The sequence below is a fragment of the Talpa occidentalis genome, unplaced genomic scaffold (assembly GCF_014898055.3).
Source record: "Talpa occidentalis isolate TD23 unplaced genomic scaffold, MPIMG_talOcc4v2.1 talOcc4.12, whole genome shotgun sequence".
NCBI lineage: Eukaryota > Metazoa > Chordata > Mammalia > Eulipotyphla > Talpidae > Talpa > Talpa occidentalis.
In genome coordinates this window covers 98,540,352-98,612,440 of record NW_023601212.1, presented here as the reverse complement: position 1 = coordinate 98,612,440, position 72,089 = coordinate 98,540,352, and the positions used below count along the sequence as shown (strand labels likewise).

At 47.2% G+C, this 72,089-nt stretch overlaps 1 long non-coding RNA gene across 6 annotated transcripts; it reads right to left on the bottom strand.

The window, feature by feature from the left end:
- Window positions 1-13,751: 13,751 nt before the first annotated feature.
- Window positions 13,752-54,640, bottom strand: LOC119241949 (uncharacterized). 6 transcript variants are annotated; one of them, XR_008551257.1, is made up of 11 exons: window positions 54,403-54,640; window positions 38,637-38,706; window positions 37,895-38,180; window positions 34,098-34,219; window positions 30,109-30,225; window positions 29,296-29,425; window positions 26,080-26,271; window positions 24,297-24,386; window positions 20,152-20,288; window positions 14,704-14,825; window positions 13,752-14,044 (listed from the first exon to the last, which is right to left on the bottom strand). It is a non-coding gene; the product is annotated as an uncharacterized LOC119241949 (long non-coding RNA). The 6 variants fall into 6 exon arrangements; XR_008551260.1 differs by having other exon boundaries at window positions 26,080-26,187; XR_008551261.1 differs by having other exon boundaries at window positions 29,296-29,422.
- Window positions 54,641-72,089: the final 17,449 nt, after the last annotated feature.

The window sequence follows — 72,089 nt, the reverse complement described above, 5'->3', positions numbered from 1 at the left end:
CAGCCAAGGCAATGTATCTTAAAATTATTATTCTTGTGTGGCCCTCGTAGCATAAATGTAAATCTTTTATGCTAACGCTGTCAGAGGGTTAGCTCTGGGGCTCCAAGGTGTGCTGATGTAGAAATCACCCGCCATCCATCAACTGTGGACCATTTGGGATCCAGCAAATGATTCGCTTTGGGGGAAGGGAGAGCAAGGAAGCTCGATATTACTTCGAGTCTGAGAGGTACCAAGCAAGTCACTGGATGGGTCTTTTTATTCTTGGGGGGAGGGTGTTTGTTTTGGGAAGTGGCAGGCAAGAGTCTTTTTTTGGGGTGTGTCATTGCTCAGCAGGCCTCTGGCAGGGAAGCAGGAGCGGCTGCTACAGCAGAGGTCACCTGACTCCCGGGTGCTGTCCTCTGCGGGTCACGGTTCAGACAGCAGGTGGTGAAGTCCCTTCTTCAGAAAGCTCCCTGGAAATTAACCTCCTCTGTGAGCGCCTGCCTTGGAGAAGGTGAAGCTGAGAAACACCTGTCCCCAACAAGCAAAGCACGTTTACAGGAATCTGAGCTGCTCACCCAAGGATCCAAATCCCTACCTCCCACGCCTCTGGGAGGCTCCGAGCATGCACCAGGGATGGAGATGGGGGTCCATTCTGCCAGGCTGGGCAGGGGAACAGTGAGAAATCAGGCAACATGGAGACCGCAGAGACAAAGACAAGAGCTCAAATGCAAGCTCGAAGCTTGGATGTCTATAAAAAAGTGATCAGAACGTGCCCATGGAGCAGAAATGCTTTTTTTTTTAATGTTTTCTTTCCTTTTTTTTTTTTTTTTTTTTAAAGATCCATCCATTCATGCATACAAGAACTGGGGCACAGGCCAGATGCGCGGGAGGGTGAGAGAATTCACCAGAGACAGAGTGGGGAGCAGAGCAGGCAGACGGACGAAGTACACTGCTGAGGGGAGCAGCGGGCGAGACAGGAGAGGTCTGTCACGCCATGTGGGGTTCTCTCTCGAACCTGCACAGCAGAGGCTGCAGACAGCTCCACAGCGCTGCGCTCAACCGCCTGCACCACCAGGGAGGCCCCAGAAATGCTTTTAAACCAGGGAAAACACAGATCATAAGACCTCAAGCGTCCATAGCAGCAGTGCTAGTGATAGGAGCAGCAAGAGAGTAATAATAGCCTTGTGGTGGTAATACAGATAATAGTAACAATAGAAGTAGTAACAGTAGTAATAACAATCCTAGCAGTTACCACGTCAGACACTGCTCTACAAGACTAGATCCCGTGTACTCTCTTTACCAACCACTCTTGGAGATTTCTCCTTGGACATCGTGGGAATGGTCGCTGAGGCGCTCTGACTGGGTTAGGGGAGGCAAGGGTGAGTGCTTGGCTGTCACTGCCCGTTTCTGGGCAAGCATTAAAATCAGACCACAGGAGCCAAGCCGAGCCCACTCTCTAGCACATGACAGGCAGTAATTAAATGAGTGTTGGACTGTTATATCTTTGTTAACGGGTGTGTAGCTTGCCCACGACTCTTTCAGCAAACGTGACCCTAGTGGATTAGGTGGACCATGGCTGCCATGGGCAAACTTCATCATGTGAATTCTTTACCCAAGAATCTTTTTTCCTGCTTCCTAAGTTTATTGGTGATAATGAAAACCAGGATTCAACAGGAGAGGGCTTTATTTGTGTCTGGAACCAGGAAAGCATATTATATAAATTGTCTCCTTTTTTTTTCTCCCAAAAAGTCTATTGTAGCGAGAACTGTTGTATCTTCGTTTTGCAAGTGAGAAGACTCTAGCACAAAGGGGTTAAGGTCCCTGATCAGGGAGTAAGAAATGAAACCAGAATCTGGGTCCTAGCAGGTCAATGCTCCATCCTTTAAACTGCTCGTGGATATGACCTTGGATGAGAACTACACCAGTGTGAGTCTAACACAGAGACAGAGGGTGTTAAAATTTGCAGAGTGCCTCCTAAGCCAGTGCTCATTAAAATTCTATTCATAATTTTAATTCAACTATATAAGGCTCCATGAGGAAATGGTAGGTAAGTGTCTACACTGAAACATGCTTGAGTGTACCCGGCCAACCTTGGGCCTTTCAGTGCGCTCCCATCACAGCCTTTGGGGCTTACAGGATGCCTCTGTGTTAGTCAGCTTTACCTAGAATCTGCCGTGGTAACAAAACAGCCATCTGCAACAGGAGACGTACAGAACTGGAGGGGAAGATGCAAAAGCCAAACAAGTCAGAAGGAGAAACGCACCTATTGGGTGCTTATCCTCACCTTTGGAATTTGACAAGACCAAGCCAAGACAAAACCTAGAATTCTGACTATAAAGCTGAGGCAGCCAAGGCAGGGGGAGGGTGGAGAGCAAAAAGCAGAGGGGAGCCAATGGACCATGGTAGGTGATTATGGGTGCCTTGGTGGTTGGAGTGGTGTGCAGCTGAAGGTGTGAGAGCCTGTACTGTGCCGCCGAGTCACATCCAGTGTTGTGAACCAATGTTACCTCGATAAAAAAAATAATTCTGGGGCCTCCCTAGTTGCACAAGGGGTTATGTCTCAGCCTAGGAAGCTCTCAGCAGCCACTGCAGCATGAGTTCGATCCCTAGCCAGGGAGCTACCCACATGGCACAGCAGACCTCTCCTGACTCACCCGCTGCTTCCCTCAGCAGCGTATTTCAGTGGATCTGCCTGTTCTGCTCCCCTCTGTCTCTGGTGAATCCTCTCACCCCCCACACCTCTGGCCAAACCCCAGCTCTTGCATGCATAAATAAATAAATCTTTAAAAATTGTGATCTTCCAATTCCTACCAAGTCCTTAGAGCCCATCAGAGTTGGTTTCTATTTCTTACAAGCTGACACCTCCGAGAGGCCAAGTCACCTGTCTGCAGTCACACAGTCCTAAAGGGGAGATGCAGATTTCAGATCTACGCCTCTGAAAGTGCCTTGTTTGTTACCTTTATCATAAGAAAATGCCTCCCAAAAGCATAATGAATAATAAAATAAATATTCATGCATCTACGACCCAGACCATGAAATAAAATTTCACAGATGTGACTGAAGACCCTGAATGTCCCTCCTGGACCCCATACCTCTTCTCAACTACCTCCCCTGCTCAAGAGACACGATTTTTTCTGAATTAATGTTTACCATTCCCGTGCATTTATTTATACATTTTCAAATAGTGTACATAGGCTTCTGCGTGTTTTTAAATATGATATAAAAACAGTGTCCTCTGGTACGTCTTTTCCTAAAGATCTTTCCATCCTTCTAAATGTTTCTGAAGCTTCTTTCTCAAAGGCACTGGTGCAAAAAGGTCTGTCTTAGGCTGGCTGAGATTCCCAGGCATGGTGAGATTTCCAGGCAGGAGGCTTATGGGACGGCCTGCAGCATCAGCACGGGCGGAGGGGAGAAGAAAGCACAGCACCGGCAGCCCCTGGGGAGGCCCGGGGCTGGCATGGCCTCCCTGGAGATGCCCCTAATGGAGGCAAGGTCAGACTTTAACCCCTTCATTGTCTAGTTCATTCACAGCATGTTGCTCCTGAGGGTCAGCATGCCCTTGGGCGGTGATGCTGTCTCTGTCAGCCCGGGACAAAGCAGGCCGAAGAGGGCCTCCTTCCCTAAAGGTACCTGGGCAGAGCCACCCACTGGCCACCCCAGGTCCTGCTTCTTTCCAGGCCAACGTCCGAGCAAGTGGCCTTCCAAGAAGGTGCTCATTTGAGATGCATCGAGTGACTGCCAGTTGTTAATCCCACGTCTCAATTATAACGTGCACTCCAGAGAGGGACTGCCTTAAGATTTTTAGAGTAATAGGCTATTATTTCCGAAGAGGAAAAAATCATCCCCAGGGGCCACTGACCTGGAGAGCTTTTCCATTTTTCTCTTCCTTTTTAAAGCTTTCGTGACCTGAGGTCTGAGAGCTGTGGCGCTAGGGAAGAAACTGCAAGTTGAAGAGACTTGAACTTGACTTGAAGTCTTTCTTTAATATTCAATAAAATTTTGGAGATTTATTGGCCTATGACAGAGACCAATTTCCTGTTACATGGACCAGAGAGGAGATTAAAAAAAGATTTTTAGAGCAGCGCCCATATTTCTTAAGAGAGCAAAGAACGGAGCTCACCCAATTTTGCAGATGGGGCTGCTAGCGCCGTTCTTTTCTCTGGCCCGATCTGAAATGAGAAGCTGGAGCTAAACCCTGCAGTCTCCCCACAGGGACCATTTCAATTTTCCTCTGAGTAACAGCCCCATAAGGATCGTCTTCACGGCTGTAAGGTCAAGGTTGGAAGTGGCTGAGTGTGGAAAGATTGAAGACCATGCCACCGGCTTTCAGTGATGTACACTGGCATGCTCTCAGCAGCCAGGGGAAGGAGGAGTAATTCCAGCAGCTTCGGAATTTAAAAGCTCTGCTGCAAAGATCTGGGACGGGGCTGCGGGAAATATGGCTGAAGCCTGACAATAGGTTGGCGAGATTTATCTTTCCCCAACGAGTCCCTGCCTCCGGGTCAGTGTCTGAGTGTGAATACTGTCTCTGTGACCTTGGGCAAGTTACTTAACCTTTCTGCGGCTCACCTGTAAAATATCGATCCCTATATTCCTACCACATCGGGTAGGCGGGAGATAACCCGCGTCGAGCTTTGAAACAAGGCCGCGTGTGTGTTACTTCCCGACTCCCTCATTCAGTTTTCTCCCCCTCACTCAGTTCTGGCTTGTCCATTGCACCAGTCCTCTTACCGCAAGCTTTTAGTATCATCTGATCTCACGATACAGACAGGGTGGGCAACCGCAGCAACAGAAGGGAGAAGGTCCGGGTATGTTTAAATAAAAGAGGGGGTTACAGGGAAGACGTGACATTGGCATGGGCCCTGAGCACCATCAGATGGAGAAAATGGAGATATTCAAGACCTAGGAGAGGAATTTTTTTAACTGCAGGAGGCATGAGAAGATTCAGGAAGGCTGACATGATTGAATGTGGGTGTCACTAATTTGGGACATCTCCCCCAGAGTTCCCCACTTCCTGTGAGATAACACGGGTCAGAACTGGGTCACCTGTTCATCCTTAAACCAATCATTGGCAAAGAGTAATGAGGGTCGTCCACTTTCCCTGAACACATACCTGCCTAGACTTAGGCCAAATGGAACTTTGCCATCAGAACTTTGCCTACTGGCCATAGGCAGCCAGTAGTCTCCACCACAGGGGATGGGGACACCTATTCAGGGGTCCAGACAAAGCTGAGAAGAGGATCCAGGCTTGATGCCTGAGCCGTACCAATGTTTTACAGTGGAGGAGTGGACACATCAGCAAGACTGAGCAGCCAATGGAGTAGAAAGCAAGCAAGTGTGTTGGGGTGTCATGGAGACCCAAAACAGAGACCAGAGAAGCGTGAAGAAGAAGGGATATAGGAAGATCAGCCAGAGGTAAAAAAAAAAAAAAAAAAAAAAAACTTAAAAATCAGTGTAAATAACTATAAATGGCACCGAGTTTAGGGCATTTCTGTGTCACAGGAGGGAACAAGGACAGCTGAGGGCCCAAGAGATCACTTTGAACTGGCAGAATTCCCAGGACAGAGGCACCTGCTGAGAACCCACAGTCACACACAGCAGCAGTGACCTCCCTATAAGCCTGGCACCAGCTGGAGCTGAGTCCAAGAAATTTCTGTCCCAGAAAGTCTAGCAGTGACTGGCTTGGGGAAAATGCTTCTCTGGGAGGTGGGGAGTTCTTTATCTTTCCAGAGCAGAGAGAAGGCACTCTCTCCTGGCAGAGAGGTGACAGGGGCCGATGGATAACCCGCTCCCAAATCAGAATGAAACGAGAGCCTGTCAGCCAGCGGGCTGAGCACTCCGTCTTCCTTCTTTATGGGTCTAGCAGTGACGAGGAGGCTTCCAGAGGGTCAGCCCGGAAGGATGTTTGCGCTAGCGTCTGTGTTCTTTCTTGAGGCTCAGAACCTGCATCTGGGCTTGGGAAGTGGCACCTGGGACAGGCAGACAGACAGACAAGGAGATGGGCAGCACTCACCATCAATCCTGGCCAAGAGGAATGCCAGCTGCATCCTCATCTGTAAGAGCCGCTACATTTTCTCGCAGCCCTGTATTAGTTGGAACTGTTTTTTGTCTCGCATTTCAAAACCAGTCCTGTCTACAACCCATCCCTGGCCGACTCTGAGCGTTGGTTATTTTCATTGGCAAAATGGAAACAAATAGCATCAGCCCTGCCTAGCTCATAAAGCTGACATGAAATCGTTTTTGCAAAATGTCAAGTGTCACAAGGATATAAGTCATTCCTGGATACATGGCCCTAGTTATGTTGAGGGCTTCGGAGCTCTTGACCCAGCAAAGTCTGCTCTACCCTCAGTGTCCTCATTTCCGCAGATGTCAGCACCCAGTTGTTGGGTCTGAAATTCATGGAGGATGCTTCTTGTTCTCCCAATCTCTACATGCAATCCCTCAGCAAATTCGATTTACACTAACTTCAAAATACTTCCCCAAATAGCACACATCTCAGCTCCTCCACAATGACCTTGGTCATTGCACAACCACGGCAGCCCCATAGCCAGCCTCCCATGTCTGCCTCTGCCAACCTACGCCCGCCACCCCACCGAGCGCCGAGGCAGGAGGTCCTTCGGCAATGACAGTCAGATGGTGACACTCCTGTAAACTCAAAACTCCAGTCCCATCCATCGACCTTCATAAAATCAGTCTCTTCCCTGGATCTGCTCCCTGGCACCTTCATAAGCCCAGTGTCTCCTCACACTCAGCCCATGCCTGGTCCACAGGTCTCTCTGCTGCTCTCCAAGCATAGCAAGTAGCTTCCTACCCAAAGGCCATCGCGGCTGCTTCCCTCCAGTTGGAGAGAATCTTCCTCCACATCAGCAGGCCCAACCATCTCCTATCAGACTTCTGTCTAGTGACGCCTCTTTGATGTCCCATCTGGAGAGGCTCAGACACTTGGTCTTCACACAGGCATGCAGGGCCCCTCGTGGTGGAAACCCACTGCCTCCTTCACTTTACACCTTTTGAATTCCCTGTAATTCCTCGCTAAAGTTATCATAACCTAACTTATATTACATCTTTATTGTTCATCTGTTGATGCCCTGTCTCCCCCTCCAGAAAGCAGAAATTCATCTCATGTACCACTCTTTCTCCAAATCCTGCAATAGTGGCCAGGACAAGAATGAGAACTCAAGTATGTGTCAAATGAAGGAAGGAAGGAGTGGTGCTAGTCCCCAAAACTGACTAGCTTTAGGAAGTTAAAGCCAATATTGATGTGTGAGCATGAAGGCAGCTCCCTCCCTAATTCTCAGATCGTCTCTGATTGCTTGGTTTAACTTAGATCCCACTAAACCCGCTCTATCCATCAGAGAGAGGCCCTGACCTTCCCAGCGTAAGCAAGCAGCGCTCCAGATGGGTCGTTCTCTATTTTTCTCCCTAAACTGTTGAGGAATAAGACGCATCGACCCTCTCTGCCACCTGACTCCAGCACATGGATGCATCCCCCAAGCTTTGGAATTCTCAGGCAACATAGTCCTAACGGTTGACCTATTGTTTACTGTACTGGAAAGATACAAATTCTACCAGAATTCAAATTATTCAGAAATCTGCTCTAGGTTAATGGCATTGTGGTCCCACTTGAACACAGAAGCAGCTGGTGGAGTATGGATATGTAGGTTGCAACACGTGTGTTTTAATAACGCCAGCTCTGGGTCAGGAGGAAACAAACAAACTGTATATTGTCAAGTAGTTTTGCTGGAATGACCATGTAGCCAGAGTTAGGTAAGATAAATCATTAATGAGCATTCCACTGGGTTCCATGGTTCCCCAGGGCTGTAAGAGAAAGAATAGTTGCTACAGACTTTCATGAAACCTTATTCCGTGCCAGGCACAGTGCTAAGCACCTTACTTACCTTGTCATCTGACTTAGACAAGATTCACCCTCTCCAACCACGGGGGGAATAAGAGAAGACTGCATTCTCGGTTTCTTGCATCATCTTGTGATTATTCAGACCTACTTCCCCAGCAGACTAACGAAGCAGCCTCATCTCATGGCCCACACACACCCCATACTCCCTCGCCCTGGATGCATTCATCATCTTGTTTCCAGCCTCTTCTCTTGGGTTGTCCATCTCAATGAAGTTTATCACCGTGCTCCAAAACATCACAGATAGAAAGCAGCCTGTCCCCTAGACGCTGCCATCTCCCTGCTCTTTCTGGCATTCCCTCTCTGAAAAGGCGAGAGGACTGGTGACCCCATCTGTTAAGTGTGTCCATCACTATGGAAGGATTAGCCATCCTGGTCATATGGACCCAGAAGTGTAACAGGATGGTCCCCAGGAAAGGGGGAGGTTCCCTGCCCCACCCAAGGGAGGGTGGAGCTGAGCAGGAAGAGGAGAAGCAGCAGAAGAGACTGAGGAAGGAAGGAAGCAGGATGGAGCCAGGAGCCCTGGAGGAGGCGCATGGAGCCTAGAGACACGTGAAGAAACTGCGCTTGCCTTTTGGTCGTGGACAGGGTGACACAGATGTGGGTGAGACCCGTGGGGAGGTGACCATGGCAGCTTTTATCTTGATGTTGATTTTGCTCTTTTCCTTCCGGGCTTGTCTGGTTGTTTCTGACCCTTTTCTGTGGGTCCCCACTGGAAGATGCTTTAGACTTGTGGCAGGCCTTGGGGCCTTGCTCTGGGCCGATCCCATATGGATGGACTTTTACCCACGGGTAACTTTGGGTGCTTCATTTAGAAACTAGACTCTTTGCCTTTCCTGTATTGTTTCCTAGTTTTATTAAAGTTCCTTCCCATTAAAGTCTCATGTGTTTTGTGTTGATGTGGCGGATGACAGAACCCATTTAAAATAGGCAGGTTTGCGGGGTTTTGGGCTGCCCCTCTCCCTGTCCTATAACAGAAGGAGTAACACCTGCCTTGAAAAATATGATCTGAGTAAAAGCCTGTGGATGTGTGATGTTATGTGTGTGTGTGTGTCTGTCTGTCTCAGGCAAGACCTTTGAGAGTCAATCTGTCAGGCACTGTACTTTTCCTGTGGCCACCACAGCCAACATGTCCCGGCTGTGTCTTCTCTCTCAGCCTGAATCCTGGAGTGTGGGTGGGACAAAGATGAACCCCAGCCAGCCTTTGAGGCACATGTACATCAAATGAGAAACTAGCCTTGAAACTCCCTGAGATTTGAGGGCTCGCTTGTTACTGCAGAGCAGCTTAGCCTATCCTGACTTAGATAAATCTCCCTAATAAGTATCTCTCTTGGATAACAATTCTTTCTACCTGGATCTAAACTTCCAGGCATTCGTTCAAATCTGGAAGGTGCAATCACGGTTTCTGCAGTGTGACGGCATCACTAGTCTCTAACTTGGCATCAGCAGACCTTTTCCGAGGAAGAGTCAGATAGTAAATATTTCAGGCTCTGTGCACCGTATGGTCCCTGTCACAACCACTCAATTCTGCTGTTGTGTCGGGACAGCCACCACAGATGATAAATAAACAAGGGAGTGTGGCCCTGTGCCAGGAAACTTTATTTATGGGCGCTGAAATCTGAATTGCATATCATCTTCATGTGTCACGAAATATTATCCTTCCCGGGATTGTTTTTCAACACTTAAACATGTGGAATATACCATGACTAATGAGTCGCTCTCAACCAGCCCTCAGGCTGGATTTGGCCTTCAGGCTGCTGTTTGCTGACCCCTGACCTATATGAAGAGTCTGGAGCCCCGAGTCTGGCATTGCAAGTGCTCATGGCTTTGTCACACTCTTGCCCACCCCCCAACAACACACACTAAGCTTCAGTCTTTTTGATGTCTACCATCAAGTCTATCTTCAGTCTGTCCTCATTCCTTCACCCCACCTTGCCCTTGTCTGCCTCGAGGCCTTCGTACACGCTGGTCTTCTTCCTCCACACCAAGTAAGCTTTCAGTCACCTACCAAGGCTAAATTCAAATGTCACTTCCCTCATAAAATCTTTCCCAGCGCCAAGGCTGGCTTAGCGGCTCTTTCTGTGCTCCTGTAGAACTTGCATGTGTTTATGTCAGCATTCCTCACTCCCATTCCGCAGGATGGCCTCTCAACCTTGGCACTACTGGAACTGGGAGCCAAGGAAGTCTTTGCTGCAAGGAGCTCTCCAGCACACTGTGCAACACTGAGCAGCACCTGAAGCCTCTCCCTACTAGAGGCCAGTAACACCCTCTCCCCAGCTGAGACAACAAGAACTGTCTTCAGAGATGGTCGAGCCCCTTTCGCCCACCCCCATCCCAGGCAGCACCACTGCCCTGAACATTGACTTGGCATTTAAGCATGTAGCCCTGTGAAGACAAGAGCAAGACAACCTTCTTCTATTATCGTAAGTGCAAGGATGAGCAGAGCTCTAGCAAATGTTGATTGAATGGAAAAGTGACTAAGAGGCTGAACATCATTGACTCTATTAGCATCGATCTGAATAATTTTTAAAAGATGTAAGTCTGGCAATTCTGCTATTGTTTTTTTTTTTTCTTTACCTTTGCAGAAAAGCCAGTTTTGTAAAATCTGAGCATACTGCGAGGAGTTTCTAGCACATGTATTGTTTTATTTATGCCGCTCTCACAAGTGCAATTAACACTGCATCTGTTTTACTAACAATTTCCTTTGTTTTATGTAGTGCTTTACATTTTTCTGAATGTGCACAGGCCTGGGTTTCCCACACTCTGCGAGTGGATAAATCGCTGTATATGGATGGGGCGGGGGGGTGGGCAATACAACCAAAAGTCTTCTGGAGTCATTTCCCTATTCTTGGGCATATCCTGGGCTACATGTGCTAATTATTTTATATATCCCCTCCTACTTCTCCTAGATCAGAGAAAAGATAATGCTGTCCAGTGCAAACATTGTATCTGGGGGCCTGTTAATCTTCCCTTGAATAGGTGATCGGTCAACTCCTACTGGAGAACATTTTCCTCTTCACAGTCAAATGTGCTGTGAAGTAACATCCACACTGGAACTATCACAAAGACACAGCCACTGCTCGTGGGCTCTGAAGCCCATCAGATGAAGGGGTGTCGGACTCTGAGTCGTGACCCTCTTCCTATCCACTGTCCCAGATTGGCCAAGTGGATGCCCAGACAGGCCCCATTCCTGGTCCCGATATCAAAGGTGATGGTTGAGTTTCCCCTTTAGGAGAATTAGGACACTAAGATTTTAGAGGGATGGAAAAAAAATGCAATGGTATGGAGCACGGCCTGTAGAGCCCAGCTGCCTGGGCTCCTAGCTGACCTTGCCATTTCCTGAATGACCTCGGGCCTCTTAATCTCTGGGAACATGGTTTACCCTCTGGCAAAACAGCAACTCTTAATACCTACGTCCTAGGATTGTATGCGAATTAAGATGAAAGTAATTTAGGGCCTCCCTGGTGGCACAAGGGTTAAGTCTCAGCACTATGAAGCTATCCGCAGCCTCTGCAGCAGGAGTTCAATCCCCAGTCGGCCAGGGAGCTACCCACAGGGCGCAGCAGACCTCTCCTATCACGCCTGCTGCTCCCCTCAGCAGTGTATTTCATCAGTCTGCCTGTTCTGCTGCCCACTCTGTCTCTGGTGAATCCTCTCACCCCTCCCCGTACCTCCGGCCTGTACCCCAGATCTTGGTATGCATAAATAAATAAATATTTAGGGAAAAAAAAGGATGAAAGTACTTGACCTACTGGCAGTAACATCCCAGGTGCTTGCACAGAGAGACACCACTGAGGACACCAAGTGGCTCACACCTCTAAGGGATATGAGCCCATAAGGTATGTGTGCTCCCGCTCTCTCTCTCTCTCTCTCTCTCTCACACACACACACACACACACACACACACACACAGAGCAAGAGGGAAAGGCTATGACAACCATCAGCTAAATGAAGGAACTAGAAATAAACTCAAACTTCCAAGCTCTGAGCCCCTCCTATGCCCACAATGGTTCATTGCTTCACCTGACAACATAAGCGCCACGAAAGCAGGGCCCTTGCCGGATGGGGACAGTCAGGTATGACTCCACGATGACCGAGGACATCACAGCATATTTGATGACAATAAAAACTGGGGTCCCAGGGATGATGCCCTGACAGGACAGCCGAGTTGAGTCTTCCAGAAAAGTAAGCCAGGGAGGAAATCAATGAGTGTGGTCCCGGCTCTAATTGGCTGCTTTCTTATTAAGCCCAAACCCTCCCTTCCCCGACACCCTAGCGGGGAGAGAAGCCATACACAAACATTAACACTGGGGCCGTTTTTTATTGGTATGTCTTCACCTCTGCACCGAGGGGGAAATATATTTCCTCAAAGCCTTAACGAAAGCTTACTCTAAGCCTTGACGAACCGTTCCTCATTCCTCCGAGAGCAACCTGCTCGGAGCCTCCTCCCCAAGGGCGCGAGCCACGGCTGAGAACAATGATCACCACATTCTAAATTTAACTGACCACGCAGATGCTTTACTTGCAAGCAGGAGAGCGCCGCCCCGTTCCCGACCCAGAGAAGCAGGATGTTTAGGACCTGTTTGTGAACGTCTGCGTAAAATACAGCTTCAGACTCTCGTCTGTGAGTGGCTACCTGGAGTCAAGTGTGTCTTTTAAAACATGATGCATCACTCGCCAAAATGGTTTCCTAGTCTCTCGCCCCCTCCCCCGGCCCCTCCGATCCATTCCTCTCCCGTAAATAACCAGGTGAGGTGATGGCCTGACGACGACTTTCATTGTGCCCCACCTGCACGGGATGTCCTCCCGGGTGGATTTTTGTTAAGAAACAAAATACAACTTTTATTGAGATCAATAAAAGATTAAGGTGACAAAGTGATTTATTGACTATAGAGGAGGCTCATTTTTCCCTCACAGCTGCAATAGCTACCAGAAAGGATGTTTTTTTACCCTGGGTCTTCAGGAAAGTTGTGAGAAGCCAAGACTCATTTATCATATCAAAAGAGAACGATTAAAAACCATAAGGAAACAGACAAAGAACACGCATGAGCTAAGGTGGCCCATCGTGGGTTATTTCGCTGAAATACCAGGTCATGGAGGGTGACGGGACGGAGGAACTACATGGGGTGTCACATAGAATGAAGCTCAGGGGGCAATTGGGGGGCCTCTGGGCCAGAGGCCTCTGGACCCCGCTCAGGCTGAGGTCAGCGCCAGGACAGAACTGAACGCAGGGATTGAGGAGCCCAGCTTAGCCGAGGGGTCTGTCACTAACTGGTGGGCGCAGCTGGGCGACCTGGGGAGAGCATGCCATTGCTGGGGGCATTCCCCTCCAGGCGTCCTTTGGAGTGGATTCCTCATTGTCGCAAACACCCTAGCAATCTCCCTCCTCCGGAGGCCGCCTCCGAGGGGAAACTCCAACCCCCTTCCTGAAAACCCAGGCTCTCCTCCTGCAAGGCAAATCCCCCTCTCTGCTCCAGTTCTCCCAAACGGAACAAGTGCCTCTCTACCCTCTGATGATGGCAAAGCCCCTACTACGCGCCAGGCAGGATGCCAAAGCTTCACATGCTGATAACATGCAGGCCGTCGAGGGATTCTGGGGGTTTGGCTCCAGTCTCCATTCCTTTGAGCCTCGTCCACGGCTGGCCTGTAGGCAAGCATCTTTACCAGAGGAATGCACGAGCTCAGTAAATCCTCAGACGGGTGGATCTCATTGTCCCCATTTTACAGAGAGTAAAACTACTGCCCAGGATGTCCCGAGGCGCTCGAGCAAGGCTGACACCCCAAGTCCACTCTTTGTGTCCTCTCTCTCTGGCTGCGGACAGCAGCCCTGGTCTCCCCACCCCACCCCAGCCCCAGCTCCAGCTCCAGCTCCACAAGCAGAGGAAAAATAACCTCTGAGACAATAGGCAGAGTCCAAATTAGAGACGCTTACAGCATAGCAGAGAAGTCCTGGCCTCAGGGCTGCTTTTAAAGAAAATTAGGTCTTATGCTGCTGTGAGCAGAAAATCAGGCCCTGAAACTCTCTGCCACTTACAGCCTCTGGGGTTCGTGGCGCCTTCTCCAGCGGGGGCTGGGGAGCCTGAGGTCAGGCTTCCGATCTGGCAGACGTCGTGAGTCCTCCATTAACTGTATAATAGTCGGTTTTCCATCCTGACATAATGAAGCACAGAAGCACCGTTAACCACCGGGTCGGCGCCGTCAGGAGCCCCCCTCCAGGAAGCAGGCCTTGCCAGGCATTGATTTTTTTTTTAAGTAAGCCAACACAATTTCACTTCTAGGAATCCATCCCACAGATAGACTCGCAGTTGTGAGAAATGAGGCAAGCACTGCATTATTCATGGCAGTCACGTCTGCAAGAGCCAAAGACGGGGGAACTGCCCAAAAGTGAACCCCCAAGGAGCCAGGGGGACAACGTGTGTGCACCATCGGTAGGCATTAAAGGGGCTGCAGCAATTCTCCGTGTCCTGATGTGAAAGATTTGCCAAGATATTAATTGGAGAAGGAAGGGTTAGTATATGAGGCTGCCACAGCCAGATCATAAACAGAGGGAGGGCTAGAGATGGAGCTGGGGGCCAGGGGGGGATGCAGGTAGAGATATATCAAAATAAAGCAAGTGGAAGGTTAGGGAAAGGGGTGGAGATAATGGTGGAGAAAGAGATACAGATAAAGATGGAGGTAAAGGCAGGTAAATGCATACAAATGAATGCTTGTTTGTAGGAAATATTCCTGGAAAGAGACAGGATAATCAGCCCCAGCACTGCTTCCCAGGTGAAATGAGGTGATAGGAAAGAAATAGTTCCCAAGTGTACCTTAGAAATTTTCCATCATCCCCATGTGTTGCCATATACACGCCATCCAGCAAATATGAACCAGATGCCTACTTTGTGCCAGGTACAAAGCCGTGTCCAGCAGACGCTAACCCTAGGCCCTGCTGGCAGACACAGGAAATACACAAAATCAATAAATGACACGGTTGTTGGCGCCATCCTAAGGGTTAAGGAGAAAAACATGGAGAAAGGAAGTGGCTCTGGAGAGCGAAGAATGTTGAAATCCAGGGCAGGTTACCACTGAGTAGGGGAAAGAGAGGCAGCAAGGCGGGCACAGGGAAGGCCGTCAGGCTGAGGCAGGACGACACGTGTCCACACTCCAGATGTGCCGCGCGTGAATAACGAAATGTGACTGAGGGGACAAGGGAGAGCTCAGCAGCTGCCGGACTACAGGGCAGTCGCCCGGTCATTCAGGTCTGGCGGGAAGGCGTGCGGCTCTTCTCTGAGTGAAATGGGAGCTATGGGGGGCCTGGGAGGAGAGGCTACGTGACCGGACTTAATGCATTAACCTCGCTGGTCTCTGTGGCTTCTGCCAGGAGAACAGAAGAAATGGAAACACCAAGACGGTCAGCTGGAGGCCACTACAATGTCCAAAGGACAGACAACATCACGCAGCAGGCATGGAGAGTGGGTAGAGAGCAGTTGTTTGATTTCAGATCTATTTTTTTTAAAGATTTATTTAGCACACAAGAACTGGGGTACAAGGCAGAGATGGGGGTGGTGGTGAGAGGATTCACCAGAGACAGAGTGGGCAACGGAACAGGCAGACTGACGAAATACACTGCTGAGGGGAGCAGCAGGCAGACAGGAGAGGTCTGCTGTGCCATGTGGGTAGCTCCCTGGCCGGGGATCAAACTCGTGCTTGCTGCAGAGGCTGCGGACAGCTTCATAGTGCTGAGCTTAACCCCTTGCGCCACCAGGGAGGCCCCATTTTCAAATCTATTTTTAAGAGAGAAGCATGGGCCACAACAGGTGAGAGGTGTAAGGAAAGAGTGAGAGGATGGCATTGAAAGACTTGACCTGGACATCTGGGAAATTTGTGTGTGTGTTTGTGTACATGTGTATGTGTGGTGTATATGTGTACATGTCTATGCTGTGTATTATGCATTATTCTGCATTGTGTGTGCATGTGTATATTGTTCATGTATTATTTGTCTGTGTGTATGACTGGTGTGCATTTGCGTGTGCATTTGTGCATGTGTGTGATGTGTTGTATATAGTGCATTGTGTTTTGTGTATGTATGTGGCATGTATGTGTGCACATAGTTTTGTGTATATGTGCTATTGTGTATTGTGAATTTGTGTATGTGTACATATTGTGTGCTTTTGTGTATTTAAATTTGTGTGTTGTTTGATTGTGTATATGTGTGGGTGTGTTGCACGTGGTATGTTGTTTACACTATGTGTGTTAGCTATGTGTGTTGTGTGTCACAAGAATGTGTACAGTGTAAGCTATTATGTCATATGTGTTCTATGTGCATGTGTTTGTGTGCTGTTCATGTGTGCGCTTGGGTGTGTGGGTGTGCGTGTGTTGGGTATAAATATAGTGTGTGTATGTGTGTGTCATCTCTTGTATGTGCATGTATATATGTGTGTGTTGTGTGTATTTTGGGGGGTAAACCAAAAGTTAAGTTGATCTGCAAGCACAGGATCCCTTGGGAGCAGAGTGACTTGCTGTGCCCGCAAAGAAGTCTGTCCAGAGCTGTAAGACAGCCCTCAGTGCTGCTGGTCCAAAGAAAGTCAAGGAGGAAGACCAGGCACAACCCAGGTGCTTGGCTCCACTCTGTGGTGGTTAAGAACATGGGCTTCACCTCCAAAATCCCGTTTTCTTTTCCTAGCTGTGTACTTACTAGCTGTGTGACCTCCGACAAATTACTTAACCTCTCCTGGTCTCCACTTTCCTGTCTATTAGATGGTGAAGGTAATCATAGCTATTTCCTGGGGCTGTAGTGCATGTGAAGTGGCTGAGCTCAGAGAAAGGGCTGAGCATCAGGTCTGACACATTGTGATTGCTCAGTCAATACCAGCTGCCTCTGGAAAAGGCAAATTATTTTACTTGTGTCATGTATTGAAGGAGGTAAAGTATGTGGAACACTAGGTCTTTGTACTCAACAAAGTGCCTTGTAAACCTAAGTGCCGATTAATGACAGAGATGAAAATGATGATGATGCTGATGCTGATGGTGTGGATGATGGTGATGGTGGTGGTGATTATGGTGATGACAATGATAGTGGTGATGATGGTGATAGTGGTGGCATTGGTGATGGCAATGAGCAATACTGTCACCATCTTCTTGATATTTGGCAGCAGGATAAGAGGATTGAGCCCTCCTTGGGAGCTCAGAAGAGAAGAACAGGGTAGAGCAGAGGGCAGACCGGCTGGCAAAGAGACAGCAACTGGGTCAACCGAATGAAGAGTACTGCTACCCTGGAGGCAAGGAAATTTCAGGACAAGGATCCATTTGGACCTGGAGTCCCACCTCAAAGCACTTTCCCTCATGGGGATTAGTAAATGTGGTCACGGAGAGAGGCATCTGTGTGTAGCAGAAAGAAACCAGTCATTCTGCCCCAGTACAGTGTTTCCAGCACAGAGTCAAGTGTGGGAACCATCCCAGAGGGCCTGCAAGCCAAGCCTCTGATGTGCCAAGGGATAAGAGCCTCTTGCCAGCACAGTCCTCCTGGCTGCCCTCCAGCTTGAAAACGGATGGTCTGCCTCCATCCGCAAAGGAAGAGGAGTGACGTGGAAGGGAAAGGACTTGTGGGGTGGGACGCACACCCTAAATCCACTCACTGAGACAGCCAATCACAGACGCACAGACAAGCAGGCCGACTTGTGCCAGCACAGACAGACACCAAGACACGCGGCGCCATCACAGATGAACACAGATGGGCGTCACGAGAGACACAGCACAGCCACAGAGCAACACATACACGCGGGAGAAGAGGGACGAGACAAACATGCAAATGCAAATATAGTGAGACATACAAGATGCACAGACTCACAGACACACGTGTGTGCGTGTATGCATGTTCATACACACGTGTGCACGCAGAGCGGTGATTAACCGCTGAACTCGAAGGATCGGGGGTAGAAACATAAGAAAGGCCCACGGTGAAAATTCTACAAGTCGCCAGTGTTCAAGGAGGCCAAATCCTCTGCCCCTCCCCAAACCCGACCCTGCGTGGGCCTCTCGGGTACAGCTTGCTCCGCACGTAAGCAGTTCTGATTTAGATGATAGATAGAAACCATTTATACAGTTAAACACGGTAGGGGTCTAAACGCTGTTCCCCGCAGAACACCAGATGTGAATAGATGAACATTTGATTGTCCTCACGCCTGTTTCTGACAAGCTAACAGATAAGAAACCATCCCACTGAATTCCCAGAAAACGAGAGACCACGCGTACAGAGAGCAACACGCAGGAAGAGTGAGGATTTATTGAGGCAGATTTCTAAATATTAAAGAGATGGCAGCTGGCCGCGCTTTCCTCAGCAGACTTTGTAGGCGGGAGATCACTTGATAACCAAGATGAATGAGCGGAGCTTATCCTGGGGAGCTTTCAGAGCCTGGAGCACCAGGGAGAACCTCATGCGGGCAGCAAACAGGCATCGTGTGCACTTCTGGAAGTTGGGGTATTCAGAAATGGGGAGGCCTCCTGTCCAAAAGGATCTCCTCCTACGGCTGCCTAAAATTGCAGGGCAAAGTTTTGAAGCCTTCCAAAAATTGTTAAAATATAAGTAATCACATGGAAAGATGCTCAGCATCACCAGTCATTGGGGAAATGCAAATCAGAACCACAAAGGCCGAGGAGAAATTCGAACCCTAGCCCAATGCTGGGGGCACATCAGACAGAGCATCTGCCCTGGGGAAAGCTATGGCGGGACCGCAAAAGAAATTAAACATGGACTGACCAGGTAGTCCAGCAATTGCACTTCTGGATCAACCCAAAAGAAGTGAGAGCTGGCACTCGAACAGATATTTGCACGCCCACGGTCCCGGCTGCATTGTTCGCGACTCTAGAAAGGCCTTCGGTGGTGAACTGATACCCGGAAGGGGTGTGGACTTTCAGGGGGGATGTTGTTCAGCTTGAAAAGAAGTAGATTTCGATTCAGGCTACAACATGAGCAGCCCCTGAAAGGATGGTGCTAAGTCAAAGAAACCTGTCCCCGAAAAAGGACAGATATTGATGGTTCCACTTAGACAAATGGACTCACATATGCAGCCAAAGCCACAGAGACAGAACGCGCAGTGGAAGTTGCCGGGGGACGGGAGCTCGAGTGTAATGGGACAGAGTTTCGATCTCAGATAATGAAGAGTCCAGGAGAGGGAGGCTGAGGATGTTTGCACGACAGCATGAACACACTTAATGCCCCAGATCTGTGTGTTTAGAAATTGTCAAAATAGAAAGCTTTATGTTGCATGTGTTTTATGAAAATAATGTGTAGGCGCTGCATTATGGGTTGGTGCACAAAAGTGTTTTCTACCAAGGGAATCATAAAGATTAGTTGGCAGCCAGTGGAAGGCAAGCTCCCCTAGGGCGGGGAGGGGAGCCGCCAGAGTGCAAGCTTAAAGAAACAGCCTGATGATCAAGGACACCAAGACGGCTCCCTGACCTGCCCACCCAACCTGCCTGCTCTCCTCGTCAGAGCTGGCCTGTCCTTCGGTTCTGTGTCCCACTCCCTCCTCATCATCTTCACCTCCGCGAGGCAGCTGGGCCACAGCTCCCGCTGTTCCACCCCAACAAGATCCCAGGTCAAGAGGAAGGGGATGGAGAATATGGCCAGCCTAAGAGGACCCTGGCGCCTGAGCACCCAAAGCCCCGGGCGTAGGTCTGCGTGTCTTCACAGCAGCAAGGTGAGTTATATCCCCATTTGGCAGGTCAGGAGGCCAGAGCAGGGGCAATTTTTATAACTTGCCCCCAACCACACAAGCAGCAAGTGGCAGAGCCAGAGCTCAAACCCTGAAATGTCTGCCTCCCACACTCACCAGCTACACTGACCCCCAACAAGAGGGAGCCTCTGTGAGAAGTTCTCGCGTTTATAAAAGCCCAACCCGGCGTCTACCAGCCCAGGTGAAGCAACTCAAGTCACCTGAAAAAAATCAATGCTGATGACTTTGTGCCAGAATTCTTGTCTATCAAGGCTCATCCCTTAGGAAGATGTGGCTGTCCTCCCCAGGGAACTGTTGGAAAGTTCTGGAAAGGGTTGGGGGTTTGTGCTATTGGCATCTAGTGGGGAGAGGCCAGAGCTACCACTCAACTTTCTACCCTATCCCCCACCAAACAGTCTCTGGCCCAGCATGTCAACAGTCTGAGCCCGAGAAAGCTGAGTCCCAGCCGCTGCAGGTGAAGACGCTGGCTGTGCATGTCCCTCCATCCCGGCCCGCACCTTTGCTCCTCACCTGCCTCCTATGCATCGCCCTCTCACTCACCCATCGGTGCTGATTCACTTCACATTTGCTTAGGAGCATGGAGTTCTGAGTGCGCATCAGAGCTGCTGGTCAAACGTGCTGAGTGGCTGCAGACCACCATTGTCCATAAGAAAATCCCTGCTTCGTGGGAAGAACGACTTTAAAAAAAAAAAAAAAAAAAAACCACGGACTGTTAGGCCTAATTTTCCAAACCACGTAATTAATGATCATCACCTTTTTTTTTAATTAATAAATTTTATTTTTATATTCCCCATACAATTGCAATCCCCCCATTCTGACCCCAATCCCTCCCCTCCCGCCCCCCACCCCCCAAAAAGTGTCTCTGGTTCATAGTTTTTGTTGATTTTGATTTTCACTTTCTTATAGTTATTCATTTTCCTGGTCCCTTATTTAAGTTTTCTAGATTCCTGCTATGAGTGAGACCATCCGGTATTTTTCTTTTTCTTTCTGGCTTATTTCGCTGAGCAGGATCCCTTCCAGCGCCATCCATGTTGCTGCAAATGGCATGTGTTTATCTTTTTTGAATGCCGAGTAATATTCCATGGTGTATATGGACCACATCTTCTTGATCCAGTCATCTGTTTTTGGGCATTTGGGCTGTTTCCAAAGCTTAGCTATTGTAAACAGTGCTGCTATAAACATAGGGGTGCAGGTGTTCTTTGGAATTGATGTTTCTGTGTCCTTTGGGTAAATACCTAGGAGTGGAATTGCTGGATCCTGTGGAAGCTCTATGTTTAGTAGGTCACATCAGCACCCCTGACGTGCCTACTTCCATCTCCAGAATGTCCGTAGAAGCTCTACTTGCATCTATGGAATGACAAGTGAGGTGTAAGTGGTAGATTTCCAAGCCAGTCTGACAGACAGCAGTCCCCTGACTAAGGAAAGGCCTTCATTTCCTCTCTGGAGAATATTCCAGAAAAGAACTGCTGCTCCTTTTTTTGTGCCCAGAACCTCATCAACTGGCCTGCCTGCCTTCTCTGCTTCCTACCTCCCCATGTCCGTTCCTTCCATCTTTCTCTTTCAGCAGTAGGGCATGCTCCGCTTGGCCAACCCATGGAGTGGGAGAGAGGTAGGCAGACCCCCTGCAGAGGCCCCCCATGATCTTTGCCTTCTGACACCCTCGCCCAGTGCCCCTCCATCAGGCGTACCAGACCACGACTTCCTTCTAACCAGCAGAATACGGCGGTCCCCTCCACAACACTGCGTTACGTAAGACTCCATGTTGCCAAACCACTCAAGAGACACGTCCTACTGGCTTGAAGTCGGAGACTTTCATTTGGCAAGGAGATGCAGGTTTAGGAGTCGGGAGGCCTCTGGACAACAGCCACATAAACAAACACCCAAGGAACGGACTGCTCCCCACAGCCACCCAAAGCGGGAAAGGGAACCTTCCCCAGTTGAGCCTCCAGATGGGACCCCAACTCTGGTTGGCCTCTTGATTTTGGCCTCGTGAGATTCTCAGCAAAGCACCATCTGAGTTATCCCTGCACCCGGGTCCACGAGAACCAAGAGGTCGTAAATGGGAGTTGTTTCAAGTCTCTATGCTGGTGGCAATTTGAAACGCAGCCGTAGAAAGCCAGTCCAGGAGGGCTGTGTTAGTCAAAACTTCTGCATGCCCTCAAATCCCTCCCCCACCACAGAGCCTTCCAGAAATTGGGACATTTTTCTCAGCTCCCAGCCCAATAAGATGAGGAGCTGTGGACCCACCATTCTGTCCGAGCCTAGATTTATGAGTGTTCTCGACTCCATTAGGTTGTGGGAAGGTGTGAGGTGTCTCTGTTCGTGTTTAGAAGTCCATTTGTTTCCATTCCTTGTCAGCAGTTTGCATAAGTGAGTGGTTTTATTTCTTGTGAGCGAGGAGGGAAAACGCACGAGTTACCCCAGCAGTGGAAGATTTGTCAAATAAAGCTTTTAATAATGGGGCTGTTTGACAGTTTTATAGTTCTTCAACTTCCCGGCCATTTGAAGGTGGTAGGTTTTCAATAAAAATTAAGTCCTTTTCCAAGAGAAACTCGGTCCCCTGTTATTTTAAAACAACTAGTCCAGGGTGCACTGAAGCACCTTAATTCCACTACTGAAAGTAAATCTCCCTCCTTTTCCGTATTAATAACTCAGGCAATCCATCAGCCCGAGACAGACTGGGAGCTTTTTGTACTAGTATATCCAGGTGGCCTGATGAACCACATCCGTAACTAGACCTGCCGGGTGATCATTAGGCTGTTCCTGAAAATGAATGGCCTGGCCTTGCTGGCAGCTTACTTAAGTGCACTGGGGAGGGGCCGGTGGCCTGGACCTCATTCTTTAATTTCCTTGGCTTCTGCAAAAGTTCTTCTGGATCCAGGCAAGTGGCTCAGAGATTCAGTGAGGAGGAGGGAAGCGGTGGGTCGGAAGGGCCTACGATTTGGATTCTGAAGACCTTGGTTCTAGAATGAACCCCTCCTGACTCCTCAGACTTGGCTTCTCTACTCGTCGAGGGAGGTGTGGTGAAACAAACCCTATGGGTGGAAGCCTGGCCTTAGATGTCAGGATTCTGAGAGTCAAATCCCAACTCCGTAAAACCGGGAGGACCAAGGAAATGTGTTTCATCCTCTGTGCCCGCGCTCTCACCCATGAAAAATGGGATCACCATTTCTGGCAGTCTTTAGACGCTCACAAAGATCCCTCTCCGTAAATTATTAAGCCAGCTTCTCCTGGCCCTATTTATTATTATTAAATAGGGCCTATTTATTATTATTATCATGAGGTGTCATAACCATCAGAGTCAAAAAATTGTCAAGTGCACAAATTAGAAATTCATATTAAAGGAGTCCTTGCTTCTCCCCAAGGTGCAGCCTTTCTGCAACCCCGGGAGAGCACCCAATGTCCGACAAATCCTGTGTGAGCACAGCATTGCCACACCATCAATGTCGTTGCAGCTGGCTTCTCCGAACATCCAGTGACACTGCAGACCCACGAGAAACAGCCAAAGGGAGGCTGGGCTCTGAAGATAAAGGCTCGGGGAATGGGAAGGGTGGCGGACAGGATCGTTGCTTTTCGTTATAAACCCGGTGTCGACTTTGGGTTGTTTTGTAATGTGCCTCTACTACTTTGCACAGAAATGTGTTTTTTATTATAAATGCAAAGCCAATGAGATAAAGCCAGGAGCCTGGAGGCCCTCACAAGATGCTCGCGGTCACTCGGGCTGACCCCGGGTATAGACATGCAGAACATCTTTCACCAAGACTGAGATTCCCCTCCTTCCCCTGGGACTGCAGAACCATGCATGAGCACACACTGGTTCTCAGACCCAGTTTTCAGGAAGCAGATGTGCTCAAGTCTCCACCCCAAAGTCCCCAAAGCTCCCCCACCACAGGCTCCAGGCTCTCTCTCAGCATCGGGTGCACCAGGACCCGTTCTGACTCGGTACCACCCATCCCTGCCAAAATGCCACCACCAGTGCTGATGGCCCAGCCCCTAGGATGTTCCTGGCACCAGGATATGCTTCCACCTACAGTCAATTACCTCCAGAACCTCATTCCCATGACGTGAACATGGAGCTCTGTGCCCTTCAGCCTCCAGCGCTCCCAACGAAATCTTCACCCACTGCCAAGTGTACCTGAGACAGGTGCACACTGCCATCCTCACCTGACTCTTCTCCATCATCAATTTCCCTCCTTAACAAGGCAGAAGCCCCACTGCCACCACAGGTCCCTCTGTCAGTCATTAGCAACTGCTTCTTTTCTTGCTACACCGAGTTTGAACAGTTCAATACACTCCATTCTCAGTCTTGGACTTTCTAGGTTGATCGTGAAAAGTCCACAGGAGCCAGAAACCCTCCCCACCTGCAGGTGTCCTGGCCACATCCCCTCCGGCCCCCACGGTCTGCCCTGGGCCTCTGCTCTGGCGGGGACCCTGCTTGGAATAATATGGCTTCGTTCTGATCCCTCTCTGTCATTCCTTCCTGGAATTTAATTGGATTTTTCTCTTCCCTTTGTTAGTGAAATCACATAATAAAAATCTCCCCGAGTGCAATCACTTTCCATCGGCGCCATCCCAATGCATGTCATGATGAGGCCTGATAGAAAAGGCCGCTCTCCGCTATTCCACCTAGGAAATAAATATTTGACTTGCACCCGAGACTTTATTTATGAAATGGATTAACTCACACAAGTCCCTGGCGGCGGAGGAGGTGGGGGTGTCTCCGAGTCCCGACTTACGGTGGAGGTCAATTCATCAGCAGCTTTCACAAAGGAATCCTGTGTGTGAAATTGTTTGGGATTCCAGCGGGGCCTGAGTTTCATCAAGTGTAGTCCACAAACTACCTAAATGAGAATTTCCCGGAGTGCCTCATACAAATTCAGATTCCTCCGCCCAACCTCAGGCCCTATTGAGTCCAAATCTCTTGTGGATGGAATCTCAGGGCCTGTAATTTTACAGGAAGGCAATGTTCTCACTTTTTCGTGTGCTTCAGTTAAGATGCTAAGGGATGCGGCAGGGGGAGGCCCCAGAGTAGATATTTGCTGGATGAAATAAAAAAGAGGAAATCCTCAGCCGCCCATCCGCCATGGGTCACGGACTATAAGCAGGCATGGAGACGTGACTGTCCTCCCACGTCATTGGCCTCTCCATGTACTTCACCCTCTTTTCTTCCCTGTCTGCATCCCACTCCAGAGCCTATGGCTTAAGAGTAAATTTTGAAAGAACTCTTCTACTTTGTGGGGGCTTACTTGGCCTTTTTTTTTTTAAGATGTATTTATGCATACAAGAACTGGGGTGTAGGCCAGAGGTGCGGGAGTGAAAGGATTCACCAGAGACAAAGTGGGGAGCAGAACTGGTGGGTCTACTGAAACACACTGCTGAGGGGAGCAGTGGGGAGACAGAAGAGATCTGCTGCACCGTGTGGGTAGCTCCCTGGCAGGGGATCAAACTTGTGGTGCAGTGGCTGCAGATAGCCCGACAGCACTGCATCACCAGGGAGGGCCAAGTTGGCCTTCTTGATAAAAGGGACTCAGGGGAAGCGAATGGAGTGGTTTGGTTTTTTTCAAAATACATATTTACTATATTTACATATGTACACACATGCCTATATATAAATAAAAACACTGGCTCTGAAATATTTAAGCAGTAAATATTGCAGATTGATATTGATGTGCCAAGTAATTAATTATGCATTATTTCAGTTTTATTCATGTTGACGTCAGGCCAAAAGGTACCCGCACTTTCAAACATAGGACCTATTTCAGAAGCACTCGGTTGAAGGAAAGAAACCACAGGTAGAGGTGAAATGGGGGAAGAGGATCAAATGGGACAAGTTTCCCGTGGAAAAAAGTCAGCCCTGGAGCTGTGAAGCACAGCATGAGGCCAGTGAAGAATACTGGGCTGAATCTGTGAAGCTGCTGAGAGAGTGGACCTTAGAAGTCCCATCACAGGAAAAAAACAGGCTTTTAATTTTATAGGGGGACAGCTGGTCACTAGACTGATCTTGGAGATCATTTTTCATAGACACAAATACTGAATCATGTTGTTCACCTAAAACTAACATAATGTTATACATGAATTATACCTCAATTTTAAAAATGACCTTTTTTTAAAAAAAAGGAAATTTTTCCGCATGAGTCAGAGCATCTTTAAAGTCCTAAGAGCAAAAAAGTCTTTTTCGACTGCTGTGACAGTCTCCCAGATCTCGGACCTGTGTAGGTGTGTTCACGGCTGATTTGAGAATACCTGAGAACATTCTCCGCCCACAAAATTCCCCACCCTGGTGCCTCTGAAATGCTTGACAACATCAGCTTCAACTGGGCTCTTGTAATAAACAAAATTTGGCTCATGTTCTGCCCAGAGGCAGTATCAAAATAATGCGATTGCGTAATTAAAACCAAGCAGATAGTTTATGTCTTCAGGTATTTTCTTATGACCCATTTCAGGGTTAGATGTTACTTGGATACTTACTTGGGGAGTAAAAGGTTAGAATATTTTTTGGATATTCTGATGCCTGTTGTCCTGGAGCTTCCAAAAAGTGCTGTATCGATTATAAACTTCTGTTGCTCATGGATGGCGCTGGAAGGGATCATGCTCAGCGAAATAAGCCAAAAAGAAAAAGAAAATACCGGATGGTCTCACTCATAGCAAGAATCTAGAAAACTTAAATTAGGGACCAGGAAAATGAATATAAGAAAGTGAAAATCAAAATCAACAAAAAACTATGAACCAGAGACACTTTTTGGGGGGTGGGGGGCGGGAGGGGAGGGATTGGGGTCAGAATGGGGGGGTTGCAATTGTATGGGGGAATATAAAAATAAAATTTATTAATTAAAAAAATAAATAAATAAATAAACTTCTGTTGCTGTAGCACGTTACCAGGCAGTCAGTGGCTTTAAAACAACCCAGACTTACTGCCTCACGTCTCTATGGGCTGCCAGGCCAAGAGGGCTTCAGGGAACCAAAGTCAAGGTGTGGGCAGGGCTACCTCCTCGTGCAGGTTTGGAGGGACAGTCCATCCCCCGCCTGTTTCCAGCTGCCAGGGGTCACCTGCATCCTTGGCTCGTGGCCGCCTCCTGCCCAAGCGGCATCTCTCACTCTGGCCTCTCAACGCCTCTCTCTCTCATTCTCCTCCTCTGCTTCTCGTACAATGTTATGGGCCCAGCCGACGAATCCAGGATAATCGCTCCATGCGATGTCTGGCTCACCCAAAACCTTAGCTCCATCTCCGACCTTGATTCCCCACTGCATGCAGAGCGAAGCAGCCACAGCCACAGTCCACCCCACCACCTGTTATTCCCATCTCTAAGAACACAAGAGCGGTACGTGCACCCAAAGCTCCCCCTCGTTGTTATCATGACCTTTTAATGAATTTAGAAATTAGGTCCTACATTAACCTTGTTACAGGTGGGGTCCCCCAGATAGCAGAGACTGAGATGGGGCTTCGTAGTCATTTATCAAGGGGACACTCCAGGGAACATTCCCCACTGAAGGCGGGGCGGGGGGGCGGATAGGAAACTAAGGTGCAGGCCCAGCAGCAGCCTCAGGCAACAACACGCTGGAGCTGGAGGTCTCAAGGCTCTGCTCCAAGTGGGAGGAGGTGGCCCAGGGTCTCTCCCAGGGACAGGGACAGGGTGAGGGTAGCCCAGGGAGAGGCTGTCATCTTGGGTGAGGCCAGCCCCACAGCAAGTCGACAGCGGAGGGTCAGGCTGGGCAACACTCTCAGAGGCCAGGGGGACAGGGCCCACATGCCAGAGGGGGTGTGTGCACTGCGCCCCCAGGTACCTGCCCAAAATGCACCTTAATTAATGCCAAGTACACAGCACTGTGCTTAACCTCTCCTTGGAGAGTCCTGGCACCTCTCTCCCCTCTCTGCTGCTCGTGTCTCTTCCTGGCCTTGCTATCACTGTGCTGGTTTCACTACCCAGTTCCCGGGAGCCACAGACACGGCTCCTCACCTCAGCACCTGCGCCTCAGCCACCGGACCCCACCCAGCCGCAGGCGCCCACTTCCTGCCCGGCCCTCCTTTTCCTGCCTGGCCTGCCTCTGCCTTTCATGGTGCAGACCTATTATCCCACTTGGTTCCTTTTGTGAAATGTATTTACTTTTTTCAAACTCACACTGAAAGCCGGGCCTGCCTCTTCTAAAGCAAAGCAGACGGCTTTGAACCACAACCGACATAGGTTAAGCTCTGCTAAACTCCATGACACGAGGATTATAAATTAAAGGTCAGCCCGTTCCCTCACACGGTTGCTACTGAAAAAACCCTGGAAAACTCCTCAACTCAGATGACTCGGCAGCTTATGTCAGTCAAGGCTACCAAGAAATGCCAGTGTGGGGCGAGGGTGTGTCTCCGGGAGCTGCAGACCCATCTGACCCTGTGACCCACCTCCGACCGCAGAGGCTCCTTAATCAGACATCGGCTCACCCCCCTTCCTGCAGCACAGATGCAGAGAGGGTCCTGGGGAGCTCCACCCCACTCCTCACCCCCAGCTCAGCGCTCATCCCCTAGGTAGGCAGGGTCTCGGGAATCTTGCAAAACTCCACCAAGAAGTGTGTTTCTGTCTCTGAGAGGCCACACTCCAGTGACAAAGGACTGACCCCCAGGTCACCAGCCAGAGCAGCACAGCCCTGTTAGCACTGGAAAGCACTAACAGGGCCTGGAGCTGTTGCCCCCCAACCTGCTCCCTGCTCCGTGACAGGCTGCAGGGACCCCGCCAGGAGGCAGGGCTGACAGTGGCTGCCAATCCGAATTTCACAAAGCACTGGCCTTCCTGCCGTCCCATCTTGGTTCCCAGCTCCCCTCGGCAGGTTGAGCGGGGGTGGCTCTTTGTATAACAATTTTCTTCTTTGTGCAAGAACACCGGTGCATATCCAAGGATCACACGGGCAGTGGTCCTGGAAACTTCCAGACAGACCCGCAGAGTCCCAGGGTCTACTGCAGGCATGGATGTATCAGGGTGAGGACCCAGCTGCCCCTCACCCTCACCCCCGTCATCCTGGGCCAGCTGGTGAGGGTGAAATCCCTGGGAGCCCTGTCTACCTCACTGGTCTCATCAGCATGAAATGCAAATTAAATAAGCTCACCCCTTCTCTCTCCTTTCACTTAATTAAATATGTGACTTGACTAGATTTCCAATTATAAAACATTTTAACAAACATAAGTTTAACACATTCTTTTGTTTTACTAGCGGAATACTACGCGTTGTCCTCTTACGAGTTGCTTTGTCATAAGGAGCAGGTCTTTAAGCGCACAGTCTACCCACCCTACTGGATCTAGGTGGGGTCCCCTCATGGTTTTTAACTGATGGTGTTCCCCCACACTGTGGATGTTCTGCTTTTGATTTAACCTTTCTCCCCTTTGTCAGTAATTTTGTTAAGGCTGAGTGTTTGTTGCTCTATTACAAATAATTCTGTAAAAATGTGCTTGCTCCACCATGTTCTAGCTTTTGGGAATCAAGAGACAATAAGCACCAATCCTGAGTCCAAACGATTCATCCAAACTCAGAGTCTTTCTAGAAACTAGTTCTCCTACTCTTCCACCTCCTAGCCCTGTGCCAGAACCCACTCACCCACAGGAATATTCTCAGCACATCCCCCCAACACCAGGGCCATCTTCCCAGCCCCAGAGAGGAATCCCCTGCTCTCCCCCTTCAAGACCTGCTTCCCTGAACAACCCAGACTCACCTGCCCCAGGATAAGTAGCCAGAAGCACCCCCATATTCTCAGGCAGCAGCTTCGGCTCCTGTAACCAAGGCTAGGGCTGATTTCATGGCTGCCACGAGCCCTTCCTCCCCACCAGCACTTGCTGTTCCTGCTGGGAACCAGAGAGAGGGTCAGCAAGAGACAGCCTGACTCCCGGCCTCGTGGGGCTCACGATCAAGTCTCTCACCTCCCCAAATGCTACACGTCTCCATCATCTCATCTCCTCCCTCCACGTGCTGCGATGGAACAGGTTAGGCAGAGGGAGCTGGAAGGGGAGTCAGAGGACCAGTAAGAAGGCTATGGACCTAGCTATCTGGTTAACTGCTAAACTGAACAAGCCAAATGTACTTTAACTACATCCCTACGAGGGCATCAGCTAAGCAGGGTGCGCCTGGTCCAGCTCCTTCCGTCTTTGCTCCTGTGCGACAGGTCAGGCTGGCCTCCCCACCATGGACAAGACTTGAACGACATCCACACATCACACTGCCCAAGACCCTAGAACAATTTCCAGACATATCTCAGTCTAGATTTAGGAGTAAAATTATCTTTAAAATGGCTCAGTTCTGCTGTGCATCCAGTTTATGTTGCTAAAGGGAAACTCAACATCTCCGTCTGAAGCATCTGTATCAAGGTTAAGTTGCTATACTCAGAGACGCCCCAAGACAGGGGGGAAGTATTTGCAGGCATCTGCAGAGCTCATGGGCTCCTTCAGAATGTTCCTTCCATAAGACAGATAAGGATTGTCTGTAAAGCAAATTTTGAATTGCTGAAGAAATTAAAATTGGCAAATCCTACCAGATTTCAGAGTGTGAGCTCTGGTCTTCGGCTGGTGTCAATATGCTGATGAGTCTGTGTTGCTAGCAGCTCAGTTGTTTCCCAGGCCCCTTTGCAGATGGCTGGTTTTCACCACATCTGGAAAACAAGCACAATCCAAGGGACTGCTTTCCCTGTTTGCACTCAGAGGGTGTGGGATTTCTAGTTCATTTCAAATATGCAAACAAGACTTCATCTCAATCAGGTATTGAAGACTGACTCATTTGAAACCAACTATGTTACTGGATGATGCTTACAGTCCTTCTTCTCTTGACAGGACATCAGCAGTCATGGCTGATGAGAGTCTATTTTGTATGTTTCCAAGCAAAACAGCAGCCGCTGCCATCTGAATCCAACACTACAGAGTCAAAGGAAAGACCAGCCTTTTATCTGGAGTCAGCCAAGCCCTAAGTCAGCGGGCTCAGCTCAGATCTTAGGAATCAGGTACAATTTGAAAATGATGCTGTCTTCTTCCTCGCTGTGCTTCCAGAAGGGTGTCTGAATAAACCAAGCCAGCAAAGAAGGGCTAAGGAGCACAGGTCCCCAGGTTTGGGGCGGGGGTTCTTGAGAGAGGTCAGTCGTCAACCGGCAACCCTGTTGGTGACGGCTGTCCTGGGATTCAGCCTGAAAGTGCCATCCATCATGGGGAAAGCCCAATAAATCCCTTCTCCTTCAGCATTTGTAACACAGCTTCTGTTTCCAAATCCATAAATCCAGGAGGCAAACAGGATAGCACTTTTCATGTCTCCTTCCTGTGCACCTCACACTAATTGGTAGCAGGGTTCACACACTGGTACCTCGCTCTTTAGTCCTCTGAAATCTCCACCACTCTACAGCCATCATTTCCAATGTCAATAATTAGCATTCATGCCGTTCCAGGTATTTTGCATCTCTTATTTCATCTGCCCCTTGCTGTGACCTATAGGTGGGGTCATGTCAATCTCACAGGAATAACTGGAGACGCGAAAGTTAATTTGCACCCATTTATTTAATGACCAGTAGCACGAAACAGTGTCTGTTCCTCACACCCTAGCTGGCAGGACGTCTCGTAATGTTTTCATTGGGAGATCTGGTAGGTAAAATTATGCCTCATTGGGCCTTCCCTGGTGGCACAGCGGTTGAGCGCTGGGCTGTGAAGCTGCCCGCAGCCTCTGCAGCACCAGTTCAATCCCCGGCCGGCCAGCAAGGGTCCCACATGGCGCGCAGACCTCTCCTGCCGCGCCAGCTGCTCCCCTCAGCAGTGTATTTCATCAGTCTGCCTGTTCTGTTCCCCACTCTAGCTCTGGTGAATTCTCTGACCCTCCCGCGCTTCTGACTGTACCCAGTGCTTGTATAAATAAATAAAAAAAATCTTTAAAAAAAAATTATGCCTTATCTTCTCAAATTCTTTTTTTTTTAAGATTTATTTATTTATTTATACAAGCACTGGGTACAGTCAGAAGCGCAGGAGGGTGAGAGGATTCACCAGAGCGAGAGTGGGGAACAGAACAGGCAGACTGATGAAGTACACTGCTGAGGGGAGCAGCGGGCAGCAGGAGAGGTCTGCGCGTCACGTGGGACCCTCACTCAGTGGCCAGGGATCAAACCGGCGCTGCAGAGGCTGCGGGCAGCTTCGCAACCCAGCGCTCAACTGCAGTGCCACCAGGGGAGGCCCTTCTCAAATTCTTGATGGCTGTTAAAGACGAACATTTTCCTCATCTACTTAAAGACCACTTCTATGTGTCACTTTGAAAATCAACTTTCCGTGCCCTTTGCACATTGTCTTTTCCATGGCAAAGCTTTCTTGGCATTGTAAGACCATTCATTGAGGATGTTTCCACATTTCCCACAATGCACCCCTTCCACCACCCTGGTGTACAAAATTGTCAGGTTTCTTTTTCCTGCCTGCAGGCTAGTTCCCCTGAACTTATTCAAACTTGTCAGATTTTTTAAATTGAATGTACAAGTATTTTTCTTGTGATTCTTTCTATGAGTCTCAGGCTTGGGGAAAAAGTCCTACCTCAAACCAAGATGGAGGCCTGCATTTATTCTATTTTCAGTCTTTCCAGTCTTTTCTCCACAATGATCTCTTTGCTTCCTGTGGAATGCGTCTGGGAGTATAATATATTGGTGAAGCTCTAACTTGCTTCTCTTCCCCTAAACAACTGATTTTTCTAAGATGATTCTTGAATTGGCCTGTCTCCCATTAGCTCACAATGCATTCTCTGTCCTACTCTTACGTGATCCTATTCGTACAGGCTCACGGTTTAGTCATTAATACTGCTTATTACACTGACTGTTTCTGGTACCAAGGTCACGCTGCTTCGATGACTGTAGCCTCACAGAACACCATGTGATTTCGTCAGGCAGGTGCCTTTGTTTTCAAAATGTCATCGGTTCATTTTCCTTTTTTTCAAAATGTCCTTGGATAATTTCAACTATTAATCCTTACAGATGAATTTTAGAATGAATTTGAAAGATTCTTGAGAGTCCCAACAGGATTTTGATTTGGATATTGTGAACTTATATATAATTTGTTGAATACTTGACATTTGGATGAAATTTAATCTTCATTTCAAAAAGATATTTTTCGAAAATACCCTTCAACCAAGTTGGGTCTCTCATAGTCTTGATAACTTCATGACGTGCTCAACTAAGACCAGGTAAGGTGTGCAGTTACCCACAGGAGCTGAGCAGGGAGAGGCTGGGGGGGAGGCTGGAGGAGGAGACGAGGTAGGGAGTCAGAAGGGCCCTGGAAGGGGGGGGCGTATGGAGCAGAGAGATGTGTGAAGAGGCTGCGCTTGCTTCTCAGTCTTGGACTATTGAAACAGACCTAGGTGAGAAACCTGGGGGATGGAACAATGGCAGCTCTTGGGGCCTCCCTGGTGGCACAAGGGGTTAAGCACCATACTATGAAGTAATCCGCAGCCTCTACAGCACAAGTTCAATCCCCGGCCAACCAGGGAGCAACCCTCATGGCAAAGCAGACGTCTCCTGTCTCGCCCACTGCTCCCCTCAGCAGTGTCTTGCAGTCAGTCTGCCTGTTCTGCTCCCCACTCTGTCTCTGCTGAATCCTCTCACCCCCTGCATCTCTGGCCTGTACCCCAGCTCTTGTATGTATAAATAAGTAAATCTTTAAAAAAAATGACAACAACAGCTCTTATCTTGCTGTTGCTCCTGCTGCCCTGCAACAGTATCTCCCTATAGGATAGTTTCAGTATTAAATGAGATAAAACATGTGAGGTGCCTGATAAACTGACCAACATCAGTAAATGCTGGAGAGAGGGAGCTCCATCGCTCATCACCATCATTTCTTGGTCCTGACACCTTTTGTAAATCAGGATCCTTAAGGGTAGAGATCAAGTCTCCTCCACCCCATATAATAACCATAGTCTTTATGATTTTGATGGAATGGGGAGGAAAACAGGTCGCCATAGAGGGGCAGTGTGCAGTGTTAAAGCAGCTCATTAGACAAGTGCGCAGAGCTGGCAGCAATCCCGGGGTGCTCTCAGATGTGGGTGGAAACCCAGGGCCAGGGGCCCTGTAATATATTCTGCTGGTGCTGCTAGTAATAAAGTAGCAGATGTGGAACAAGGAGCCTGCCCCTGGCGATATCTGGTAATTGATGTGATGTGCGTTTTTATGGAAGCTTGATCAAGGTGTTTTATCTCTGGCTATAAGAGAAACCTTAAAATGGGCAGATTCAAAGTCTTCTTCTAAAAGAACTTTAGTGAAAGTGATTATCAAAAATCATTGTCAAAATCAGTACACCAGCAAAGAGATAACCACTTTATTTAGACTTTTTTTTTTTTAAATAAAAAGGGTGCAAAGATGTTTAAAAAAAGGAGGTGGGCAAGTTCTATTTTCCCATTTTGAATAAGAGTTTTGTTTTCACAAGTTCCTGATCCCCTTAGGGAAATGAAAAATTTCACACACAGAGACATGCACCAGGATACATGGGCACAGACTACTCAGATAATTCATGCACTTACCTGGTGGAAATGCGAGAGGAAAAGGGCTCTAGTGTCTTTGTTTATTTTTTGCCTTGTTGATCTGTCCATTGGTGAGAGTGGGGTGTTGAAGTCTCCCACTATGTATGTATTTTCTTTAATAGCTGTCGAGAGGAAAAGGAAGCGAGCCATGAGGACAGAGACAGGACAAACAAATCAAGACAGACACACACAGGACAACCACGCTGTCCTGCGCTTCTTGGGAAATAATAGCTGAATCAGCTTAACTGGGAACAGCGGCACAATTTGGCCTTGAAAGATTCCTTGGCCAGAGGCTTAAATATATGACCAGTGCCCCAGGCAACAAGATATAAAGTCTCATGTCAGGTTCCAACTTGTGGGTCCAGTTAGTCCTCAGCTTTGAGGAAAGGCAGACAAAATCTATCTGCCTGGTCCATCCATCAATCTCCCATGCTTCATCCTGTCATCCTGGGACTGGGGGAAAATCATCCGTGGTGGCTCACCTCGGGCGTCATCCTTGTGGCCTTACCTCAATGAAGACAGTGGTGAAAGAAAGGGAGACAGAAACAGAAAGACAGACAAACTCACACGAGTTCTTTCCATTTGCTGGGCGCCGTGCTAAACTTTCTATGTACATAGCTTCATTCCATGCCAACATCACAGTCACATTTTGGAGATTAGAAAACAGAACCAGAGTCAACCCAATGAACATTGTGTTCATTAGGATAACTCAGTCACACAAAAGGTTTTTCTAAACGGAAGTTGTGGGCCTCCCTGGTGGTGCAGCAGATTGAGCGCAGCACTATGAAGCTGTCCGCAGCCTCTGCAGCGCGGGTTCAATTCCTGGCCGGCCAGGGAGATACCCACATGGCGCGGCAGACCTCTCCTGTCTCGCCCGCTGCTCCCCTCAGCAGTGTTTTCGGTCGTCTGCCTGTTCTGCTCCCCACTCTGTCTCTGGTGAATTCTCTCACCCTCCCGCGCCTCTGACCTGTACCCCAGTTCTTGTACAAATAAATTTTAAAAATATTAAAAAAAAAAAAAAAGGTGAACAGGAATAGTTCATAGTTCTCCTGCCCTTCGCAGGAAAACATTATCAGAGTTCTGCAAATAGAAACGATGGAAGGTCTTAAGTCAAGTAGGAATGTGCTGTATTATAATTACTCAGGAGTCTGGCACAGGATCCAAGAGCAGGAATGTAACAGAGTTAGAGGAAGAAGCTGGGAAAATTAAATCCATCAGTGAGTAGCTTCTTTCCACCTCTCACCTGTATCCTTCTAATACCTGTCTATTAAACCTATGAATGTTCAGTCATTCTCTCCCTGCAAGCCTGTGCTACATGTAACAAAAATTATAATAAGATAATAATAGGTCTCAACTCCTGGGTTTCCACAGATGAGCTTCATCGAGGCCAGAGTCTTTCAGGTCTAATTCCAAATTTCATGGGAGGAGACTGATCGGCCCAGCTGGGGTCACGTGAGCACTGTTGGCCCAATCAGCTCCAGTTAGATCACACAGCATCCCTGCCGTGGCCATTGAGACTTGCCCTTTGTGATTCTCTGGATTAATACGGGTAATTTCTGGTCAATTGGTTAAGACCCACCAGAAGTTGTCTGCTGCAAACATTAAAGAGGAGGGGAGAGCAGACAAGCAGATACCTAACATTTTTGAGTGTTTCTATGCACCAGGCATTACGCCAACAAAGTACTTAAAATACATTACATCAATTCTTGCTTTTTCAACTAATGCATCTAAACTCTTCCTTCCACGGGGGTTTAAAATAACTCCAAAGTATCCCACGAGTGCATCATTCCATCCCTCTCAATTCCCCTGTTCCACACTGAGACCATGAAACCCACCAAAATCATCCTTGTTCTCCCAGTTGTAAAACAAAACTCCCACACTCATCAGTGGAGACAAATAATATATAAAGGGGATATTATTTGTGTTAGCAGCAGCCTGTCAAGAATGTTCAATTATATTTATTTTGAGCCAAATCCATCTACTTCTCATTTCCACGCATTTGCTTTCATTCTCTGGAAAATAAGTTGAATCACTCAACAAATCATCCATCCAAATCTGTGTTAGCTTGCGAGGGCTGCCATAATGAAGGTCCACAGCCTGGATGGTTTCACCAGCAGAAGAGCGTTTGCTCACAGCTCTGGAGAGTAGAGAGCAGCAGGCCGGTTTCTCCTGAGACCTCGCTTCTCCCTGTGTCCTCACACAGTCTTGTCTGTGTGTCTATCTGTGTCCTAATCCCCTCCCCGTACAGGGACACCAATCATGTTGGATCAGGACCCGCCCATATGGCCTCACTTTACCTAATCATCGCTCCAAAACCCTATCTCCAAATACGGTCACTTTCTGGGACCCTGGGGTTTAAGACTTTGGCATGTGAATTGGGGGGGTGGTGGGGGGAGGCAAATTCAGCCCAGAGCAAACTCTTCATCAAGAGTTACCCTCTGGGCCTCCCTGGTGGCGCAGGTAGTTGAGCGCAGAGCTGTGAAGATGTCCGCAGCCTCTGCAGCGCGGGTTCGATCCTGGCCGGCTGGCGAGAATCTCACATGGCACAGCAGACCTCTCCTGTCTCACCCGCTGCTCCCCTCAGCAATCAATCTGCCTGTTCTGCTCCCTTCTCTGTCTCTGCGGCCTTGATTGTGCTGACACAGGAGGCATTTGGGAGCACAGGCTCGGGCCACGCGTGCTGATAGCAGATACCTGGAGTATGGCGTGGGCATGTATGAGTGTGCACACCTGAGCCTGGAGGCCGGGCTCTAAGGGAGTCACATGGGAATGTGTGGGACAGGACGGCTACGAGAGGACAAGCGAAGGTCAGGAGAGGAAAGAATACGAGAGGGGACCCAAAGAGAAGGAGTAAAGATTCACCGGGGGCCATGAGGCCTGCCCGCCTGCTGCCCACTCCCCACCCGGCTCCCCTCCCTTACCAGCCTGTGGGCTTGCCCCACAACAGGGAGAAAGACAAATACCAGATGACTTCATGGACGTGTAGACTATAAAGAAACAAAACAAAGGAACAGACAAAACTAAACCAAACCGGAACCTAGAAACCTGCCTGCAGAACAGAGGCTACTAGAGGGGGAGGCAGGGGTGAGGAGCTAAGGGGCAGAGGACCCCAGGGTCCAGGGTGGAGGCCGGAGGGTGTGGTGACATCCGTCTGAGGAGCTGTGAACCTGTGCCCGAGAACACACAGGGCTGTAAGCAACATCACCTCAACCAGGAGACAATGTCATGACAACAAAGAAGTCACCGTAGTTCACAACATCACATTCACAACAGCTGCCTGCCTCTGACCGTGACCTTTGTCCCGCTTCAACGAGAACATAACCAGGTTAAAATTCTCCATGATTCTCATTCTCCCTCCACCCGCTGTCAAGAGCTTCTCCTAATTTCCCTGGCACCCACGAAGGCGGTTGGGTTCCGAGTTCCAGGCTACGTTCTTCCGAGACACCTGCACAGGCCCCGTCTAAGCTCCTCGGTCCACAGACAAAGGGGTGGTGGTTGTGATGAGCTCATTCAGTACCTGCTGCCAGTGGACTCGGTAGTTAAACTGATTAAATTAATTCTCCTTAGAGCAGCAGTTTTCAACCTTGGCTGCACATCGTATTCACCTTGGGAGCGCTAAAAAAAAATTCCTGATGACTGAGTCCCACCCCCAGATTCTGGTTTAATTGGTCTGGGGTGCAGCCTAGGCACGGGATATTTAAAAGCTCTCCAGCTAGTGCAGATTGCAAGCAAGTTGAGAACAGCTGCCTTAGGGCGATGGTTCTCCAAGTCGGGCCCCAGACCAGCAGCCATCTTACCTGGGTGCGCACTCAGAGCCTGTTGTCAGGTCCCTTCCCAGAACTGTGACCTCGGTGTCTGGCCGGGGGTCCGGCGATCTACACTGTCACATGCTCTCCCAGTGACTGAAACCAGACAACGCTTAAGCACTGCTGTTCTGTTGGTCTCTGGCTGTTCCACTGCGCTCTGCTGATCGACAGAGACGTGCTGGGCTTCTCCAGGCTTCCTTATACCGACGCTGCAGACGCAAGTCCTTTGTGCAGCTTTTCAGTTCAGCCTCACCTCATACCCAGACCTAGTTCTCCGCTGAAGGAGAGGGGATATCAGATCCAATAACGGTGCTGAGCACAGAGCGACTCTCCCCAGCACAGCTGTTCCTACCCTTTGACACCCACCTCTCAAGAGTGGACCTGGCCCCCCTTCCCAGACACCTCCTAATCTGGCGCACGGTTACCAGTAACCATGTTGTCATCTTTCCCCAGGGTCTGTACCACACGTCTCACGCCCCCAGGCCCCCTGAGAGTGGGGATCCTACTTATGTATGCTGATTTCACCCTCCCAGAGGCCAGTGCCTGCCTCTGAATTTCCTCCGAAATAACTCCTCATTCCTCTCCCTGACCACCTGCCTACCTGGGCTTTTTTTTTTAAAGAAATCATAAATTATGTCAGTGTAGGTCTATTGTCTGACTTCAAAAAGTAACTCCTACTCATCAGAGAGTGTTCATGGACCAAGAAGAAGATAAAAACCACCCTCCATCGCACCTGTCTGTTTTCCTCTTCCACTTCTTAGATGTATGATCTACTTTGCTCCAAAGGTGTGTGAGGCAGGTCACTAAGGGCAAGAAATACAAGACTTGGTTATTTTTAAATACCCTATTAGTTGAATTCTTGGTCTCAATGGTTCCCTCCCACATCTTTGACACATATCCCCACACACACATATCCCCACACACACATCTTACTTTGGACTAAAAGTGACTTGCTTCGGGTAATGGGTTGGGAACACACAATATACAAACAGAGGCACAAAATGAGCTCGTTCTGTTGGACTTGGTCTCTTATGCTCCAGTGATCTGTCATGGAAATAACATGACTCAAGGCCACATCACTTCCCCCCCAGACCCCAAAATGATACATAGAGTCCAGACTCCCCACCACAGCAAGCCTGCAGATACATGGGCAATCAACAATTCGTTTCATTGCATGCTACGGAGCAGAGTTTTGGGGTCTTTTTTATGTAGTTTTATTGTAGCAATAGCTGGTTTATACACACCCCATTGTACCGAAGACATACATGTTTTCGCATCATAACATCAATGTCTGGTTATGTCTTATAATGAGTGATATTTTTTGGTAAAGGTTTTTCGGTTTTCCTTTCTTTGTTTTATATAAAAAATGGTGTTTATAATAGTTGATGGTATCCTAGATTCTATGAAATACAGTAGGTGAAAACTGAGTTATAAAGTAACCTACATAATACTTTTCATTAAAATTCATATATATGAACATACATACTCTTCATATATCTTAGACATGTGTGCGTACTGAAATATATATTTCATGAGTACGTGTGTATGTATGTGTGTGTAAATATACACATATACAACTTCACAAAGTAAGATTTGGTTGTTCTAGAGGACATAAGAATATATTTAATGGAAATAATTTTTCTTTAATTTGACAGAACAACCTGATGATAATTTTTGAATTTGAAATTCAAGATCTCTATGTAAGTCTAGGTGGAATGAAGCAAAGGGAGAATTAAATCAATGAATATACTAATAGGAATTACTTAATTGAATGCTGCTTAATCAAAATAGAAATGGGGATGCTGGGAAGCTGGGCCCTACGGAGGAACACGGCAGTGAGAAACTCCCAGGGGTGGGCATACTCAATGAATTCCAAGAACAGTGATGTTGAACATTCTTTGCAATTAACCCCAGGTTATTCTGGAACTCTTTCACACCACCACCTCTTCTGAGAACATAAAAGGAAAGGGGCTAGTTGCCCTATTGGGGGGAGTGATAGATCCCAGGAAGCTGAATGGGAGAAAATACAGTGAATTCGCTAAATCCACAGATAATCTTGATAAAGTAATGGACCACCCACTGATTAAGAAATAAGGCTCAGCTATGTTAATTGCCAAGGCAAAAGTGCTTCCAAAAATTCTGAAGACTCGAGAAGTCTAGGGTAACACCTGCAGGGAGGAAAAAACACTAAAAGGAAATGCACCAAAACATTGGCAGCAGCCATCACGAAGTAATGGAATTGTGATTCTTTTTGTAATGCTTTTCTGTGCTTTACCAAATTTCCACAATGCAGACATACTGCCTACAAAAGCACAGGCACAAAATATGTTTTTATTAAGGGCAGGAAAAAGAAAATGGCAGAACCATAAAATGGAGCCAAGAATGATTACAAAGATGGTCTAATTGTGTGTCCCACTCATTTTTCATGGATCAAGAGTATTTCCCCATTTTATTGCAAATTCTTCACAGTGTCATTAGTGATGGCTATATAACAGCCTATAAATGAATGAATTGCAATTCATCTAATTCTCTATTGTTAGATAATTGAGGAATAATTGAGTTATTTCCATTTTTCATTCTGTTAGTGGTAACGGTGCTGAACATTTTTGTACATAAATCTCATCCGCCCCATCAACATTGTTACATGCCTGGTCTTCTGATTATCTAAATGTCTTGCCCTTTTCTCACTTTTCGGAACACTCAGAGCCAATAGCTAAGTATCCTCAGGGGATTTGTATACCCACCTGCTTTCCATCACTGTCTTCCCAAATGGCTGTGTTCTGAGCGCCCCCGCCAGCTCCAGCCACCCCACCGAGGCCAGGCCTCCCAACCTTCCACCCAAACTGCACTGTCACTGCACCTTTCACTCCTCTTAAATCATAAAAACATTCCCAGCTGCTGTGCACATTCACCACTGGAGCAATAAATGATGCTGCTGCTGCTATTCTTCAAACATTCAGAGCAATTGTGTCATTGGGTCTCCCAAGTTCCTACTGACCCCTGAGAAGTCAGCCCAATAACAGTTCTCTTCCCTCTCTCTCTCCCCTCCAGAACCTCCCCTGCCTCTGCCTAACATCCATATGAATCTGCAACGTGGTATGCATGGGAGATGGACAAAACTCACTGATTTCCATTTATTTGATAGGGCCTCAGCAATTCTGGCTTTATAGGACTATGGTTACCAGCATACACACAGCATTCCTTCCATTAGGAGAATTTAGAAATCCTCTGAAGACATGACTAACCTCAAAAAAAAAAAAAAAAGAAAGAAAGAAAAAGAAAAGAAAGTGATTTGCTCCTCTGGCGGATTGGGCTGTGACTTTAAACCCAAGGTCAGTGGGATTTCTTTGCAGGACTTATAAGATGTACTTAGTCCTGAGAATTCTTTGGGTCTTCCTAAAGGAAAACTAAGGACACTAACACTTAGCCCAAGAACAACCTTGCCCCCCGCCCCACCAACACACACACAAACAGTAAGTAAGTAAACCTGTTCTTATAATATCTTGGCACAGAAGAAGGAGTCACTAGCTTCTGGATTGCTGTGAATGGCATTTAAGACCTAGCGAAGTGCTTCCATGGGCCCCTGGGGAGAGGGATTTCCGCAGCCTGGGGCAGGTGAGATAGAAGAAGATAGGAGCTTGCAGTTTTATCGGGGCTCCCCCTTGACATCCAAGGCTCTCAAGAGATGGCTTTCAAAGTCCCACCCCTCCTAGTCCAATGTCATAGAATCCTATGGATCTATTTGCTTCTGTTGCCAATATCCCAACCCCTTCTTCGTTGGAAAGAAGACTCTCCTCCCGCTCTAGGGCCCCTGGATCCTATGGACCTAACACCACCATCACTTTGGTTCTAGGGAAGATCAGGTGACCCAAACCCAGCTAGTAAGACCACTACATTCCCTCCTACATTGATTAGCTCAAGAGCTGACCCATGGCTCAGACCTAGTCAATCAGACTATTAGTCATGCACCAATAACCAAAACACAGGAAAACCAAAACAAGAAATGGAGGTAAATAAGGGTCCTCGTTATAGAACTTGAGCACCTAGTTTCAGAATACTCACACTAAAAATTATGTAAACCAATATAATCTCCTTTAATTTGGATCACTTGGGTCTAGGCTCTCTTTTATTTAAAGCCAATAATTCTGATTAACGTGGACTGCACTGATTTGTTTATTTCACAAATATATGTAGCACCTGCTATGAACAGGCACTCTAGAGGTTCCAGCCACTGATGCATCACTAAACTGATGGGTTTAGAGCTGATGGTTGAAATCTGGAAACGTCTCTGCCAGTAAGTCTTAAAGAAGCCCAGTGACAGCATAGCAGAGAGGTTTAATGAAAAAAAAAGTCTTCTACTGAGGATCAGGAGACAGAAGTGTGTCCACGTTTTTAACAACGTGACCTTGGATAAATCACTCAACATTTGTGAATCTTGACTACAAAATGGGTTTTTTAAAAATTAGGTCATTATAAGACTGGATAAGAAAGTGTCTTTGAAGCACTGCTACAGTGCCTTGTTGCCAGGCACTAAGTGTGTACTTCATGCATTAGATGTCCCTTTATCAGTATAACATTAGGCAAACAGCTAACCTTTCTGAGCTTCTGTTTTCTCATCTGTGAAATGAGGGCTTTTTCACTACATCAGTGGTTTTCGATCCTGGCTGCAAACTAAAGTCACTAGGGGAGTTTTAAAATATACAGATGCCCAGGCTCTGTGCCCAGAGATACTGATTTAATTGGTCTGGGTGGGGGCTCTTGGCATTGCCAACTTTTAAACATTCCCAGGTGATTCTAATGTGAAGACCAAGTTGAGAACCATCACAATAGATGAGGCTCACTCTACAAGTTAGCAATCTAAGGATCTTATGAAGAAAAAGTAATTTAAATAAGCAGTAAAGCCACAGATTTCCTGCAAAAATATCCCAAGATGATATATTTGAAAGTGGGTAATTAACCCTTCAGCAGAAAATGTTTGAAATTTTCTACTCAAATTTAGCAAAGTCAGTCTCTAAGGAGAAAAATAATTTTAAAAAAGAAAAAAATTATCACAGCAAGATTGTTGAGCAAACTACTTTTTTTGCCTTTTCCAGGCTTTTGGTAGGATTCTCATCCCTAAGTAAAAAAATAAATAAGTAAATCTCAGGGAAAAGAGATCAATTTTATTTTGTGAAAATACTTGATGGAGCTAATGAGTGTGTGTTTTTGAATAGTTCCCTTGGGGAATGCTATACAGTAGATATAATTGAAAGTGGGAGATGCAGCTGATTATTCATCAAGCATATATTTAAAGAACGCAATTATGAAAAGAATGATGCAACATGGAACATGAAATGGCTGCAAACAATTCTAAACTGTCTTAGAGAGCTCTCAAATCCCTGGGATTGATAAAATCACCACACTGATATTTGCATTGTCTCATAAAATGAGGAATAATCCTCATCTCAAAACAACATTCTTGTAGGAAAAATGAATCACAGTCTCTAAAAATCTGAACAACAACAAAAAGACGATAGTGTATTTACATTTGCAGAAATCTTAAAAAACAATGGAATGAGAACTGAAATAAAACATGGTAAACTGAGGCTGATTCTGAGTTTTAAAACAAAGTAACTGAGTAGCCCTGGAAGGTTATTTAGGCTGCAGAAGACATCAGCTTCCAGCCAAGGTGGACAACAGGGATTTGATTTATTCTCCCACCTGAAACAACAAAAACAAAATATATGAAACAATAACTTTCAGGACACTGGACATCAGGAAGTATCCCTGAGAGATTGGAAACAAATGAAGTGAGCCATAGGACATCCCAGGAATAATGCCTCAAGTCTACCTCAGCCCTCAAAGCAGGAGGGACATCCAGGAGTCACCCTTCGGGCTTCCTGAGTTGAGGATATGAGTTTCAGGGAAACCAAGGCAGATAGGACTTGCAGGGTGGGGTACTTGAGAGTAGAGATTTGTACAGAGACAACCCTAAAGAGCTACAAAAGAACCTTGAATATGAGGTAGAGTACTGATTGGAACATATATATATGAAGAAACTTCCTAAAGTCAGAGAAAGAAGCATTTGACAAATTAGGAGGGATAGTAGTAAGCATACACATAAAGCCAGGAATAATACCTATTCCAAAATATCAGGCTGAAAACATTATAACTCAAAGTTCTCAGGAGGAGCCAACCTCAGTCATGGGAAACAGCCCTAGATTAGACATTAATCTGGTCTCAACTCACAGATCTTAAAAATTAGCAAGCCCCAGAAGAACGTTTCCAAATAACAACTGCATTCAAAAATATAACTCAAGATTTCTGGGAACACAAATATAACCAAGCACCAACAATGTTTGGCTTCCTGTCAAAGATTATTAGGTATGCAAAGAAGACAATCACAGCCAGGAGGAGAAAAATCAATTAGTCAAAACTGACCCAAAATGGAGGCACAGATGTTACAATAGCAGACAAGTGTATGAAAATAGTTCCAACTGTATTTCATGTGTCCAAACAGTTAAGTAAAAACATGGAAAATGTTCTTAGAGACTCAAACAAAACACCTAGAGATGAAAATAATGATGTCTAAAATGAAATACATACAGGGTAAAAAGTCTAAGAAGAGTTCACCAAGACCCAAGTACAGCAAAAAAGTGAAAGAAAAAATAAACCACAACAAGATACTTCCTAATCAAATCAAAACCAGTGATAAAAAGAAAATTCTTAAAAGCAGCCAGAGCAAAATGACATGTTACATCGAAAAACAAAGATAAGAATGACAGATTTCTCCTCAGAAATGATGAAAGCAAAAAGACGATGGAGCAACTTCTTTAAAAGAAAAATGTCAAGGTAGAATTCTATACCCAGAAAAAAATATTTTTCAAAAAATATGTTTCAAGGTGAAAGCAAAATAAAGATGTTTTCAGACAGTTTTAAAAGGCTGAAAGAGTTTATCTCCAGCAGAGTTGTATTCCAGAAAATGTTGAAAGAAGCCCCTTACCAAGAAGGAAAATGCCATCAACTAGAAATTTCAATCTAGTCAAAGGAATGTAGAACACTAGAAGTGACTTCGAAGATTTTCTCTTGGTATTTAAATATTTTTGAAAGAGAATTAACCTTTAACAAACCCAAAAAATGTACTTTAAAGTTTAGAACATATATGTAAATAACATGATTATAAAACATATATGCAAACTAAGTGTGATTATAGAACATCAGTGTAAATTATATAGCATTGTAGAGCATATGTATAAATTACATGTGATGATAGACCATCTGTGTAAAGTATGTGTGATTGTAGAACATGTATGTAAATAATATGGCCACAGCAGAGGTGTAATATTATATGTGAAGTGGTAGAATTCCACTTGAGCTATACTGTAATAACTTAAACATACCCTAAGATACAAACTCCAAGACAACCACTAAAAGAAGCAATCTATTGCTAATCAGTCAAGAGAGAGAAACTTAAATCATTAAAAATATATTATTTAAAGGAAGGCAGAAAAAGAGAAAAGAAAATAAAGAGAGACCCAATAAAAAACACGTAGCATAATGAAATACTCAAAGCTAATTCCATCCAAAGTCACATCACATTTAAATCTAAATGCCCCATTAAAAGACAAAGATTATCAGAATGGATTAAAAAAAGCAAGGTCCAACTACATGCTTCCTACAAAAAAAGGCACTCCAAACATAAAGACACAATGGGTTTAAAGTCAAAGGATGAAGAAAAGACATACCATGGTCAGATTCGTCCAAAGGTAGCTGGAGTGACTAGATTAATATCAGACAAAGTAGACGTGGGGCAAAAACTACCGCTTCAAATAAAAAGCCATTTCACAATGCTAAAGGAATTAGATCATCTAAAAGACATGACCATCCTAAATGAAAGTTTCAAAATACATAGGGCAAAAATAGAACTTCAAGGAGAAAAGACAAATCCACAATTAATTCAGAGACTGAAATACCCCTTTCTTGGTCATTGCCAGAACAAATCTCCCCAAAACCTCCTCTTAGAAGTATACCGGCAAATGCACAAATGAACCAGAGGGTGAGGCAGCTGCTGGCTCTTCATGGGTTTCTCTGCACCCTCAGCTGTGAGTGCTGCACTTTGGCCAGGGCCAACGTGCAGTGGAAACATGCAGACGGATCCTTTCCCCATCTTCTCTTCTCACCTACTACCAGGATCAGCTCTAGAACAGAAATAAGAGGGAGAATCTCCAAACTACCCAGGGGTTGACGAGAACAAGGAAAACGCGCTGTGGGTCCCCTCAGACTGTACCACGCAGGCAGATGTTTATGACTGTAAATACACAACGTCTGCAAGGACACATCCCATTCCGAACAGCGGCGCACTGAGAAAGGAGCAGGACCAGGTCACAGCAAACCTATATTCCCTCTGTAGTCATTTCTATCACTCCCATTTATTAAACATGTCCTAGCTGCCAGGCAGAATGCTGAATACTTATGTCATCTTGTTTCCTCCTCACAGACCAATCACACCCTAGGTAGCTAGGATCTAGGTCCATTTTACCAATGAAGAGAGTAAAGCTCGGAGGGAAAGTGATACCCAAGGTCTCACAGCAGGAAATGGCACAAGACCTAGGGCCGCATGATTCCGAAGGCTGGGGCTTTCAGCCAACAGGCTGAGCCTCCAATTCAAAAAGAATGAAGTGGACACTCACAGGGCACGTAGCACCTGCCAGGCACTGTGGGCTGTGCTCGTAGCAACCTGAGCTGGTCCCTTTTGGTCCTCCTTTAACAGATTTGCAGACTGAGGACAAAAAGATTCGTTAACTTGCCAATAAGTGATGTACCCTGGACACAAATCCAAGCTATCTGGTCCCCCCCAACCCCACCAGCCCCCCAATCAGTGCTCTCCCCACTAACCTACACTGTCTCTAATGTCAGAGCTGTGCCTGTGAGGTACCAGTCACTGGGCTGGGGACACACCATGTGTGAGATTGTCCCTTCCTTCAGGCAGATCAATGTTGGGAAGTAAATACTTATGCTAACGAGATCAGTGGAACTCAGACTCAGGCCGTGACAGCATGCCCGTGCGTTAGCTGAATACACTGTGTAAAAACAAGTGTATCTAGAAGTCTGTTAAATATACCTCTGCTTCCCTGGCCAGTAATCCCTCTCATAGCCATCTATCCTAAAGAATTCATCATAAATGTGACCAAATGAACGTGTTAAGATGCTTCTTGCAGTCAAGCATGATAGCTGAAGTTGACCCGGAGGGGATGCTGAATTGATTGCGACACATCTATCTGAAGAAATACTGTGCAGCCATTGAAATATTATGTTGCAGTAGCTAATACTCTTTTAAATATATTTTAAATATTATTTAAAGCTTTTGATCACAAGGAGAAATGATACAGGATTAGACAAAAAAAAAAGAAAACAAGGATCGCAGGTTTAGCATGATCTCAGTTCTGTAAAGAAAGAAACTCATACCACTGCTGAAACGATAATGATAATGTGAGAAAAGAATCTGAAGAGTTAACAGTGATTGCCTCTTGGTGGTGGAATGAGGGGTGGTTCTTATTTTTGCATTTTTGCTCCCGTACATTCAAATCTTTTGAAAGTCATCATATATTACTTTTTTTAAATTTTTTTAAAGATTTATTTATGCATACAAGAGCTGAGGTACAGGACAGAGGTGCAGGGGGTGAGAGGGCTCACCAGAGACAGAGCGGGGAACAGAACAGGTAGACTGACAGAAACACACTGCTGAGGGGAGCAGTGGGGAGACAGGAGAGGTCTGCTGCGCTGTGTGGGCTGCTCCCTGGCCGGGGATGGAACTCGTGCTGCAGTGGCTGCGGATTGCTTCATAAGTGCTGTGCTTAACCCCCTGCGCCACCAGGGAGGCCCATATATTACTACCATAGTTAGGAAAAGGTGAACATAAAATTACGTGTGGGGGAGTAGGACTAGAGAAAATTAGCAGTGGTTAAGATGGGGGTGAGGTGCTTGGTATTTTTGTTCCTATTTCAATATTTTATTACAAGTTTTTCACTTCTGAAATGAAGAGATATATGAAATTAAAAAATTGCAGCCCCAGCATTATTTATAAGTCAAGGTGGAAAACAGCATATAGTAGTAGTAGTATAAGAAAATATACCTAAATATCACCAGTTGTAATCTTAGATGACACATAATTTTCATTTTTTTGCTGTATACTTATTTCTCTCTTGCCATTTTAATGTAATAACGTAACAAATTAATCATTAATTATTAAAATCAATGAATCATTTAAAATAATTATTTAAATTGATTATTGAAAGCAATAATAAAAATTTGAACTCAGTTGAAGCTTTCAAACCAATCACTCTTACCCTGGTAAGTGTTGCTGTGACCTCGCTCCCCAGGAAAAGGCTTTCGCTGTGTGAGTTGGGTTGGACATGAATGTCTGGTCTGTGAATGAGACACTCCCTGAGCTCAAATACAGCTCTGTGTCTCCTCATCATGCAGCCTTGGCTCTTTTCCCAACTTCTCGGGGCCTTGATGACTCAGTCACTCATTTACGAGACGCACAGCTACTGGGCACTGTGCTCAGGATGGTCCCAATTCTTCATGCTTTCTTATAGGCACCCCTCTCTGCACAGCTCTGCAATGTCCATCCTCTCTTCCCCTGACTCTGCGCCTAGCCATGCAATTTGCCTAGGCTGGTAAGATGTTAGCCAACTTGCATGCGGGTCATGGACTGGATGTGTGCCTCCATGGTCACACGCCCAGACCAGCCTGTCAGAGGATGTGTGGCCATAGAGCACAGTCATGGTGCCAAAGCAGCCTAGATCAGCCTGTGGCCACCCGATCCCCAGAACAGCACAGCAACGCCACCTGGCCAACTCCTACCGATGCCCAGATGTCTGGGAACTAGTCTTGGTTTGCTTTATGTGGCAGGGTTTGTGGGTTGTGCTGTGCAGTATTATGATGTCCACGCAGCTACCCAGTGCCTGCCAGTCATTCCTCTAAACACTGACTCTGGAGTCATGAAAAGACAATAGTGCCTACCCTGAGAGGTTTATGATGATTAAATAATAGAATCCATGTAAAGTGCTCATCCATGAATAAATGTTAGTGCCTATTGTGTTTCATCACGTGGCTGTCACCAGACAAGGAAGCAGGTCTGGGGTCTCTCAGTCCAACCCCCCCACCAACAATACAGGTTATTGTTGCTGATTGTTACGATTTCTTCTCACCGTGTGATTTTCTGTGTCTGTATCTGTCTCTCTACCAGACCACAAGCTCCTATTTCATTCATGTCTGCGCCCCAGTGCCCAGCAACTTGCCTGGCACTTGAGAGCCTGAATCTGCTTACTGAATTTAGTTGGTGCTTGAGACGAATATTGCTCAACAGACATGGATGAAGAGGGTCCAGGCCAAGTCAGGAGCACGAGGCAAACAAGGGGTGGGGGGGCCTATGGAGAAATAAAGGGCCCCATGTGTTAATAGGAGGAAATATTTCAATCCTGTTCTTTCAGCTCCTAGTGATAGAAGCCAAAATAAAAACCACCTTTCAAGGTAGTAAGAAAGGACTATCGTTGGCTCCGTCGATTGATATTTCTGTTTTCACTGAATAGAAAAGGTTTGTGACCAAAGAAGAGTCTGCCTCAGACAATCACTCTCCAAGCAAGCCAAGGGACACATATTCAAGTTTTTCTCTAGAAAAACCCAGAGAAACCAGCTTCAGGCATTACTGGATCCGAGAAGTCACGTTCTCAGGGATGTTCTCGGGGCTCCAGCTCCCTTTTCAGCAAACACAGGAAATGGGGTAAGTGTCATTCAAATTGCAGGTGAGACACACTAGTCATCCGACACTCACGCCCTGCCAGGTCAGTAAGGCCAGTGAAAGAGGCGGCCTTCTATTATGTTCCCGCAGAAATATCCCAACGGACTGCAACTGGCCGACTAGGGTCATGCGGCACTTCCATGGGCCTGAGGGTGTGACTTATCCCATCTGATAGAACAAGTACTCTAGAAGAAAGAGAAATTCTAGTATCAAAAGCTAGGGGAAGACAGGGCCTCCCTGGTGGCACGTTAAGTCTCATCACTATGAAGCTGTCCACAGCCACTGGAGCACGAGTTCAATCCCCGGCCAGGGAGCTACCCACATGGCACAGCAGACCTCTCGGGTCTCCCTGCGGCTCCCCTCAGCAGTATATTTCAGTAGATCCACCTGTTCTGCTCCCCACGCTGTCTCTGGTGAGTACACACACACACACACACACACACACACACACACACACACACACGCTTCACCTCTGGCCTGCACCCCAGCTCTTGTACATGTAAACAAATAAAATAAATCTTTAAAAAAAAAAAGATAGGGGAAGACAGCCTGATAGGCAGGTAAAATTACAGAGATCCACAAAGGGAAGTAATGATAATGCGGGGGACAGAGAGCTGCTCCCCCAAGTCTGTTCTCCCCTACTTTATATCCTAGGCATGAAAGCTAGACTCTGCTTCCCAGCCTGTCTTGCAGCGAGCACAGTGATTAATGATTAGGCCAAGTAATGGAAGTAGCAATACTGAATGCCCTCTGAGTCCAGGCTTTTAAGAGGTGATGCATGCCTTTTCCCTGCTCCCTTCCATCAGCCAGATGAAGATGACAATTAGGTCCTCGAGGATGGAGGAGCCGCAAGGTGGAAGCAGTCCAGCCTTCACTTAGAGAAGTGTCTCCCCTCCAATTTGAATCCCCACAAAGAACTGTCACGGGCTTCTGTTGTGTTCATCCCTGGCATGTCAGGAGCTATTAGTTACCTCAGTCTGGTCCATCCTAACCAACACAAGTAATAATCCTGGGACTATAAATAGGGTTCAGCTCATGAAGGATCTGAAAGTCAAGCTTCGGGGAACAGAGCAAGTGCTTGTGGAAGGGTAGGTCAGTGGTTAAATGGTCAAGATGCTGGGCAGGCCAAACAAATCTAAGATGCAGGGAAACTTCCCTCACTCTACTCTCCCAAAAGATGCTGAAGAGGATACTAAGAGATGATTGTGGATTCTCTGCTCTTGCTGCCTTGTACTTGATGAAAGAAGAGCCTACCTCCAGTTGGCTCAGACACCCATGGCAGTACCGGGGCCAGGGGATTTATTTCAGAAAAGAATTGGTGAGGACGTCCCCGCTTCATTAGGCACCCACCCATGTGGAAGATGGGCGAGAGAGAGATGTACTTCTCCGTCTCTCCAGAGAAAGAGCCCAGCGGGTTTTGATAGATACCCCCATAGGCCGTGTCTGCAACTTTTAAACACTTGACTTAACAACCGCCTTTAATTTCACTGAACATAAGTTATTGATCCTGATCTCTGTTGCCTGCAAGCCCCAATCCCAATTGTTAATTGAGCTATCGATTTTTGGCTCACATGAACTGTTCCTGAAGGGGTGAATCCTGGGTAATGTGGGCAGGTGGGCTATTGAGGTGGGGGAGGTGAGGGCTCTGCAGGGAAGTGATTTTAATTAGTAATAATAGCTTCATACTTAGCCGACTGGTTTGTAATGCGCCTGGTGACATACCTATAGATCAAGCAGACAAACCAGTGCTCGTCTTTCTATAGGAAAATTAAATTGGGTCAATTATCTAACTGTTGGGTGATTTCAGATAGTTACTTAACTCAAAATGAACCTCTTGCCATATGCACCGGATCCATAGCTCAGCCCCCAAAGCTTACTCAAGTTTGGAAGTATAATTAATCAGGTTGGCCTTTCTCCGGCCTCCCTGGTGTAACATTTTAATGCTCAGAAATTTCCAGCCAACAAAGAAAATGGCCGCTAATGGGGGAATGGTGATAGGAAAGGACTTAGGTCTCTGCTGTGGAATTATGTTGTCCTCTGTGGATACCAATTAACTGGGCGAAGCAGATTCCACAATCTAGGTTTTGTCAGTTAAAAGTCATGTGCCACAGAGGTGTTTAGAATGTGACCACATTTTTATAAAACAAGTAGTTACTGATAACCAGTTTATGTGGGCCACGATAAAGGCATGGAAGGATCCACAACACATCCTACTAGCGGCTAACAGTCGGTTGGGTGTTGAGAACACAAATGGATTTTTTTTGCCATGTGTGGATGTAGTACATATTCACATAATGTTGATTATGTGACAGGCATTATTTTAGGTGTTTTATAAACTATTAACTCATCTAATTCCCTAACAACCACCTGTTTTGGGTGCTATTACGATTCCCACTCTACAGACAGGGAAACTGAGGAATAGAGAATGAAGTGGTCTCTATGATTTAGGGGTACAGGTTCATACCTCTTCACATGGCTGTTCCGTCACACCCACCATCAAAGCACCAGTAATCCTCTATCATAGTCCACTGGGGCCTCTCTCCCCGTTACTCCCCTAAAATCTCTGTTGCACTAACTCTTCAAAACGCAGTTTATATTTTGCACTTACAGAACTTCTCCATTCATACACTAGTTTTCATAGGAAATACTTGATCTATAGTTAAAATTTCAGGGTGAAAAGACAGATTCACAAGATGTAAGTGTACTGAAAAGTCTTTCAATAACTGAACCAGGGCCTCCCTGGTGGCACAAGGGGTTAAAACACAACCTATGAAGCTCTCTGCAGCCACTGCAGCATGAGTTCCATCCCCCGCCAGGGAGCTACCCACATGGTGCAGCAGACCTCTCCTGACTAGCCCACTGCTCCCCTCAGCAGTGTATTTCAGTCAATCCGCCTGTTTTGTTCCCTATTCTGTCACTGGTAAATCTTCTCACCACCCCACCACACCTCTGGCCTATACCCCAATTCTTGTATGCATAAATAAATGAATCTTTAAAAAAAAAAACTGAACCAGGCACCCATTTTTAAATTTAAATTAAGTAAAATTGAAGATTCAATTTTTTAGTCACACAAGCCACATTTTAAGCACTCGAGCGGCATAGTCGGCTGCCATATTGGACAGATGCAGATTGTAAGCATCACAAGGGCACTTAATCATCCAGCAGAGAACATAAAATATCATAGCTGCTCAATGCATATTTTGAGGGAATAAAGGATGGAGGGAAGAAGGAGACATTCTAAACCAATCTATTGTCATTTTGCTTGTTCTTCTTTTAACTAAACCAAACTCAGTTTGGTCTACTGAAAAAGAGAAAACCCAAGAATAATCTACATGCACTTATGGAGTTCCTATTCAAAGCAAGGGACTCTCCTAGACTTCTCAGTTAGGCAGTTCTCTTTGTAAATCCAAATCCCATCCCCACCAGTTGCAAGATGCAAACCTTTATCTCTCATAGGATGGAGATAGTGACAACTCCTTCCTTGCAGTTTTAATTTGGGGACTCTTGCAAAGATTCCCGCATAGATGTGGTCGCATCTACCTGAAGTCCTGCGAAATCTGTGCCTCTGAGATGGTTTCAATCCTACATTGTGATTAGGTACAATGTAGGATTAAAACCACACAGTTGTGTATACCAATGTCACCGCAATAAAAAAAAATACAGTTTTTAAAAATTAAATTTTTAAAAGTTCCACAATAATGCCTGGCTCATTGCAGGCATCCTGCTAGTTATTTCTCCTTCCCATTGACCAAAGGTGATGCTAGAGATCACCAAGTTGGACCTAAAATGAGGTGCAATCCAACCAATAAAAGACCTAGTGCAGCAGAAGACTTGCATGTGGACACTATTATTCCTTCAGTTTCTGATAATGATATTTGGGGTAAACGTCAATTCATTTCATGAGTTCAAAACTGAACTGGGAGAATTCCTGTGGTGAAGGCAGCTCCCTAGAGAGTGGGAAAATAAACCTGCAATATCTTCAATTTGTATCTCTTTAGATGGTGTTTCCCGTCTTTTTCTTCCATTATCACTCCCCTAAAGAGTGTGTTTTAAACTTTTTCCCCCTACTTACCACCCTCCATGAAAATTTCACACTGCAGATAAAACTGTAGAGCTGTTTCTCCACCTTATGTGTATCTATGCTTTATGCATAAAAAGAACAAGATTTTTTTTTGCCACCCAAAGAACACATTCTGCCCCACTGGGTTCCAGATCACCCACCACCACAATGTATGGTTAAAACCAGCTGTTCCCAACCAGGGTAGATTCCATTCCTCTCAGGCAATGGTCTGGAGATATTTTTTGGTAATCACAACTGAAACAGGAGGGTGGTTCTGGCATCTGGGAATAGAGGCCAGAGATGTGGTCAAACATCCCACAGTAAACATGACAACTGCCTCCACCACTTCCACCACCACCAATGACCAGACCCCAGGGCCTCCCTGGTGGCACAAGGGGTTAAGCACAGCACTGAGAAGCTATCCACAGTCTCTGCAGCACCAGTTCAATCCCGCACAGGCCAGGGAGCTACCCACATGGCACAGCAGACCTCTCCCTGCTGCTCCCCTCAGCAGTGTGTTTCAGTCAGTCTGCCTGTTCTGCTCCCCACTCTGTCTCTGGTGAATCCTCTCACACACACACCCCAACTCTGGTCTGTACCCCAGTTCTTGCATGCATAAATAAATATTTTTTAAAAAACGAGATAAAAAACAAATACCGGTAGTGTTGAGGCTGAGAAGGCCGACAGGCTGTAGACTAATTCACTGTTGTTGTTGAACATTAAATTAAAATGATCCACTGAACAACCTGAGTCCTCCAGTCACAAACTCACATCACAAAGACGGCAGCCGCCCAGAGGCTATAGCACCCCGTGGCCGCCTGAGGTCCCCGCCGGAATCACACAACTGAGGGAAATACCTGCCGGCCGGCAGCCTGGACGCAGAAGGGCCGCTCCCAAGATGGCCTCCCTCCCAGAATCCTTCACTGACGCAAAATGGCGGACACCGCCAGCGGCCCGATCCCTGCACCCAAGGCCTCAGCTGCAGCTCAGCAGGGAACTGAGTGTGTTAGACGCGTGTGGGCCTCTCCTCGGCGATGTTAAAGGTTTCAAAACCTCTCCGAGGTGGAGGCGCTGTCTGTGGAAGGCACGGCCTGGCGAGTGGCCTGGCCAGCGTGACTCACAGAGTCATGGGCCTTCCCCGGCCCCGCCTGACCTTGCAGGAGGGGCAGCTTCTGGGATGGGTCATGGAGTGGATTTCTGAATACTGTCAAGTGAGCGCTACTTTGGGCTGAGTTGTAGGGACCGGGAGATCTATAAACCTTGTTTTTCTGCCATCCAAAATACTTATAGTTAATAAACAAGTTGGTCAACTGATACCATGTGTCTTACTGCTTATTTTCTCAGTCACAAGGCTTTGGTGACAATGTGTTATGAACAATGTTTAGTTTCCAATTCTGTGACATTTCCCTGAAATATGAGATCTATAAACCTTTTTATGGGGGGGAGCAGGGGCCAATTGTTTCCAGGGATTTCCCCAGGTGAGAGGAGACAACAGAGGCTGAGGGACGGTCGGCCAAGGAGAGGGTTTTCCTTTTATTAACACGCTCATAAAGCTACTTAAAAAAATAAATTAAAGCCAGGAAAGTATCCTTGGATTTACTGCCAGTTGAAGGGCGGTGGGCCCGTGCTGACAGCGCGGCTGTGACGGCGGGGCCGAGCTCTTGCCGGGTCAGCTGCAGGTCCACGGCTGCAAAACACACCCCGGGGCTAGCTGCCCTTGGGCTTTGACTCCCTAATTGACACGGGCCTCCGGCAGCCTCGGGTGCGCCCGAACCGGGGAGCCCATTCGGAGGCCCAGGCTGCATGGTCTGGACAGGGGCCTCTGAGAGCTCATTCTTGCCGCTTCTGCCAGGCCCCAGTGACGGCTCCGTAAATCACGCTGACAACTCCCCTCCCTCCTCCTCCAGCCGACACCCACCTGGGACGCCTCAGTAATCTAGGAGCAAACCCTTGAGGCTGCCTGGCACCAACCAGATGCCCAGCTGTCCTTCCTGCCTTCCCTCCCTCTGCCCTGCCCTTCCCCTGAGCTCGATTTGCTTTCTCTTCTCTTGATGAGTCTTTTCCTTCTTCCCCTCTCGTCTTCATTTCCATTTCCAAGAATTCTTGCTGCTGTGTAGGGCAAGCCACGCCCCTTCCATGTGGACAGACAAGAGCTTGCAGGGCCGCCATGTCATCCTCAGTGACCCCCGCACTGAGGCAACCCAGGCCCCTGACTTGGAAACCATCAAAGGCTGACCCCTGCAGCTGTCCCCTCTCCCCCGCGCCCCGACACCCTGCATTCATGCACAAGCACATGCATATGCACGCACACATGCACATGTGTGCTCACACGTAGGCACAGCACTCCTTTACATGTATACACCTACACGCATACACTCACACATGTGTGCATAATACACACCTTCACTCACACACGTTTGTACATTCATCCACATATGACACATGTATTCGTGTGTGTACACACATACACTGTAGCACTCACACCTGTACTCACAAATATGTGTGTATGGATTCACAAGTGTGTGTATGGATTCGTGTGTGTACTCGCGTACAAACAAGGATTTGCACATCTGTGTTCCTACACACATACACTCACACATACATGTGTGCTCTTGTGCATGCATTTGTTCATAAACATATGTGCTGGCATACACTCCAGCACTCACACACACTCGCTTATCACACACATACACATGTCCTCACACACATACACACACGCACTCACACAACACCACTTTCTGGCCACCAAAGCATACAGTGTCCTCTTAAGCCTCTGCTCATAATTATGAAAAGCTACATATAATGAATTAAACCCTCTATGCTGGAAGCCTTGGGTTGATTAGCTCACTGAATTCTCACACAAATCCAAAGAGGTTAATTCTGTCATCATCCCCATTTTCCAAATGCAGAAACAGATGTTAAGAGGGTAAAATGACTGTCAAAGACGACACTGTGCTAGAGACGGGATTTGACCCAGGAGTGTCCAGCAGCACACTGCAATGCCTGCTTCCTGCACACCTGCATGCGCACAAAGTGTGCACATCTAGAGTGTTGTGAAATATGTTCCAGGTGGATGCAAACATGAGGGAGAAAGCAGAAAATGTTCTCATGACACTCAGCCCATAGGTTGATGAGCACTGAAGCTGAGGAATTTCGTGGTGTGTTAAAGAGCTTGGATTATATACAGAAGGCTTATTAATCCCATTCATGTAACTTTTTTAAAAAAATAAGTAACTGAGCAGAATGTTTCACGACGCTCAGTTTGATACTCCAGAAGAAGAACAGGACTCCCAGTCTGCCAAGTACGGACGGGTCACGCCACGTGGCAGAAGACAAAGGTTCAAGACAGAAAACATGGAGGCGTCATAGTGGCTCTCGTGCCACATGCTTGCCCCTGTCAAAGCCCTGGGCCCCCCATTTTTTAGGCTGGCATCTTTCTAGACACAGGGAGCGTGGGTGATCACAGCTGCAGCTTACCTACCTCAGAAGTCCCTATCCACCCTCCTTCCTTACCTGACATCTTGCCATATGTCATTTTTTTTTATTTCCTTTATTGGATTTGGGAAACTGAACTCATTCAAGCAAAAATTATCTCAAAACCAGCAAGTGGGCCTGGGGAAAGGTGGGTGATTAAGAGAAGGCACACCTCTCTCATAGAGACTTGCCGCATTTTGCTCATAGGGCCATTAACACCAGAACTGCCTGGGCAAGGAAAGAGTAAAAGCAAAAAGCTGGTTATTGCTAGAGAAGCTGGCACTGTTATAGTCACTGTGTGGCTGAGCCCTCACCCTCTTTGGATTATTCTTCCCCTTCTCCCTTCCATGGCACCTTTCAGAATTCAGCACAGATATTTTCAGGAGAGATTACATTAACTGAGCACCAACTGCATGCCAAGTACTGAGAGGTCAGAGAACGGTGACACTACTCAAGTTCCAGTACCATTTGGAAAATAGGTTGAAAGCCAGTATCAGTTTGAACTCTGATACCACAACCTAAAGATGTGTTCAGTGTCCTGTGGAAACATCAGAGAAAGCTTCAATCATTCTGTCCAGGAGGACTGGACAAGGCTTCGAGGAGAAAACACTTAAGACTGGCCATAACAATAATCCCTACCACTTAATAAGCACCAATGATGAGCCTAATGTTGTAACAGAGCTGAAAACATCATCTCATTTCATCCCTAAAACAACCCTCTCAAGGTCAAACACTTGGTTTCCTTCTCCGTAAGAGAACCGCCATCTTGTTCACCATCCAGTGTTTTTTTGTTTTTTTTTTTTTTTAAGATTTATTTATTTATACAAGCACTGGGTACAGTCAGAAGTGCGGGAGGGTGAGAGGATTCACCAGAGACAGAGCTGGGAACAGAACAGGCAGACTGACGAAATACACTGCTGAGGGGAGCAGCAGGCAGCAGGAGAGATCTGTGCGCCATGTGGGACCCTTGCCAGTGGCCGGGGATCGAACCGGCGCTGCAGAGGCTGCAGGCAGCTTCGCAGCCCAGTGCTCAACCACTGCGCCACCACGGGAGGCCCCAGAGTCAGGATTTAAACTCATGTTTCCTGGCTCCAGACCTGTGGTCCTTCCACTGAGCTCTGCAAGTGAATGAAAGTTTAGGGGGTGGGGGAGAGAAGAGAGACTATTTTCTGTATCTGATGCTATGAGAACATCCTGCCAGTTTTAAGAATAAAAAAAAAAAAGAAGAAGAAGAAACATCTTACACTTTAGAAGGACTAGGTGCAAAATGCCATTTCCATGTAAATGACCCAGATGAACAAAGTACTCACTCACCCCACGAAGCATCTACCTGGGGGAAAAAATGTTGTTTACAAGAACAATACCAGATGTTGGACTCAGAATGCCCTGCCTTGACATTCGAAGGCTACCAAGGGAGCTACAGGGACTGGAGGGCAGGCAAAGCAAAAGGAGCAGAACAGGGTTCATTTAGAAGTGACTTTACATATTAAGTTAATTCCCAGTATAATTCAAGAGTCTGATGGGGGATGGAGGAATAATGGGAAGAACAGCTGAAGAGAGAGCAAGACCCATAATTCCGTCTACAAATAATGGTAGTTGAAATTAGTTGTCCCTGATTTGAATAATCTTGATAGCATCGTTATTTTTAATTGTGATTAGTGGTCGTAATGTGCTAATAAATAAGACTAAAGACAAGGTGCAACCTTGCCTTGTCCCTCAAATGATTTGGAATCGACTGCTCTAGACCGGATGAGCCACACCTGGACAGGCAACTAAAGGATGATTTTTGTGAGCTTTGGAGACAGAAGACTTAGGAGTAAATTTCCTCTGCACTCCGAGGTCAAACAATTCACACAAAAATAAGGATGCACCTGGCTAACTCTTCCCTGAGGTTGATGAAAGTCACACATGTATTCCAAGCATCAAGAAAACCTTCTCCACAGTTTGTTGACAATATCGTCCAGCCCTAGGGCAAGGCCAGAGCACAGTGACCTGCTGGAATATTCTTCTCTGGTATTTTGAAGATCGTCTCAGTGGTAGGAAGTTTTTGAGGTGGTGGTGAAGTAGCTACATAAGAGATCAACCCCAGAACCAAAATGGCCGCACATCAAGATGTCAGCAGAATTATGAAGTGGGTTCCTCATAAAACTCTGCCTGAGACAAGTGTGTGCATTTCCTCAGTGGTTTAAGACCACAGGAATTTATTCTTACATAGCTCTAGAGCTCCAGAAATCTGAAGTCAAGGTCTCAGCAGGGTCTCGCTTCTAACTGCAAGTGATTGTCGGCCATCTTTGCCTTCTCCTCATTTGCAGTCATGAAACTCCAAGCTCTACCTCTGTTGTCACAATGTCATCCTCCCTCTGTCTGCCTATGTCTTCAGGTGACATTCTCCTCTATGTGTGTCAATCTTTGTGTCTCTTCTCCTTTTCTTATAAGGACACCAGTCATATTGGATTAAGGACCCACCGGCTCCAGTGAGACCGCAGGATGACAGCATCCTGTTACATCTTAAATCAGCAAAGACCCTATTTCCAAAGGGTCACATTCACAAGAGGCGAAAACGTCAATCCGTCTTTTTGAGGAGACACAATTGAACCCATAGGAGGCAGTGAATTGCTATGGTAAGGGCAGAAATGCTGGTTGCAAAGAAAAGAACAAGGGGAAGAGGATGGAAGGAAGAAGGAGGGGTCTGAAGAAAGGGAAGGTGGGAGGGAGAAAGGAAACATTAATTGACCCCAACTGAGGCTTGATGGGTTAAGTAGCTCACCCAAGGTCACACAGCCAGCATATAGCAGGGTCAAGACTTTGATCTAAAGGCAGGCTCTTTCCCTTATAGTGAAAAGCTTTTCTAAATGTTTGTTTCAATAAATGCATGAATAAATGCATGAGGGACTGAAGAAAGGAGATATATAGTCACACATGTAGTGGCCTGGAGAGGTTTGGGGTCTGGAAGAGCACGGAAAGACCGTTTCCCTCACCCTGAAGTTCCACAGCTTGGCAGAAGTGCCAGCACAGTGTTGTAAGCTGGGGTCCAGTCACTCCAAATGTCAAGACACCTGATTAAAAACAATCTTGTCCTGTCTTCTTCTGGGGCTCAAGCTTACTCCGTGACCCCTACAATTTGCCTCTTTCTTGTCATTCATCCATTGTGGCTGGTGCACAGAAATATTGAACTTCTAAAATCAGAAAAGCTTGGGCTGCTCTCGAGGGAAGAGACTACCAATACAGCTTGTTATGTAACCAGTCAGGGTGGTGTGTCTCCAGGAGTCCAGTCAGGGTGGTGTGTCTCCAGGAGCCGCCCTCAGTTAAATGTAATGCTATTACTAGCAACAGAAGTACTGGTAGCCATGTTAGCCACATTATTACTCTTCAGTTGACTGGCTGTATTAGTTTGCTAGAGCTGCTATAACAAAGCACCACAGACCTGGTGACTTAAACCACGGAAGTTTATTATCTCGAAGTTCTGGAGGCTGGAAGCCCAAGATCCAGTCGAGACAGGGCTGGTTCCTTCTGAAGGCCATGAAGGAGCTATTCTGGAACTCTTGTTGGCTGGTAGATGGCTGTTTTCTCCCCCAAGTCTTCCTTCTGTGTCTGGTTCTAAATTTCCTCTTCTTATGAGGACACCAGTCGTATTAAATTAGCCCCCACCAGTGCAAACTGGTTCAACCACTATGGATAGCTGTGTGGAGATTTCTGGACCTACTAAACATAGAGCTTCCATAGGATCCAGTAGTTCCACTCCTAGGTATTTACCCAAAGGACACAGAAACATCCATTCCAAAGAGCACCTGCACCCCTATGTTTATAGCAGCACTGTTTACAATAGCTAAGCTTTGGAAACAGCCCAAATGCCCAAAAATAGATGACTGGATCAAGAAGATGTGGTACATATATACCATGGAATATTACTCAGCCTTCAAAAAAGATAAACACATGCCATTTGCAGCAACATGGATGGCGCTGGAAGGGATCATGCTCAGCGAAATAAGCCAGAAAGAAAAAGGAAAATACCGGATGGTCTCACTCATAGCAGGAATCTAGAAAACTTAAATAAGGGACCAGGAAAATGAATAACTATAAGAAAGTGAAAATCAAAATCAACAAAAAACTATGAACCAGAGACACTCTATGGGGGGTAGAGGGCTGGAGGGGAAGGATTGGGGTCAAAATAAGGGGGTTGCAATTGTATGGGGAATATAAAAATAAAATTTATTATAAAAAAAATTAGCCCCCACCCTAAAACCCTCATTCTAATGGAATCCCCTCCTTAAGACCCAGGCTCCCCATAGTCACATTCTGAGCTGCTGGGGCTTAGGACTTCGAGAGATGGATTTGGGGGGACACAATTCGGTCCGCAGCACTCATGTTTCCACTTGCAATCTAGAGAGCCAAGGCGGTGAATGAATAAACTTCAGCTTAATTCATTTTGAGCCCTGGGCTTCCCTGTACGAAAATAAGGGGTTTGGGGGCCACCCCGGTGGCGCACCAGTTGAGTGCTTGGTTGCGAAGCTGCCCGCAGCCTCTGCAGTGCAGGTTCGATCCCCAGCCGCTGGGCGAGGGTCCCACATGGCTCAGACCTCTCCTGCCGCCCGCTGCTCCCCTCAGCAGTGTACTTCATCAGTCTGCCTGTTTTGCCCCCCGCTCTGGTGAATTCTCTCACCCTCCTGTGCTTCTGACTGTACCCAGTGCTTGCATAAATAAATAAATAAATCTTTTAAAAAAATAAAAATAAAATAAGGGGTTTGGGCTAGAGGATTTCTCAGGGCAGCAGAAACCGCAGACCCTTGCTGTCACGCCGTCCATCATCATGGACCAACTCCAACCTGTGTTCCCGCCTCCGAGTATGCACCCAGAGTCAGAAGAGAGAATGGAATGGAAGAATCATGGCCACATGAGAATTCGTTGGGTTTTGAAGGATGGGGAAGATTTAGGAAGAGGAAGAGTATACCTGGCAGGAGCTAGAACATCAGGGTTCCCATCTGAAAAGCCCGCGTTTCCCTCTGCTCTGGAATGGATGAGTTCTGGCCAACGCGTTCTCTTCCCCAGACTTGTCAAAGGAAATTCGCAGTTTGGGGTGTGCCATTCTGACTCTGACTTGGGATTCAGACCCTAAGAGACACGAAGGTGCCATCGCCTATTCTGAAACGCCCCTGCATCTTGGGAGAGCGCGTCTCCTATTCCCGTGCGTCTGTTCTTGCCAATTATCAGCTAATGGAGGGGAGTTAACAGGAAGTGTCAGAGAGTTTTATAAAATTATCATGTCAACGCTCTTCCTGTCAGTGTGCATAAGGGAAGAAGACAAGAAAATGATATTGTCGTTTAATAGTTCACTTTAGATCTTCATCTCTTATCACTCATCATTACTCCATATTAATTACCTTGTATTGGCAATCTCTGCCTGTCAGTTATTCCATAAAGGATCTTGCTGAGAACCTGGCTGGACAGTTTTTATTAGGAAGCAATTTGAACCAAATTCAACCTGAGCAGATTAACCGCGACCACTCCCCAGCCCCCAGCTCCCCCCACCCTCACCAGCCAAGATGCAGGCAGGGAGGGACAGGTGGAGAAGCTCATGGGCTGTGAAGACCCACAGACTTGATCCTGGCACCGCCTCAACCTGTCCTTTTGCGCTGAGGACCCCGCATCAGATTTTTGAGTCTTAGCTTCTGATGTGCAAAATGGGGTCACACTATCCTCTCTAGAAGCTTTGGAAGGTATGGTTAGACATTTGACAAAGTGCTTGATACAGAGTAGATGCCAATAAATGACACCTCTCTGTACATTTCCTCAGGATCAATCAAATGAAAGACAGTTCAAGGCATCTGTCGAGATGAGACCGGCTCTCCTTACAAAATACTGCCTGGTGCTCTCATTTTTCTCATCAAGAGGGAACAGACAAGCTGGATTCCATTCCATTCAGGAAAAAGTATTAGGCACCTATCAAGTGCCAGGTGTTCCATGCGTTCTGGGCACAGACAGAAGAAGAACCTGGGACTGCCATGGAGTCTTAGGATTCGCCATCAGCCGTCCCGCCGCAGAAGCACATGCTGTTCCTCTGCCTGGAATGCACTTTTCTCTCTTCACCCTTCACATTCCAGATGGGGCATCTCAGCTTGGTTCAGAGTCAACTGAGGCAGGATGGTAGGACCAATACTGCATTCGGGGTCCGAGCACTTGGGCGCTGAGCTCGACGGTACCACTGCGGTGCTGTGTGTTCTGGGGCAGGTCACTTCCCCTCTCTGAGTCTCAGGTTCCTAATCTGTAAGATGGGGACAGCAACAGCTCCCTTGAAGGATGGGAATGAAATGGAATCAAGTCTATATAGAAAATCTCCACTGCCTGGACTTAGGGGGAATCTTTCTTCATCATCACTGCATCAATATGGGTGTGGTTTCAGCTCATTTTGGTCCAAAAATATATAGACACTCCTTTGCACAGTCCCAAGCACTGGCTCCGCCACACTGGCCATCAACAATAGTAAAAGCCACCTTTTATTGATCGGAAATGTTCCAGGCTCTGTGCCTTGTCTCATTTATCCTCACAACAACCTTATTAACTGTGTTCAATTATTTATTCCCCTTTTACAGATAAGAAGATTATCCCCCAGAGAGTTGAAGTCGTTTCCCAGGGCCACACAGAGAAAGGGCAGAGTCAAAATGCTGATCTCATTGAATGCAGGGTCTGCAGTTTTATTCACCACCCAAAAAAAAGATAAACCACCCAATGGCAGGGGGGAGGGGGGGACCAGAGGGGGAGTGGAATGGGTCAATGATTTTTTTTAACGTGCCACACAGAATATATTCAAATGGCCCATATGCAAAAGCAAGGCGCTCGATGTTAAATGTCGTCAGGAAATGCAAACTAACAGTAAGTGAAATACCACTTCTCACCCACCAGTCACCAGAATGACTAAATTTAAAACAAAAAACCTGACAACACCAAATTTTAGTGAAATTGTGCTACAAATAGAATTCTTATATGCAGTTTTAGAAATACAGTGTTTATGCAACTCCTGGGGGAGGGGAAAAGAAGTCTAGCACTTTCTTATAAAGCTAAACAACTATTATGGCCCAGCAATTCCATCCCAAAGCATCACCCAGCATAATGAATACATATATCCACAAAAGGACTTGTGCAAAAAATTCCTCTTTATTCATGATGGCTGATAACTAGAAACAGCCCGGGTTTCTAGAAATTAAAAAAAAAATGTATAAACACACTGTGGTATATCCACACAATGGAATATTACACTGCAAAAAATAAAAGGAACAACCTGCTGATGTATGCAAAAATATGCATGGATCTTAAAAAGGTCATATTGAATGAATTCAGCATAGGCAAAACAATATACTCTTCATGATTCCATTCATGGGAAACCTTACAACAGAAAGAACTACTGTACAATGGGGAAATAAGAATAGAATTTGCCTCTGGGGATTGGGGGAAACTACTGGGAAGACATCTGAGGGAATTCTCTAGGGTGCTGATGACATTCTATAGTATGATAAGGGTTTGGGTGACACATAGGTGTGTGCAGTGATCGAAATTTGGCTGACCTGTATTTGAGATCTATGCATTTCATTGTTTGCAAGTTTCACATCAAAAGGAAAATCAGTAAGCAAAGCATCAGGGAGATAATAAAACCAATAGCATTAACAACTGATTACTCGGAGAAGTGCTAATATTTTTCACTCTATCCACTGTGTGATAATAGCCATCACAAGGACTAGACCAAAATGTCTCCCTCTGCAGATCTACCAGAGTGACTACAATTTCAGCAGTGAAAACTCATCAATTTGCGATAGTAAGTCACAAAAAGAGGAATCAAACGATCTGGAGACTCAGGTGTCTCTCTGACCACGGCATCACAGTATCACAGTGGGGGGAACACACTATCCCCCAACCACCTTCTTTCTCTTCCCGAGCCCTGGGATGTCTCAAGCAACGGCCCTGGTAGAGGCAGCAACCATGGCCTCCGGGTGCCCAGCCCACACCCCCAGCACCTTCAGCATCTGGCAGGCATCCTGGCCATAGCCCCCGCCGGCTCTCCTGACTTAAAGCCCAACTGCGGAGCAGGTTGCGTGCTGAGCTGCGGGGATCGAAGAGGTGTCATTAGAAAATGATTCAGATCCGTCGGCCTTAATGAGGACTCACACCCGAGGGCTTCCAATTACCCAATCGATGCTGTAGAGCCGCTCCCTGCCAGCGGCCTCTTGCTTTCCTTTCTCTCTTTAATGATATTTGCAAGAGAGTCGTTGGACTCTTACTCTCCTCCTCTCGGCCTCCCCAAGCCCTGGGAGGAAATCAAGCCAGAAAACCGTCTCAGAAAGTCCCCTAGTTCCGACTGCTGAATCCTACATGGCTGAGATCGAAGACAGAAACTCCCAGATGAATCCCATGTCTGGAGAGGAGCCAGCTGTGCGCGGCGATAGATGGCTGGGACTGAAGGAGAGGAAGGGCTTCGTCCTTCAAAGTCAGGAGGAAGAGTGATGCCCAAGGGTTGATGCCGGATGTGCCCAGCTCGCCGGAGAACTTGAGAGTGGACGCTGCACCAGGGGAGAGTGAGCAGATGACCCCGGAGACCACGCTGGTTAGGAGAGAGCCGAGGGGGAGAAACACAAAGGCTTTGGACTCAGTCTGGACACAGATCCCTGCTCCCCCTCCCCACACTGTGCATAATATTCTTGTGGAGGAAATCACTGGATGTACCAAGCTTCACCATCCCTTTCTGCAAAAGCAAACAGCGTTGTAGCTGAATCAGGAGAACCTGGCCCCAGACTCTCTGTAGCTTCTAATCCTTCCTGAAAAATAGGTGGAAGCATTTGCCAAAAGAATGTAAGGGGGGTGGAAAATGAATGCAACGCAAAGTGTGCTTGTGTGTGTGCATGTGTGTGTGTGTGCACGTGTATATGTGTGCAAGGGCATGCATATGCGTGCACATCTGTGTGTGCATGTGTATGTGTGTGTGTTTGTGTACGTGTGTGTGAGTGACTTCCAGGCAGGGCCTCACGTGAGAGCTGCAGTGTGACCTCCCTGCATGTATGAGGTGTTGCCTCCTGGGAGTGACCGTGGTGCCCCAGACAATGGCACAGCCACTAAGACTCGTTACCAAATAGCGCTTGAGACCAGGAATGACCCTGTGAGCTGAGTTACTTACCCGCCGTTTGTTCATTTAATCAATGTTTTTGGGTGTCTCCCGCATGCACTGTGCACGGGGTGCTGGAGGAGGACCTTAGACTCCATCAGCAGAGAGGATGGCACTTCCCTGCTCTTGGTCTGAGGCTGCTGGAGGGGCTTGGGGTGGGGGTGGGGGGGCGTGCAAAGGGTGGAAAGGACCCAGTGGATTATGGTGGAGGATTGTGAGGGCTTCGGTGTGAGCCTGACATATACATTTAAAGAAGTGTGAACCTATACCCCTAAATCATACACAATGTGGTAAGCCAAAAAAAAATTAAATGAATTAAAAATAAGTAATTAACTTCTTTTCTCTTTAAGCCTCTGAGTTGGGGACTCTTGTGGTAACACCAGCTCAGCCTGCCCCAAAGTGTCTGGGAAGTGGCTTAACCTCCTCCTGCTTGAGTTTCTTCACCTACAGGAGGCAGCCCGTCTTCCCTAGCCCCTGCTGAGCCGTGAGGGAGCTGGCATCTGCCCGGAGGGGCAGGTGCAGGAGGGGCCCGATTCATGTGCCCTCTGCACAGGCTGGCTCAAGCAGGCCCTGTGCTGGGCTCCTGGCTCTGACCTCCACATTTTCCTTCCCTCTCCCGCCCCAAGATCTGTTCCCAAGCTGCTCCCTCCCAGCTGACTGTATTGGAGACAAGGCCTGTCAGCATCATAAAGCCCCGCCTCTGGGCTCCCCCCACCTCCTGCTGCCCATCGCTGCCCCCACTGGTCTCTTTGTTCTAGCACTGCTGTCCCCCAAGGCCCAGAACTCTGCTGATTTCACTGTATCACTATTTCCAGACATCAAGTGGAGCTCCCCTAACTTTGCAGGAATTCTTTCCAGGTCACTCACTCCGTGAGTTCACCGACAGCTCAGCTCAGTGCAGTGGAAGGAGTCGGGGTCAGAGTGGAAGGAGTGGGGTAACAGGCCGACAGGCAGGGACTCTGAGAGCTCCTCCCAGACCCTGTCCTCCAGCCATTTGCCACAGAGATGAGGAAAGTGTGCCCAGAAGCTCCCTGGGGCACACGGACCCAGGAGCAGGATCAGTCAAAACCAGAGGCGGCCAACACTCACCTTTAGGGCGTTGACATGCTGACCCAGTTGGACGATCGGTTGGATGAGAAATTAGCATACAGATGTAAGTTTGTAATTATAAGTAGTGCCATGGGGAGATCTCAGGTCCTAGGAGAGTGTAACTTCATTAACTCGGTCCCATCAATTGTATTTTAACTCTACCCAACAATCTCTCATACAGTTATAGAACTGTAAAAATTTTAATTGGGTTTTACTAGCTCATATAATTCTCCCATAAACCTAGTGAGGTAGAAAAGACAAGGATCCTCATCTCCATTTCGCAGATGTGCAAACTAGGACCACAGAGGTAAACTGAGTCACCCAACACCACACAACCAATAAAAGAATGGAAGTTTCCGCCAGGACCCTTGTGCTGCCTCTAGCAGTCTTGTCAATAAAGATCTTAATTCAGGGCCTCCCTGATGGCGCAGCGGTTAAAGTCTCTGCACTATCAAGCTATTGCCAGCATGAGTCTGACCCCCAGCCAGGGAGCTACACACATGGTGCAGCAGACCTCTCCTGTCTCCCCACTGCTCCCCTCAGCAGTGTATTTCAGTAGATCCTCCTGTTATGCACCCCATTCTGTCTCTGGTGAATCCTCTCAGCCTCTGCACCTCTGGCCTATACCCCAGTTCTTGTATGCATAAATAAATAAAATAATATTTTAAAAATATATTTAAAAAAATAAAGACCTTAATTTGAAGGCTTTCCAAGCACACTAGAATATGGGAGGGCAGCCCTTAAATGGATGAGATGGGCTAGGCCAGGTGCCAGACGCTGAGACCAGCACAGCGGAGCCCCAGCTGTGTGCCCGTGTGAGCTCCTTCCCGCGGATAGAAACAGGGAGGAGAGCTACGTGATACTTTAAAAGAGTAAACAGGAGAAAAGAGAAATGCAGCAATGTTTATGGAGGCCAAGGGTTATGCTACTGCAGTAATGTAAATCAGAGGTTACTTTTAATAATCCTACGCTGTTAACAAAATTTAGAAGGGACCTGGGATTTCCTCCATATCAGTTTCAAGAATTGCAAAGATGTTGTTTCAGTCTGAATCAGAGCTGTAAGTGCCAGATGCTCCGGGTGTCCAAACTCTCTTGTATTGTCAGGCCCTTGCAAGAGAGACACGAGTTTATGTCTCCAAGATGAAAGATGAACATCAAAAAGGCCTAGGTCCCACGAGTGTGACCTGTTCAATGTCACAGAGCTTGCAATCGTGGCTACTTCAATCATCTTTTTGACATTTCATCCAATGGATGGTCATGTGGTCCAGTCAAATCCCTTCATGGACGTCGCTCTAGATACGCAGAATAAACTTGCTCTTCCCTCCTTTCTTGTTTCATCTCCCTGCCTCATCTCAGAAAAGATTCAGATGACTTAAGCTAGCTCATGAGATAGAAAGTTACAAACTCTCATTAGCAATTTACCAATTCATAAAATGGGAGATGGGAGAGACATTGCAAATTTGGTTCAGAGAGGTTGAGCCACTCCCCAGAGCTACAGAATGTCAGTGACTATTTCCTGGCTGCTCACTAGACCAGAGCATTGTGTTGCTTGATAGGCTTTTGTTTCATTTAATCTAAACTTAATTGAGCATCTACTATGGGTATCAAAATCAAGTTACCGTGTTTCTAGTTCCAACTCCCAACCCTCCTCTGCTGTGGTCCCAAGTTTCCATGGATTGGGAGGCAGTGAAGTTCAGTGCCTTCCCCGACAAAATCACCAAGGCACTGCAGGCAGATCACATTCGAAGTCCGGCTGGGTGCAGAGGGGGAGGTTTGCATGAAGATTTGTCATTTCCCAAATCACAGAATTTCCTACACTAATTCAACGGCTCCGCTCCTCTCCAGTGACCGCCCACGGTCACTGAAGGGCATGGCGGGGAGAAGGCAGGCACTCAGCAGGAGAGAAGAGGGCACAGCTAACTCCTCTTCCTACTTTCCTGAGAGGTCCAACCTTATTCTTTAAACATCCAAATAAGCCCAAATCCTTCCGAAGTCGACATTTTGTACAATTGGAAAACACAGACATCCCTGCCCCACCGAGAGCCTGGCTCAAAATGGCTGTGACCAGGCGCAAGGTCTGGAGTGAAGCAAGTGCTCGACCTCAGTTCACCAGGCAGCCAGCGCACAAAGGGGGGTCGCGGAGGTAGAGACCCAGCCTCTCACGCCACGGCCCCCAACACACAGGCAGCTAATGGGAAACAGAGCTGCGTGTCACAGTTGGCGTGCCAAAGCCTCAGTGATTACCGCTCATTCTCATTTAATGTCAGGGCATCGCCTGCTGCACAGCAGCTCCTGCTTGGGTCTCTCCTGCTCCTGCGGACAGGCCGAGGCCATGAGCAGCTCTGCAGCCGGCACCCGGTCCAGGGCGGGCCTGGCCTCTCCTGCTCTGAGAGCTTTCTCCCGTGGCTCAAGGGTCTGGCTAAGGCTCTGGAAAGACATTCAGGGAAGTTAAATGACCACTGTCCACGGAGCCAGAAGGCACATCAGCCAGGCGCGCTCCAGTGCCTTCCCGCGACACGGCGACACCAGCCTGGCCGGCGGCTCACCCGCCACGTGGCCCTGATGGCCGTTTCAGACCCGTTTTCAGATGCTTGATCTTGGGTATCTGACTCTATTGGCTCATCTTGTTCTCTAATTAGTGCCCCTCCGGTGGTCTTGGAAAATCAATTTCCAGCTCCGGCCTGACCCCGTGGAGCTCCGCGGGCCGGGTCACACTCCCGCTTCGCGCCCGTAAAGGGGACATCCAGGCACAGGTCCGCCTCCGTGGCTAATTCACTCCTTCACCTTGGGGCAAACCCTGCATTTGGCAGAACACACGCAACAAATGAGCTTCTGAGCTCAGGGAAAAAAATAAATAAGTAAAAGTCTTGCCATTAAACCGGACAGTCTGAATTGTAATTAACAACCCCATTATGCCATTTCAACAGGAACACTCCGGCCATCGTTAAGCTGAAGCAGAATTCCTTCAGGGAGAAATTATTTCTCGTTTGATTTCTGTCAGAATGGCTTTGACTTTGAGGATGCATCTACAAAATGGTGTCTCCGGGCCCCGCCTCTGCAGCCCGGCTAGACAAAGCAGACATTGCTGCGAACAGATGAAACCTGATTAAAGATTCATTTCAAATTAACTTTCCCTGCTTATTCTCTTTTGTAATCTTTATTATTACTTTAAGGGGAGGGGGAATAGGAAGCAAGCAAAGCTCCGTGGGTCCACACATAAATCTTCAGAGTAGCCTCTCCACAATAGCATTAATCCCCCAGAATATTCCAACAAAGCAAAGCAACAGACACTTAGGCAGTGGCAATTTATTGAGAAATCAAGACAATCTATTTTTTTTTTTATTTTTTTATCCAAGGGAGGGGAAGCGCTGGTGAGGTGGGTGGAGATGAGGAAGGCCATGTTCACAGCACAATGCCGAGGTCCCTGCTCAAGGTCGTGAGAGAAGCAAGGAAAGGGGGTAGGGAGCATGGACCCCGGCGCCTGCCCCGACACGGCTCTGGGATCTTAGCCTGGCAGAAACGGGCCTCAGATTGCTTCTGCTGGGTGGAGCTGAACCACCGTCTACCTGCTTGCAACTCCAAAGAGGCTGAAGAACAACCTAGAAGGGGTTTTTGGCCCACAGCTGGGCTCAGGCAGACCTCAGCCACACCTGACAGGTGAGGTGGCTCCTCCCCGGTGGCGTTAAGGACAGGGCAAGACTCCAGGACACACAAGGCTAAGGGAGAGAACAGCAGCCAGCACCCAAGGCCGGTGCCGCGGCCAGGTGAAGAGTTGCATGGTTTTTACATCCTTTGGATGGGAGCCCAGGAGTGGCATGGCTGGGTCATGTGGCATTTCCATTTTTAGTTTTTTAAGGTGAATCCAGACCACTTTTCAAAATGGTTGCACTAATAGACAATCCCACCGCTGGTGAATTGAGGTCCTCTTTCTCCACATCCTCTTCAGCTCTTGCTGGGGGCCTTTTGAATAAGTGCATGTGTGAGGTGATACGTCACTGTCATTTTAACCTGCATCTCCCTCCTTAGACACATCAATGAACACATTTCCACACATGTTGGCTTTCTCGATCTCCTCGTTGGTGACTTCTCTGTTCAGATCTGTTACCAATTTATTTGCTAGGTTGTTTGCTTTTATATTGTTGAATGAAAGTCTTTGTATTTCCTGGCTCTTCATTGTTGGTTGTGTGATGTGTGTCCCACGTCACATCCCACATTCTCTACTTTCAAATGCCCACGCTGTCTCTTACAAGATCACACACTGGCAACCCGTTGGCGAGGTGCTCAGGAAGATCACAGGGGCAGATGCACCTGGGGAGTGGACGGTGGCACCCAGAGTGCCTGCGGGGTTGAGCAGCCGTAGGTGAAGATGTGAAAACCTGCTCTGGGGGAGAGCCGATGCCGCAGAGGATAGAACTGGGACTGACATTGCACTAACTGACAACGTGATGGCTCGTGTTGCCACAGCTAGTATGTGATGGAACCAGGGCATCGATCCACACCACCCTCTCTCCAAAGCTGGTGTTCTTACTGCACTGTCTCCCAGGTGGCCACCTGAGGGTCTTTGAAGGAAGGTATGAGGTAGGGAAGGAGGAGGGATGTCATAGGGAATGGAGGAACAGGCTTTAGGGATGGGAGG